The sequence below is a fragment of the Pecten maximus genome, chromosome 2 (genome assembly GCF_902652985.1).
Source record: "Pecten maximus chromosome 2, xPecMax1.1, whole genome shotgun sequence".
Classification (NCBI taxonomy): Eukaryota; Metazoa; Mollusca; class Bivalvia; order Pectinida; family Pectinidae; genus Pecten; species Pecten maximus.
The window spans coordinates 33,895,505-33,962,979 of record NC_047016.1 but is presented as its reverse complement, the minus strand read 5'-3'; the positions used below and the strand labels follow the sequence as shown (position 1 = coordinate 33,962,979).

Genomic DNA, 67,475 nt, shown 5'->3' with positions numbered 1-67,475 from the left:
AGTTGATGCATGCTTTCTCGTCCCTCGGGGTTTATAACCCCCCACCCCCACCCCACCCCCACCCCACCCCCACCCTCGCTTCTCTTTGGAGTAACTAATCCCTTATTACTCGAAAGTCATGCAATAACCTGTACGTATTACCTTTACTTGTGTTATATGTGATGGAAATTCATTTTCCCTATGTCATCCGACATTGATGCAAGAATTTTCCTCACTCAATCCTAGATGTTGGGTTGTGATCCTGGACGTAACAAGAACACATACAGTATTAAGTGGTATTTTATCATAAATAGGGCTTTAAAACATACCAGATCTGGATTTCACGCAAAAAAGTGAATGTTTCCTGATATTTCAGATTACGAAATGTAGGAAAAAACACAAGAAATGAACAACTTATAAGAGCAACAGACAGTAAGATTGCAAGCCCCACTACAGGAAGGTGACCTTGAAAACGTTGTGAAGAAATGTAAGTGAGTTCGTTTTCATTACGTAATTGAGCTCTGGCGTGCCGGTAGAGTATGTGTAATGCTTACCGGGCTGGTGTTCACGACGCTTTCAAGAAGAGTTTTGGCGACAAAAATGGATTAAAACATCAAATCTAACACAACAAGCATTATACATACTTTACAACCACGGCATAATCTGCCGTCGTGAAAACTTACTCGGCCAGCATTATAAATACTTTACAATCACTACATACTCAACCGTCGTGAAAACTTACCCGATCAGCATTATAGCAAGCATTATACATTCTATGACGACACGGCAAACCCCAATTAGTTGGAAATACTCCCATACCAAAGTCACATCTCTAGATATTCGTCTATACTCATGTTACATGTACCGCCAGTAGACCCCATGCTCACTTGTCTTTGTTGTGATGAAGATGACAGTTTTGTCGTCGAGACGTCACACTCTTAGATAGCATATTGGTTGTGTTATTTAACTTTTATTATATATACAGTATACCAAATGTTTCCTTCATTGTATTTTATAGGATTTAGTTATATAAAGAACCAAATAAATGCAGTTTCAAATGTAACTTTTATTACCATCGACAAATCATCAAATAAAACAGTCGTTGAGTAGAACAATCAACGGTACATGTAAAGAGAATGTACACACAGGGAACAAGAAAAGCCAGGAAATATCAGCTGCAGTCTTGGTATACACGCTCTGGCCTTCCTGTTATTTGTTATACGCATGGAATACAACATTGCTTCAACTTGTTTAACCGATACGTTTGAAAAGATCGTCAAATCTTACATCATTACCTCACGAGCTTTGCAATAACATATACAATGTAGCTGTTTGACGTGTTATGTCTTATACCTACACGGTTTTATGAGACTAGCATGTATTTGTCTATTTATATACGTTAAAACTTTGACCAGAGTACCATTGCCCTAGCGATGGATATCACACTATTTATTTAATTGTACCGCGTCCTAAAAGTAGATATAATTTGATTGGTTAATCTTTCATAATTGCACAAAATGTTAAAAAAAAGCCAAGAAAGTAATTTCTAATTTGTTATCAAATTGAATAAACGTCATTTAAAGACGTTTTTTAATACCGTAAAATCATACTATGTTTAGCGTTGGTGAATTCCGGTATCTTTTTCAGACTATAATAGTTCTCTGTTAACGCTAGCTTGGGTAACGGTTTCATTGGGATGTAGGAATTTAATTCTGCTTAAGTCGGTCGGCCTGGTGGAGAGATGAACAGATGAGTTATAGAGACAAATACTGTATTTATAGTTCATTAATTTTGGTTCATGACCAACTTTTACGACACTCCCTTGAATCGACTTATATATCTTAATCTTGAATATCTTAAAAGGTTTGACAGAACGACAATTTCTGTTTGTTTAAGGCCATCTATCGGAAGCTGTATTCATAAATAAACATAAAGACTTCTTTACTGTAGGTATGGCTATATGCCAACTCTGTGTTGCAGGAGTCATGACACGTTGTTCCCACACGGAAGTTGAATGAAAGAAGACTTCATTATGAACACATTATACATCTTGATTTCACAAGCCGATTCTAGTTTGAATACGTTTTCAGGGAATACATTAATTCCGAGAAGTGTCCGATATGTACAATCGATGTCCCAAGGTCAATCTCATATATATATACCAAACCCTACATATGTTTCTCTTTCTCTTCTACTTCTCTGGACTTCAAAACTTCTCTACTTTCTTTTCTAACTCATCTGGAAACAATTTCTATTCCCTGTACCCCCTTGATCTAATGACTTATGTGATACTAACGATGATAAAATTGTACCCGGCATTTTCTATTCGAGCACACCACAGTTTCATGTTTCTGTACAATGTTACTGATGTGACATAATGCCAATATCTCTGTCATTATACCGTACTCGGATAGGATTATTTAACAGAAAACGTCTCCGATTTTTTTCAAAATCCTTTAAACAAAATGTCAGCACTCGTGGCTGTCTGGGACTTGGTGATATGTTTTTTCTCCTATGTGTAATTCAGTTGTTACTTATTACATCGGGGAATGTTGAGATAAACCCAGGACCTTTAAATATGTCTTATTCTGATTTCGATATATCCTCTGAATCCTTATACCTCTCTAGTAATGCAAGCGACTACTACGACAATTCTAAACACTTGAACGTCCAAAGTCTCCGGAATAAGATAGATATATTATTTACAGAACTACACAACGTCTGTGTTTTATCTTTCACTGAAACTTGGCTCTCCATTAATGATAATTTAGTTGATTTTACCTTTCCCGGCTATTGCGACCCTTTTTGCCACGTTAGACCAGATCATGTCGGTGGGGGAGTATCTGTGTACGTTAAAAACAACATACCTGTTAAGCGTCGCCCTGACTTAGAGCTTCCCTCTGTAGAATGTGTTTGGGTTGAACTAAATTTATCAGGAACTTCTATACTCTACGGCACTTTCTACAGGCCTCCTAATTCTCCGGTCTCTCAATGGGACCATATTTCACGATCTATAGAACTAGCTTTTAACACTGAATGTGAAAACATTATTGCAACCGGTGACCTGAATGCTAATTATCTTACTAACAATCAATCAGTCTCGCACTTACACGAACTTCTCCAAACTTTTAACCTGTCCCAAATGATATCGTCTCCTACATTTTATACTGAAAACTCCTCATCTCTACTTGATGTAATATGTGTTAGTAACCCTCAGTTGATTGATAAATGCTCTGTAGGTGAAAGTTTTCTAGACCAACCTCTGAGGTATCATTGCCCCATTTTTGGTAGCTTAAATATATCTGTACCGAAAAAGTCGTCAGTTAAACGTAACATATGGCTGTTTGATCAGGGTAATTACGACATGTATAGAGAGAAACTTACTAATATTGACTGGGATACTATTCTAACAAATGCTAACATTGACGACTCTGTCGATTCCTTTACTAATATACTTATCAATACTGCTAAGGAATGTATTCCTAACAAATTAGTAACAATACGCACCAGAGAACCCCCATGGATGTCCAGTGAAATTCGTAAATTATGTCGGAAAAGAACAAGATTATTCAGATTAGCCAAGAGATCAGGAACTGCGGAGGATTGGAGTAAGTATAAAAGAGTCAGGAACAAATGTGTAAGTTTAATACGTAGTGCGAAAAATATCTACATTCGTAAACTTTGCGGAATACTTGGTAATCAAACACATCGGGAATCTTGGTGGAAAACGGTAGGTAAACTGATGTTAAATTCTAATAAAAAGAGTAATATACCACCCATTCATACTAACACGTCTACTCTTACCAATGACTCTGACATAGCCAATGCATTTAATGAATTCTTTTGTCTTAACTCCACTGTCGATGATACTAACGCAGAACTTCCACCCACTTACAACAATGATCATTTGCTTACTCATATCCATATTGAAACAAATGACATTTATTCCGTCTTATATAATCTGGACTGTTCCAAGGCAGTGGGACCTGATCTTGTAAATCCAAGAATACTTAAGGAAGCGGCAGCAATTTTGTGTTATCCCCTTCAAATAATCTTTAATTATTCTTTAGCCACTTCATCTTTTCCTAGTACATGGAAATTAGCAAATGTTACCCCTGTGTTTAAAAAAGACGATCCTTCTCTTCTCAAAAACTATCGACCAATATCTTTAATTTCAATAGTAGGTAAAGTAATGGAGAGATGTGTTTTTAAGTACCTTTATAAGTTTATTACTGAAAATTCTATATTATCACCGTCTCAGTCTGGATTCAGAGCTGGCGATTCTACAGTAAATCAGTTAATTGCAATTACTAATGACATTTATTCAGCACTAGACAAAGGTAAAGAAATTCGAATGATCTTTTGTGATATTAGTAAGGCATTCGATCGAGTTTGGCATACGGGTTTACTTTCCAAATTACGCAAAATAGGCATCGGTGGAAGATTTTTATCCCTAGCCCCGTTCGATTTGCACTCTTCTAAGAAGAGAAGCCTTCTAAGAAGATCGTATTCCGTTATATGTAAATCGAGTAAACCGGAAGAATAAAACAAAAAATAAGCAAGTTTTTAAGTTTTCTCAAACACGATGACACAAACATGTGCATGTATGTGTTATAAATCCTTCTCTAGTGAAACTCATCACTCGCACACTTAAAACATGGTCGCCGCCATCTTGGAAGATAAATCTTCCAGCTTTGAGACGGAAGAGTAGAAGATCTTCCAGAAGCAGAAGAGCTTCAAATCGAGTGACCGGAAGATATCTTCTAGAATCAGAAGAGTGCAAATCGAACGGGGCTATGGTTTCAAAGTTATTTAAATAATAGGAAGCAAAGAGTTGTTATTAATAGTAAGACTTCCGAATGGATGGAAATTAGTGCTGGGGTTCCCCAGGGGTCAATATTAGGCCCTCTATTGTTTTTGATTTTTATTAATGATATTGTTGAAGGCATCAACACCAAAATAAAATTATTTGCAGACGACACTTCTCTTTATGCTATAGTAGATACTCCCACTCACTGTGCTGATATGTTAAATGACTGTTTAAGGAAAATACATGTACATGAATGGTCTGAACAGTGGTTGGTTAAGTTTAACCCAGAAAAAAACGAATCTCTTTTAGTGAGCAGGAAAATTAATAAACCCCGTCACCCCACATTATTCATGAATAACGTTCCTGTTAGTGAGGTCAAACATCATAAACATATAGGGCTATTCCTCTCCCATGACGGTACTTGGTCTGAACATATAGATTATATGATTAAAAAAGCATCAAATAAACTAGCCATATTGAGACGTTTCAGATTTAAAATAGATAGGAATTCACTTCAAACCTTATACTTCTCCTTTATCAGGCCCATACTAGAATATGGTGATATCGTCTGGGATAATCTTACTATTCAACAGTGTCAATCTCTAGAAAATATTCAACTGGAAGCTGCAAGAATTATAACGGGTGGGACCAAACTTACAAGCCATGCTAAATTATATGAAGAAACTGGGTGGGACACTCTACAATATCGCCGTAAAGTGAAGAAAATTGTTCAGGTACACAAAATGATTTTTGACCTCACTCCCCCATTCCTTTCTAATTTACTCCCTCAGCTCCTCACATCCGTTGTTACACAAACGAGAGATGGACGTTCATCAATATAACACACGCGATGCTGATAACTTAAATAATGTATTCTGTAAAACGAACTTCTATAAAAACTCTTTTCTCCCTTCTTCTATTGACCTGTGGAACTCACTACCCCCAGATATTAAAAATAGCCCCTCCCTTAGTAACCTGAAAAAATACCTACACAGATACTCACCGACAGTCCCTCCTTATTATAGTTATGGGAAACGTTCTGATCAGGTTCATCATGCTAGATTGAGGATGAATTGCAGCTCTCTAAATGCCCATCTATTTAGTCGTAATCTTATCGACAGCCCTGTATGTTCATGTAGACAAGCGTATGAAACCACTGAACACTTTCTATTGTCTTGTCCAAACTATACCATTGTAAGAAACGAATGTTTTGTAGATCTACCAATAGACTACACTTTTGATATGCTTCTATACGGAAATCCAAATCTATCGATTACAGAGAATGAAAATATTTGCCATGGCATCCAACTTTATATTTTAAAAACCAAACGTTTTTTAAATTAATAGTGCCATTTTACGAGTCCCAAGGGGTCACTAGTGCTGTATATTTACATTATATTACTATGTTTTATTATGTCATTATGCTTATGTAGTACCTATAGTATCACTAGGTCCCATTACATCTCTCTCTCTCCCCTCTCTCTCTCTCTCTCTCCTCTATCTCTCTCTCTCTCATCAATAGTTTTGTTTTTAAGTTATACTATTTGACTAATAAATGGCTATACAGTGTTGTCACCCGCCAATCTATTATTTAAGGAGACAGATTTAAATAAGTATTTTCATACTTTTTTCTGAATCCTTTTATTATTATGTATCATATATATGACATGTAAATATGAATAGAATATTGTTTAAACTAATCTCATATTTACCTGTTTTATGGATCAGGGAAACAATTACCAACACGTGCTTATCATTGTTTATCTTATGTAAATGACGATTTCGGATTCATGTTCTCAATGACATTTACAATAATGATAGCTCTATCGACACCTATGAATTCAAACGATTAAGATATCCCGTAATATAAATAAAATTATTGTACACATAATTATATCGTGGGGCAGTAAACAGTGGCCGTAAACAATGTCGCTGCGTCCAAAATCTTATAATAATAGGCTCTGATGATTCATCCGTGTTAGTCAGGTTTTAAATGTACCTTGGATAAAGTCTATTAAATGAACATAACGTTGTGGGTTTAAACGGGCTCTTGATCTGAGAAAAAACGTTGAATGTAATTTACATAATTGCATTTTAAATTAGAGATGTGCATGTGATATCGATAATGCAAAGAATGAAATTGGTCGTATTCTGTATTTGTCGAAATGCCTAAATACAGGGAACGGATAGCATGTTAACTTAAGAATTAGCGTCATCGAACAGAACAACTCACAAAGTCACGTGTTTTTGTAACTTCCGCAATGAAATGTTAAATACCACATACATATTCTAAACGTTACAGAAAAAATGGGGTCAGTTAAGAGACGTACAGCTGCAGCTGCCCTTTGGACATTGTTTCTGTGGTCATTGGTATCGTTATCCTTTGGGACAGGTATGAACAGTTATATCTTTATATATATTCTTACAAAAAGAAAATACCGTTATATTCTTATTTCCATATATTCCAGTTAGTAAATTATGATTTTTTTGGTGTACGCTCGCGAATGAGTACTTAAGACAAATCTAAAAAGAACTAAAAAATAAATAATGAAATGTAAAAGAGTCCATATATTAAAGAAATAAATTATTCCGGAAAAAAAATAAATGTAAATGAATTTTGTCGTCTGCAATACGGATCAAGATGCTACCGATTCCTTCGAAGTATTTTACTACTAAATATTGAAGCTTTCACTGAAGTGAGTTCGAAAGAGTGACAAATATTGTAGGGCACTACTGGAGACTGACGTCGAAGGTACCGTTGAACAAAGCTTCATTACGTTCGCATTTCCATAGCTTTTCACTTAAATTCGTAGCTTACGTCAAAATACAGAGCTTCGGTATGTAGCTGCGAGATGCACATCCAGTACTACCTTAGCATATGCAGTTGATAAAAACTTCGTTGCATGTATTATTCAAGTTAAACAAAAATATTAGAAAAAATGAGAATATAGGATGGCTCATAAGGGCAAAATATCAAATCTCGCATTCTCGCTCTCTCTCGAAGAAGAATGCGAAAACGCGACGGCCAGGGAACGAGAACTCCAGAAGGCGACGAGAATGCAAAAACACGATGGCGAAAACGTCGCACATCGTAAAAAAGGGGTATTTTATCCTTGAATATTTAGGGTTAGGGATTACATATTTCTATTCTGACTACGAATAATTTGCTAGATCAATTTAACTTCTAAATTCAAAAATAATATGCTAGTTTTGTAAATTCCAAGAACATTCATACATATGTGAAAATACACTTTTAAGATATTGCATTGATTTGAAGTGTGTATGGTCAAAACAGCAGACTTCACGTTTAATCACATACATTTCTATTAAATTCTAGTTATTTTGTAATACATATTTTACGTGCCAAGTAAAATATGTTTATTGTAGATTATAGTACGAAAATGCGAGATTTGATATTTGGCACTAGCGAGCCACCATATTTTGCTTATTGTGGCTCGTTAGGGGTAAAATTCCGCCTTCTTAATCTCCCGACCGTCGGTCAAAAACGCGAAAATGCGAAAACGCTAGATAAATCTCGCACTTTCGCCGTCGCGTTCTCTAATTTTCGACATAAAATACTGTATATTCCTAAATACATGTATATGTTCCTCAAGAAAATAAGCGGACTTCCTTACGCATGGAAGTGAGAGTGCAAGAATGGCCGTTACGGCTTTAGGTCGAAAACGCGAGAATGCGAAATGATTGAATGAAGTTCGATCCGCCTGTAAAATTTCATGTTTTTTCGTTGCACGTATCATAAACACATGTAAACATACGCATATGACCTCAAATGTTGCCTGTATGTTAAGCTAACCAGCAACATAAAGCAAAAGATAAACTCTAGCCACAGTTTTTTAAAATGTCTTCCAATGTTACACATTATCATTGATCTAACTTCCACGTATTTCCCGCTTTTTTGTTTAGGTCATGTGTAGAAATATTGTTCTCGTCGTTATCAATTGTAAAATCTAGTAATCTTTTAAAAAGAACCACTGTGAAACTACTTGACGATCATAGCGTGCGATAGCTTGGTTGTAAACAAACTAATTTTGGAATTAATATTTACAATGAAATGTGTGAATGCATCGCCTTGCCCCTTTTGTATTTTGCCAGCCTCAAATTTCTAAATTTTGTGTCACCTCCAGAAGATAATCAGCTTCGTCCTGTTTAAGGTTGCCTCAATGGTGTCAGGTTTCTTTATGGTTTTCCGTTGTCTTTAACCGGTTTCGTTTCTTTTGTGTAAATTAGTCGTTTGACCGACTTTCCTGTATGCATGTTTGTGCGTTTTATAATACTTCCTTATCTTACATTTATTGTTATGTGGGGCATATTTTCGATCGAAAATGTTGGAAGTTGAGTATAATTTGAAGGAGACTTCTTCCATTCTATTTGTCAGCAACTGACATCTGACTTCTTCAATTCAATATGAACGTTAATCGGTGTAAAAATGTCAGTCATTCAAACTAGGTATATCTGTTTTTTTTATGAGATCATATATATACATGTGTATATAGGTCATATTCATATGTGATAATGATACTATTATAATGATATTCATGATGAGATCTGTTTAAGATACAGCGGTACGCCAGCCTATGCCATAACAAATACTCTACAAAAACCTGCTACACGGAGAAAGTGGAATGCAATCACGTATGGGAGGAGGAATAACAAGTCTGCGAGGCGTTTCGTATTCAAACGGTGTAATAAACATTTTTTTGCGCGGCCAATCGATTTGTATTCCTATTGTTTGCAATGATATATTTAATATAGGCATAGATAATCCCAAAATAATTTGTTTTCATTTGTGTCGCCTGACATCAGGATATCACTATTTCGGCGTTGTCATTGTCGTTTGCGTCGATGGGCCGATCAAACTCCAATGTTATGCACAATTTCCTTATTACAAATGAATACTTGCAATTGATTTTTAGGTCCAAAGTGCTAAGGTTAACGTCACTTTTACTAAAAATTGTGTTTCCGTACGATAATTCAAGTTCCTTTGGACCGATCAAGCTAAACCTTCACGCAGATCTTTCTTACCAAAAGTGCTTTCTTGTGATGGTTTCAGGGCCGACGGTCAAAGGTCTAGGTCACTGTAACTAAAAGTAGAAAATTCGCTTCCGTGGAATAACTCTTAAAATCACTGAGTCATAAGTGTTATAACAAATGCACCGTGTAAGTGACGTATGAATTCTTCTGAAAAATGCAACCAATTCAGAATGTACACATTACCGCAATGAATAACATGATGCGGGTATTTGTAGGGCGAAAACTGTGAGTATTATCTGATGTGAATTATCATTGTTCTTCAACTTTATATGGCATTCTGAGTCAGTGTATCGATAGTTCGTTCAATATAAATATAATCTGAAGCGATGAGTAAGCGATACTTTGTGTAATGAAGCTAATGAATTTTGGCGTTTACCATCATGAGTGTTAAATTTTGGCACTTACATGTACCTGGAGTTATGTAATTGATATGTGTGTTCACTAAGCTACGAAAGTCTACATATATAGAAGCCATGCCGCTTCGACACGTACAAAAGGATTAAAAGTTCTGTGACTAAGTGACAGGATTTGATTACCTACCTGAGATTATAGCCTTTGTTTGAATAGGTATTTTCTGAGAACACATCAGTATAAGCCTTTTGTATTTCGTCTCACCTGGTTGCACAGGAAAACAGTCTTCGCTTTGTAAGTTACACAAGTTAATCGATCGATCGAGACACGACTTATCCTTGAACACAGCTAATACAACAATCAATATGAAAACAACGTGAATGAAATTGATGACACATTTAAAACATACCTTTATTGACGCGTTTTTATCAAAAAACAATTAATATTCCAAACCACATCAACACAGACCGCGGAAGCTAGTAATGGGTATGTAGTAAATGAACGGAAAGACGGTTGTTTTAATCAGGATATTGTTCCGACAATTTTTATTTCGTGAAATTATGTTGTGTTTAATTTTGGCTCATTCACCCCAAGCGCAAAATTTAAAAAAAATATAATCACATCCAAAATATCCCAAAGTACGGTATTGTTACATATTACAAATTCACAATTACCTCTATGTTACCTTCCGTTACATTGAAAACCGGTCTGTGGGATTCTAAAAGACCACAGTATAATGATAAAATAATTATAACTACATGAAAATCAATTTGATTAATGCGTAAATATACACTAATTGTAGTACAGGTTGTGACGCAGGGTATAGAAACAAATTGTTGCAGTTCAGCAATTCAAAAAATAATATCCAAAAATGTAAACAAAATGCAATTAATGAACGGGTTATGAAGGTACATGAATGTAGTGAAAATAGCGAGATAGTACGAGTATAAAATCATAAGAACAGGATAAATGTATATGCTTTCCAACATTATTTTCCTCTGAGACAATTTTTAAGTTAAAGGTTTACTGAATTATACATCGATTCTAATGCGTTTTCGATTTAAATGAATTTATACAAACCAGTTACCCACATCATCATCAGCATATACCCGCATCATCACAGTAACCGTCATCATGCCAAAACGATGTTTATATCAGCTTAATTACACCAATTATCGGTAACTCATCGCTTCAGATTACATTTATATTGAACCAACTATCGATACGCTTACTCAGAATGCCATATAACGTTGAAGAACATTGATAATTCACATCAGTTAAAACTCACCGTTTCCATCCTGCTACCCGAATCAGGTTATCCCCTGTGCAATATTACCGGAATGGACGGGCGCCGGTGCTTACACCTAGGCCTCGATGAATTTTACACAGGGACAGCGATAATTCCTATACAAAATGAACACGGATGACGGGGTTGAAAACACGGTTGCGGTATTCTTTCATTTTTTGATCTGTCCTTCAAGGACACTAACCCGGCCACGGAACAATATAATAAATTGCCTATAATTTGCAAGGATAATGGAAGAAAAACACTTCTCAATGTTTGCTAAGTCGATCACAGTTCTCGTGGATATTACCAAAGATGTCCAAATCCACGTATTATGTAATATGTACAACAAAATCCGCAATCGACATGACCATAAATATCACAGTTTATCTATATCAGATATTTTGACATTATCAATTGTTGTTGGATTGATTATTTCAATAGGAGAGACATTTCCGTACTTTACACCTGTGGCACAGAAGACGCTTTTAAGCTTTACATCCGGGCGCCGTATTTTACTAAGGTGGTGGTAATGTGGATATTACCAGAATTTTCTGTGTTTATTAAGGTTTCATGACACTTAAAATAGGCCTGTTCATAAACGACCTATAAGGTGTTGATCGGGTAGCATAAAAACCTTTCCTCCAATGATAAGCCATCGCCTGTTAAGTTAATGACTATTCGAAGTAACTTCAATCCAACGATACCTAATGGTAATCTTAACGGAAATCATAAAAAACGTTAAAAAGCCAATTCTGATAATATCCACATAACCACCAATTTCACCAATTTCAATTTCGGTGGTGATTCCCCAATGGCTTTTGCAGAAATTGGTATTGACTGTCACATTGTCTACAAACCCATGATTAAAAAGTCACGAACTAATGGACTAATTGTTTGCTCTGCACATTAGCTCTCAGAAGAGTAATACTTGTTTATAATGATATATTAAAACAACAAACAAAAGTTGATAGTAATCATCGTGGTAATGATTTAGCCAAGAGGAAATTACTTGCTGTTCAATACAAGAAAGGCTGTCCACACATCAATCATAGGGCGTCAATAACTGTCCACACACCAATCAAACGGCGTCAATAACTGTCCACACATCAATCAAAGGTCGTCATTAACTGTCCACACATCAATCAAACGGCGTCAACAACTGTCCACACATCAATCATAGGGCGTCAATAACTGTCCACACATCAATCATAGGGCGTCAATAACTGTCCACACATCAATCATAGGGCCTCAATAACTGTCCACACATCAATCATAGGGCGTCAATAACTGTCCACACATCAATCAAACGGCGTCAACAACTGTCCACACATCAATCAAAGGGCGTCAATAACTGTCCACACATCAATCATAGGGCCTCAATAACTGTCCACACATCAATCATAGGGCGTCAATAACTGTCCACACATCAATCAAAGGTCGTCAATAACTGTCCACACATCAATCATAGGCCATCAATAACTGTCCACACATCAATCATAGGGCGTCAATAACTGTCCACACATCAATCATAGGGCGTCAATAACTGTCCACACACCAATCAAACGGCGTCAATAACTGTCCACACATCAATCAAAGGTCGTCAATAACTGTCCACACATCAATCAAACGGCGTCAACAACTGTCCACACATCAATCATAGGGCGTCAATAACTGTCCACACATCAATCATAGGGCGTCAATAACTGTCCACACATCAATCATAGGGCCTCAATAACTGTCCACACATCAATCATAGGGCGTCAATAACTGTCCACACATCAATCAAACGGCGTCAACAACTGTCCACACATCAATCAAAGGGCGTCAATAACTGTCCACACATCAATCATAGGGCCTCAATAACTGTCCACACATCAATCATAGGGCGTCAATAACTGTCCACACATCAATCAAAGGTCGTCAATAACTGTCCACACATCAATCATAGGCCATCAATAACTGTCCACACATCAATCATAGGGCGTCAATAACTGTCCACACATCAATCATAGGGCATCAATAACTGTCCACACATCAATCAAAGGTCGTCAATAACTGTCCACACATCAATCATAGGGCGTCAATAACTGTCCACACATCAATCATAGGGCGTCAATAACTGTCCACACATCAATCATAGGGCGTCAATAACTGTCCACACATCAATCAAAGGTCGTCAATAACTGTCCACACATCAATCATACGGCGTCAATAACTGTCCACACATCAATCATAGGGCGTCAATAACTGTCCACACATCAATCATAGGGCGTCAATAACTGTCCACACATCAATCATAGGGCGTCAATAACTGTCCACACATCAATCATAGGGCGTCAATAACTGTCCACACATCAATCAAAGGTCGTCAATAACTGTCCACACATCAATCATAGGCCATCAATAACTGTCCACACATCAATCATAGGGCGTCAATAACTGTCCACACATCAATCAAAGGTCGTCAATAACTGTCCACACATCAATCATAGGGCGTCAATAACTGTCCACACATCAATCATAGGGCGTCAATAACTGTCCACACATCAATCAAAGGGCGTCAATAACTGTCCACACATCAATCATAGGGCATCAATAACTGTCCACAAATCAATCAAAGGTCGTCAATAACTGTCCACACATCAATCATAGGGCGTCAATAACTGTCCACACATCAATCATAGGGCGTCAATAACTGTCCACACATCAATCATAGAGCGTCAATAACTGTCCACACATCAATCAAAGGTTGTCAATAACTGTCCACACATCAATCATAGGGCGTCAATAACTGTCCACACATCAATCATAGGGCGTCAATAACTGTCCACACATCAATCATAGGGCATCAATAACTGTCCACACATCAATCATAGGGCATCAATAACTGTCCACACATCAATCAAAGGTCGTCAATAACTGTCCACACATCAATCATAGGGCGTCAATAACTGTCCATACATCAATCATAGGGCATCAATAACTGTCCACACATCAATCATAGGGCATCAATAACTGTCCACACATCAATCATAGGGCATCAATAACTGTCCACACACCAATAACTGTCCACACATCAATCATAGGGCATCAATAACTGACCACACATCAATCAAATGGCGTCAATAACTGTCCACACATCAATCATAGGGCGTCAATAACTGTCCACACATCAATCATAGGGCGTCAATAACTGTCCACACATCAATCACAGGGCATCAATAACTGTCCACACATCAATCGTAGGGCGTCAATAACTGTCCACACACCAATAACTGTCCACACATCAATCATAGGGCGTCAAAAACTGTCCACACATCAATCATAGGGCGTCAATAACTGTCCATACATCAATCAAAGGGCGTCAATAACTGTCCACACATCAATCATAGGGCGTCAATAACTGTCCACACATCAATTACAGGGCATCAATAAATGTCCACACATCAATAACAGGGCATCAATAACTGTCCACACATCAATAACTGTCCACACACCAATAACTGTCCACACATCAATCAAATGGCGTCAATAGCTGTCCACACATCAATTACAGGGCATCAATAAATGTCCACACATCAATAACAGGGCATCAATAACTGTCCACACATCAATTACAGGGCATCAGTAACTGTCCACACATCAATCATAGGGCATCAATAACTGTCCACACATCAATCATAGGGCGTCAATAACTGTCCATACATCAATCAAAGGGCGTCAATAACTGTCCACACATCAATCATAGGGCGTCAATAACTGTCCACACACCAATCATAGGGCGTCAATAACTGTCCACACACCAATCATAGGGCGTCAATACCTGTCCACACATCAATCATAGGGCGTCAATAACTGTCCACACACCAATCATAGGGCGTCAATACCTGTCCACACATCAATCATAGGGCGTCAATAACTGTCCACACACCAATCATAGGGCATCAATAACTGTCCACACATCAATCATAGGGCGTCAATAACTGTCCATACATGAATCATAGGGCGTCAATAACTGTCCACACATCAATCATAGGGCGTCAATAACTGTCCACACATCAATCATAGGGCGTCAATAACTGTCCATACATCAATCAAAGGTCGTCAATAACTGTCCACACATCAATCATAGGGCATCAATACCTGCCGAAAATATAATTATTGCGCACTTTGCTTGACAATTGAAACAAATAGCGTCCATTTTTAAATACCTTTAGTGATCAAGGAGTATCTGATGATCATCGAGAATTATGTAAATGTCACTTATGTGTGAATAAATTATAATCATAATTCTCCATTGCACTGCTGTCAGCGAAATCCTTCTGTAGTCAATTAGAGTATCATTTACTGCCCGAAAGACATCACAGTAGTCATACTAGTAACAAGACATGTTTAAAAACCAATAGAGATACTAGTATGCAGATCTAGTATCCCTAAATACCCAAAGAAATAAATTCACTCTAAATTAAGGGATTGAGTAGGTTTTATGTTCACCATGACAAACAGGCAATAAGCGAAATGTCACGTCCGGTATTCAGTAGTGGTGACCTGTATTAGTTTTCACTTTTCAGAAAAAAAGTGATACATTTGTTGTACATGGTATTGTACACAGTTTCGCAACAGATATAATCCGGAAATGGATTTGTCTTATACAACTGTATGCGTATATCTAATATGCACATAAGTTTTTTAACGTTTTTAATGGCTAAAATAAACACATTTTTCTTATTACATATCAACAATTTTTACAAGGAGGTAAACTAAACACAAATATGTCCTTGTGGTGTATTATCGGGGAGAACAGTGGTACTTCTCCAATCGACCGTGAAAAGATTTGTGCTATGCCTGATCAATCATGTGTCTTGTTTTAGAACTCATACAGTTAGATGAACTTCTCTGCTAACATCCGGGCCAATATTTTTAAATTTAGGCTTGATGCAAATTTTGTAAACAAAAAAATAAAGTTAGCAAATTTTACGTCATCCGGTCTCTAGAGTTCCTTAATTCGTGGTGGCAATGTAGCCATCATTAACACACATTTACATGTAATATTTATGTTGAAATGTTAGGTCATTAATATTGGTATCTTGATCCTGCGTATCATCAGTCACAGGGTAAGTATATTAATCCCAGAGCTTTGTATAATTTTCTTGGAGATGTTGATTTCTATTATAATCGCTGCAAGCCTTTTCAGAAATGTTGTTTAGCAATATATTTGCTGATGACGTTTCGGTTAAGCATTTATTTCACTTTTTTTATTTTATAGATTCGTATATCCTTGTTTCTGTTGATGAAAATGGTGATCATATCTTTCCTTCTGCCGGGATTTACTTTTACGAGGGCGATGGTAAGAGCTTCACAGAATCATCGCCTTATAATTTCACTTCGTTTGGCTTGAGTGACGTCAAAATCCGGAGTATGGACGTCAATGTAGCTGACGGATCCATATATTTCTTTGATATCATCTCTCAGTGTATAAACCGTTTGGATTCAGGAAATATCGAAAATGTCCACTGTGGGATTTCAAGTTCAGCTTTCACCTCAATAGCGTACGATTGGGTCAGTGAAAACATGTACTGGACGGACGGCTTATTTAACTGGATAGCTGTTCAGCCTGTTAATACGACAGACCGGAGCATGTACAGGGTCATAATCCAGGACGATATAGAAAAGCCAAGTGCATTAGCAGTGGATTCTACAGCAGGGTACGATTTGTAGGATTATACGATTATGACGAATCATGTTCTAATGCATTAGTTTTTACTGCAATGAATTTTTCCTCTTTAAACTACATGTATTTTGACTTGGAGTTATCTTTATATTGCAGATGTTTAAATGGCAAACTTTCCATTATCGAAATCATCATAGCCTATTGTTAAGCGTTGTGTTTCTATATTTATGATGAAATTCATGGAATTTGCATTTGGAATTTTTTAATTATCAAATTCAGTACTATTTCATAAATCACCTTTATTACATACTCAATCATTTTACGAAATTATACTTTTTATCCCAAATAGAACCTTTTTCATCTCTGATTTATTTGTTAAAGACCTCTGTTTCAGATATATGTTTTGGTTTGATGTATCACCATCTGGGTACCGAATAGAACGAGCGTTGTTGGATGGAACCTCCCGAATACCAATCATCACTACCAGTCTATTGATGGTAGAAGATATTGAAATTGACGCTGGCGAAAAAAAGCTTTTTTGGACTGACAGTTTGAGACACTCCATAGAGTCTTCATCGTATGACGGGACTGGCCGGAAGATTGTTTACAAACAAATAAATATAAATTTCCGCTTCATAACAGTAGATACGGTAACTACACTTTTTATTTGTTCTTTATGGTTTGATTTATTTCCTTCATTATAATCAATAAGTACGTTGATCCCTATACATTTTTACATCAGAGGCAGCGTCTCATTTCATGAATCTTGTTCATTATACTAATGTCCTAACATATTGTCGTATTGTAGTAGAAGAAAATTATTGCAGGTTAATTTTTGCATAAAAAAAAAGATAAAAAAAACAACAACATCTGAGTTAAAAAAATACTGCTAAATGTTACATGTATTTCTACCTTTTTTAAGTTTTGTTGTCATCTCCTACTCATCAACAGTTGTATGGCGCAGTTTAATTTATCTTGGTTCTACTGTTTTTAATCCTATATTTGCTTTAAAATAATTAATAAAGTAATATCTTCTGCGTCTTTTTTATAATCCCTTCCAAACTCAGTAATGGATTAATTAAACGTATTCTTAAACAAATATGTAAAAGTCTCAGTGTTTGTTGAAGGAACATGTATGTGCAACTTCATATGACAGTACTGCGTGGGGTTGCATCGTCAAATCTACAGGAACCAATGCTTTTGTTCGTCAAATGTACTACGAATATCCAGTCACAATTGCCATGTTTAAGGACACACTAAAGCCTAGTATACCAGGTATTTGTTTCCGCGGCAAAGGTGCAATTTTCACAATGACATTTAAATGAAACCAAAAACACCAAAGTCACTAACAAAAACTTCCAAATACAGTCTTAAATAAAATGACATACGGTATCAATTGGCGATTAAAATGCATACATATATTATTACTTAGATGGTTGCTCAACATTGGGATGTGAACACTTCTGTGTGAACCTTCAACCCAGTGGTAAATGCATGTGTAAGGAGGGATACACATTGAATACAGACGAAATTCATTGTACAGGTATATAAAATGAACACACTGGTTTGATACTTGTCAATCTCACATTTTATTTATATTTTCTCATATGTTTTTTTTTTTTTTTTTTTTGTAATTCTACAGATAATCTAAGTTCATTCTCTTGATCCATAACTGAGTATAAAACAAATCCACGAACTGCAATGTCTTTAATGCATTACGGCTATGGCCTTGCGAATGATCTAAAGCCAGGCATCAATATAGTTATAGCTATCATTAAAACCACTAGTTGATAAATACATTCATACATGTACACACAGTACAAAAGTTGTACAACTACTATATTTAATATATCATTTACTAATATAAAATATCAGAAAATCTACCTTTATTTCAGAAAACCACCCACTCTACAATAAAGCAATAGTGGTTTCAAACGCCACCAACATATGTTTGCTGAATTTCCGTACAGTAACAGGCCACAGCGATCCCCTTCTTTGTGTTGATAGCGTTGGACAAGATTGTCAGTTTTTGACAGTCGACACCAGTAACAAACTTATCTACTACGTTGATGCGGCATCGAACTTCATCAAAGAATACGATATGGCTGCAAACAAAAACCGTCAGATAGCCGCTGTTGACACGGTGTCAGGTAAATACGGATCTTTACGCTATTAACGTTTTTAACAATAGTCTGATATTTCAGTGAACCATGCATTAATCAAGACTAAGATCTTTTTCATCATGCACATTTTTATTTCTAAAGAGACATTTAGATTTTAAGACACCTCGAGAACATTTAATTATATTTATGTCGAAATCTTCATCACGATAACAAAGTCACGACTTAGCTATGTTTTTTGCTACCTATAATGAGTCACAAGTATATATCAAGAACAACAGAGAAGAACTGTTTCCAGTAAATGTCATTTTATTAAATGACGAATAACATGGCAGGCATGGTAACAACAATGTCGGCCATGCTGCCTAAACATATTTACAACATAAACAGTATCTTCATATTATATACAACATAAACAATATCTTGATCTTATATAGCCAAAAAGGTGGAGCACAAAATACGCCAACAACATACAGTATTTTGATATTATTTACAACCTAAGCATAAAATACGCCTATTATATAGCCAAAAAAGTGGAGGACAAACTACGCCTGAGATGAAGTACAGCTTTTAAAAAGAAGGGTGGGATGGTGGGACAACGAAATTCCGAGCACCAGTCTTTTGAAAGTAAATATCAGAAATGATCACGTGGCATGAATCCGACTGTCTGATTGGATGTCGGATCATGTGTGGGTGTACTTGGTTCCCCTCCATCGTGTCATGATCGTATTACCGTCATCGGTTACGGGTTTATTTTGTTTGTGGGAGAACTCGATTTACTTCAGCCGTGTTATATAAGTAATCACTCCATTAATTTGGCTACTTAAATTACACACATACATAATATTACGATGTACAACATAAATTTATTTATTTGCATAAATTGTATTTATGTCGAAATCTTCATCACGATAACAAAGTCACGACTTAGCTATGTTTTTTGCTACCTATAATGAGTCACAAGTATATATCAAGAACAACAGAGAAGAACTGTTTCCAGTAAATGTCATTTTATTAAATGACGAATAACATGGCAGGCATGGTAACAACAATGTCGGCCATGCTGCCTAAACATATTTACAACATAAACAGTATCTTCATATTATATACAACATAAACAATATCTTGATCTTATATAGCCAAAAAGGTGGAGCACAAAATACGCCACAGGACTGTAATGATTTGGGTCATTTCAGGCCCGCGCCACCCAAGTTTGTATATGGGTACATTCGTCACTAGTATTTGATGTTATTGAATATTTGATCTTATTAGTTATCAATTACGTTTGATGTTTGATTGTATCAGGTCATCAAACTACCGCGATTAGTCTGAAACTATGCAATGACAAAGATGAATACGTAAAAATGTTTATGTGCATCCAATGCTATAACTATAATTAATCTTTGTAGGGATTGTATTCGACTGGAAAGACAGAAATCTGTATTGGTCTTCCAGAGGCAAGGTGAAATACGCTACCATAGCAACACTTGCTGCCAGGGAGCTTGTCGAAGTATCTTCACCTCCTTCTCACTTAACCATAGATTCACACTCCAGGTCTGGTTATTATACTATATTATTATATTGTCAACGAATTTAAACACATTTTCAGAGTATATTTGTTAATTTCAAATTACCTGGTGTTGATTCAATTTCAATATTTGTCAAATTGATGATATGGCGTTGAGTAACTAGGAAATAATATCCAGCATCTATAATGAAATATGTATCAAAATCTTATTATTTTTATAAAATGCTCCTTGTGTTTTTTGACTGACAAGCATTCGTTTTGTTCTCAGAACGCTTTTCTGGGTGGAGGGAACGAGTGGGTATGACATGAGTATTATATCCATGTCACTTGTTTCGAAAGAGAAAACCACTATACTGAAGCAGGTAGCCCCAGCATTCATAAAAGATATCTTCTTCGATACTTCAAGTGACAGGTATTTCCTTATTAGCTTTACTTTATATTGAAATCTCTCTTGTTTCCCAATAAGACAAAAGCAAAATAATAACTCTATATGACCATTCAGGCAGACTAGCATATCACAGACTTAAAATGTACATATATAGAATTTCATTTTGCATATTGTGTATCGTGACAAAGGAACCTGCATTGTTTTTAATCGTTGTTAGATGTACCTCAACCAACAGATGTAGAATATATGTCTTGTTACATTTGACATTGAAATCTAAAGTCATGTGATAAATGCAAATATGTTATTTTCCAACCTGGAAACTTTCATCATTTCGCACTTTCGTTGGTTTAATACATGATGGTGTTGTCAATCCATGACATGGTAATAACCATGGTGTTCTCTTACTGTGACGTAATCATTATTCATCATTTTATCAATTTCTTGTCACAAAATCGATTATGTATTGAGAGAACTTTGTGCCCGTTGATTTTTTTATTTAACTTAAATGAATAACAATTATGTATGAAATCATTCATGATATGAATATTTCAAATTAAAGTTCGCGCTATTCAATTGAAATACTCTTGAAATACAAGAGAACTATGTCGTGGTTGGTTATTGATGGTTCATTGACACCAATTCTGATATGACCATGACTATAACAAGGACATTAAACTTCGAACAATATGTTCTCTTTTGTGATAATCAAAAATGTATTGAACTGTCTTCTCATACCATTCTCGCCTTGCATCGACAAAATTGAATTTGCTTTATCTCATTTTATTCTTCAGACTGTACATTGTACAGTCCGACAAGTTTACTAGTGTAGCACGAAACGGCAGTGATATCCAATTTTTCAACGACCTTCAATACGTGGACAAACTGATAATATACAAGGTACGTATAATTTGGGAGAATGTATAATCTTTAATTTATTCTTTAATTCCATATGATTTAAATTTCGAAATTGACATTAATGAAATTATTATTAAATATCGATCTCCGGCAACTTAAATCAAAACATTTTGTCGTTTTGAAAGCGTGTGGTTAACTACAACAAAGTAATAATATAATAGGGAGATTATTATGATGGGAACATTTTTGTAAATTTGAGTACGATATTGTTATAGAAATAAAACAACACGGCATACATTGAATAGCAATGTACAACCACCCCCATAAGATAATTTATATAATTCACATTTTTTTTCAGAGATATGCCATCTGGTCTACATCTACACATTCTGAGTTGTATTATAAAGGTCTTCAACGTGATTCTTTACAAACCTCCACGTTAACAAGCGACTTAGGGGTGATCACTGGATTGGCAATTTTCGACGAGGCATTACAAAGGCAGTCAAAAGGTAAGTTTGTTTTATTTCATAGCTCGTATTATTGATACGGTTTCCTGTTGTAAATTCAAGCGATGATAATCTATAACAACACAAAACAAATATCTTCAGCAAAGAAACAGCTTCAAAACAGTCGAACACACTTCTAACTGGCTGTTAAATAAAAATCAAATGAGTAAACCATCATTCGTATTCCGTTGGTTATCTTATGTTTTTATATTATATTGGTCTGTATAGGTCCATGCTCTAAACTGAATGGTGGATGTGAACAACTCTGCATGACTGGCATACTCGGAGATGCCGTTTGTGAATGTTCATATGGACTGACTCTTCAATCGGACGGGAAAACGTGTAGCAGCGGTAAATAATGTTTGAACTTTATACTTATGAATGTTTAGAATACATTGGAATTTCAAGGAACAAAATATATCGAAACTGAAAACAAATATTTAATTATTGAATGTTATCGCCCTTCTGATTCTTTCACTTTCAGTACCACAATCATCTAACTTCCTGCTGGTGACAGACTTAAACCATGGCAACGTTTTTCAAGTATCTACATTGGATGCACAAATAACTGCCTTAGACATCAATACCGGTGGTAGGCCGGTTGATGCACTGTTTGACCCCAAAACTTCGTTTGTAATTTGGAGTGAAATTAATGATGGCAGCATCTTTAAATCAACACTCAAAGGACGCAACTTAGAAGTAGTATTCACGGCAACAGGTATGAAAAAAACCCAGCTTTTTTTATATTTATCATGCTTTTCGCTTTGACGGATGTATTTATTTCTTTTCCTATAAGTTATTAGAGGAGTTTTTAAGCAAAATAACTCACATTGTTGTTGTTTTTTTCATAACTTAAAGTTCACTTGCATACTTTCATATAAAGACGGCTCATGCGAGTCTACTTGTTAAATTGCTTTTTATTTAATCTGCTTAAGAAACGATAACGATACTGAATCTGATCTGATCTGATGCCGACATACCTTCAAAACTGGTCTTTAACGGTTTGTATTTTTTTTTATATTTGCTTTCTTGTAAAAAAACCTTACGTTTTGAGATGCTGTCAAATCCTAGAATCAAAACGCAATATTTAAATTGTATGTACAGGAGGCCATTCATTTCCAACTGTCCTGGAAATGGATCATTCAAGCGGTAATCTGTATTATGCAGTACAAGGTGAAGCCGGGACGACATCCCCTGGTAGTGTTGGGGTACTCAAACCTTCTTCGAGATTTTATAAAATTCTGGTGAATGACTTAAGTATTGTATACGGGTTAGCCATATATCCGTCGAAGGGGTGAGTATATATCAGAAAACACTACTTTTTTATTAGCCAAATTGATAAAGTAAAATAATGACATACTTCAACAACAGGGCAGAATTAACAGACAAAAGCGACATAAACGAAATGAGTTTGAAGCAAAAATGAAAATAACACCGTGTCACAGTATTAGTTAAATCGATAAGACGAAGGGGAAATATCAGCAAAAAACTAATTCTATGAGAGCCACTGAAAAATACAAAGTTAATGAGACAACATGTTTCGGAAGGGTATACGCTCTTCACTGAAGTGACAAGACCCGTTATCTAATACAAATTGTATACCGCAGATAATCATATCCATAATATAACCCTAACAAATTCAAATGTGAAACCAGAAACTCTTTACTATTTACTTTATCATACCGGACACCGTGTGGTAAAATGGTTAATGAAGGTTTTTGTCCCTAACATCATTGACAAGTCTGAGAAACAACTGTATGATCCAGTTTGACATTCAGTATATAAAATGAATACGCATTCATGGAATTAAGTTATATTTAAATTTATTTATGAAACAGAGTGACCCATTACAATGTCTTTGTATTCCTTCCGTGATTATTGTCCCGTTTACTAAGTAGGAAAACTAACGGACATTGTAATGATTCCATAAATACTGCACTAGTGGAATATGATATCTAAAATTTATAACTCATAGAAAAAGAACTTTTTAATCAGAAACTAGTACTAATAGTATTTGTATTCAAAACACAGTATCATATATGCATACAATGTAATTTTCAAAGAACGTTGATATCTATTTAATATAATCATGTATCTTATAATATCACTTGTTTATGACTTATAAAGAAGTACCGTCTACATTTCCAATATTCTTCTGTCAATAGCCTGCTGTTTTATACACATCAAAATGAATACGCTCCATTTGCCAACATTATTCGAGCTTCGATGGACGGAACATCATCAAGCGTCATCGTCGCCCTGAGCCCCAGCGAGCTTCTGACTAACCTTGCTATTGACTACACAAGTAAGTAGCGTTTATGGTTTCTGTCATATTGCCGACAACAATTGTCGTGTATATTAAATAAAAATATATATCAAATATACTGAAGTCCATGTCTTTTCATCACGATACGCACTTCTTTGTGGTTACAAAATAATATAATCAATATGGCGGCCGGGTGGCGCAGTGGTATTGCACTCGGCTTTACCTGAGCGACCATTTGCTCGACCAAGAGGGGTTTCTTCGGGATTCGTTCCACATAATACCCTTCGTTGAAAAAAAAAAGTACAATTAAAATTATTATCTTTTCAGCTGACCGGTTGTACTGGTCATCTAAAGGCGGGGGCATAGAGTCGAGCAGTCTGTACGGTTCTGCACGGTCCCGATTGACCACCCAAATTTCACAAATAAGATCCATTGCTATAGCTGGTGGTTTTTTATACGTAACGTCCAATGAAAAACAGTGAGTAATACAAAATATAATTACCTTAAAGATGAGATAATTAATGTAGAAAGGTCTAAAATACGATGGTAAGTGTAATGTATGAATATGTGATACACGCGCCATTCATTGCGTTAACTAATGAAGGGTAGTCTTATTCATTGTGGATTAAAGTTCCCCAGAGCGACAGAAGCGGTGACGTAAGTTTTGTTATAAACAGAATGCACGTACAGCTATCTAGAAAATATAAGTGTCAGCATATGAATTGTAAATATCATTCATAAGAAATCTCAGAATAAAATACTCTGAAATTTAAATCAACTGAAATAGAAGGTGATTATATTACGAATATGTGCTTACACGTTCTAACTAAATACAGCTTTGTGTTCAATTTTCATGAGACCGTCTTACACGTTTACAACAATTTCTTTCAGCAAAATTGTTAAGATGAATCTTACAAGTGAGACTGAAGTTACTTTTATGAAAGACAACGCCGAATTAGGGATCTTAATCAATGTCTTTGTACATCCAGGACAAGTGCAGCCAGGTGGGTTTTGTACATATCGAGTATCTGTTAATTTCATCGGTATCGTATAGGTGATTTAAGGGATATCAATAATCATATATTGCACAATGTATCCATTACGTCATAGTATTTATCAACATCTTAAATATTTCGGGATTGCATCTCAACAATGCATTGGTAGGCGAAAAGATGTGGTCTTCTAAACAAGATATTAAAAACTTGAATATTTATTCATCCGAAGGATGTTAGAAAAATACTGTTTATCTTACAATTTGGAAATAAATATATAACTCTCAGACTAACAGATCTGTACTTATTATATGCATTATTCCCATTGGCTTTCAGAAATACTGATATTACTTTAACACGTCAGATTCCATGGAATGACAACTCCATACATTTAAAGTAACTACTTCATTTTAGGATATCAAAACATTGAAGTCATAAGTATATATCATGCAACTTTTAATAATCAATATTTTTAGTGAGTCCCGTGTGTTCAAGAAACAATGGCGGGTGTAGTACCTTCTGTCTGCCGAAAGCAACACCCTCGTCTTCGTACTGCGCATGTCAGGACGGTACATATCTGAAGTCGGATGATCCCTACACGTGTTTAGGAGGTAATTTACATTTTTTCATCAATAGGAATTGGTACGTCATAAAATTATCAGATTATTATGTTTTAATATTTGATTGCGTACCTTATGTAAAGAAGGACAGACGAATTATGTGTATCAATGCGTTTTCTATAGTTGAATATTAGAAACGTGATGGTAAAAATCAATATCTGTCATGAAAGATAATATGTACATTACAGTTACACGTTGTCCATTTGCCATATCAAATGGGAAGTTTGACGACTCGTGTACACGTTACCACGCGGATGTGTGTACTTTCAAGTGTGATTTGGGTTATACCAGTACAACAGCGTCTAACACAGTGAGATGTGGAGAGGATGGACAGTGGAATGAAAATTTACAACTTCTCTGTCAACGTAAGTAAGGATTTTTAATAAAATAGATGTGCGAATGAATTCCAGTTTTAAAGAAGGTGACCTTTGACACTGACTGAGATTCCCATTTTTAAATATTTTGATTATGCATACGTACATATTATGGGATAGAAGATAAAAGAACATAACTTGTTGTGACATATTGACTCTTTGTAAACCATGGCAAGAGAAACAAAATAAAGCGTATGTCATTTTCAGTGCAATTTCGGATATATCGATTTTTCCTATTAAGTTGATTAATATTTTACATATATCTATGATAGGGTCGAAAATATATTGTCGGATTTTGTAAGGGACACTCAGAGCTTCTAATCTTTTTTTGCTCTCATAACGAAATACAAGTTTTTTTTTCATTATAGCTATTTTTTTCTTCATATTCATATATCAAATGCATGAAATCGTTCAATTTATTATCCTTTCATCAATTCTGACGTAAGGTTTCTCTAACAACATGAATTTGAATTGCATGTATTATTTGCAGTTAAAACAAGCCATTCCGCCATTGTTCCTGTTGATAATAACCAGACAGCGATATCCGCCGGGGCTGGAATTGCTGCCCTTGTTATCGTATCAATTACTGTAATAGTTATAGTATATATTGTATTGAAGAAGGCGTAAGTATATCACCTTATCTATGTTATGCCTGTATCTTCCCTTTTGCATCCATGAGCTATGAATAATATCGTATATTTATATATGCTCTTTTAAGAGATGTTAGTCATTAGTTCGTATCATATATGCCACATTAACAAAATTTATTTTCTTAACAAAGTGTAAAATTTTTAAATCAGCAGGCGAACATTCAGTCCTGTACACGAAACAAGGAGTGAACCGAATGTATATTTTGTCGCCAATCAACCAAGCCGTCAACAAGAAGATTCAGAAGCGTCCGGAGGGGGAACCCAGGGCATGCTGGAGTCTCCGTGCCAGTTATCATTAAACAAGACTTTGCCAAGTCTTCCGTGTCCACACAGGCCAGATTCAATATACGACAAGATCAAACCTAGGGAACCGAGTCTACCTTACGTGGAGCCAGCAACGCAGCCAAATAATGCAGTTCGATCGACGACACCGTGTCCCCCTAGACAGAGTGAAGGCACCGGCTACATGATACCGATGTCCAAGTAAATAACCTTGTACAGCAGCAAATACATGATGTTTGATGACATTTAATATGTTCACGTAGAAAAGTTATTAACATGATAGTTATAGAGACATGAACGTGAACCAGCAATTCACAAAGTTGATGTTATTGTAATGATCCCAGCCATTTTGTCGGCTTTCGTCTTATACATCAAATTATGTTTCATGTGTAAACTGTGAGCCAAAATGTTGTATATTTACATTAATATAAACGTACTACACATATACATTCAGAATTGATGTTGTGTGTGTTTTGAACATTCCTTAGTTTAGCTAATCAGACGGTGATATGGTAGCACACCACAGTAAGACAGCCTGGCCATGGGCAATTTTTTTGTTAAGCAAATAACTCCTGTATTATGATATGCATAAAAAATGTAAAAATAAATGTACACTATAATTGGTATATTCATTATGAAGTAGTACATACAGGCTTCACATTTATTAAAACAAAAATCAATAAATTGGTTCCGGATTTTAAATACCGGATTTTCCGAATGTGTGTTTACAGAGGAAATTTAGTTTCGCCTACAGCGCAAAATGGAAGCCCACAGTAAAGGTAAGATAGCGGAAAAACTTAATTTACAGTATATGTCCAAACAAGATTAATTCTGTCTTTGGGATAGAGATATTTAATTTTAAACAGGTTTCAGAAAAAAAATTGTGTAGAGAATTGTGCCATTTTGGGTCAAATATCATAATATTTTGCAATTTTTGAGAATTTCTTAAGCTGTTCCCATGGTATTCACAGCTCTAAAAAACACAGAAAATATCAGTTTACTTATCCTTCAGAGCTCTATTAAAATTGCCGATGTTGTACAGATTTCAAATATATATATTTTATTAGAGGTTATATGTAAGGTTAACTGGCAATGTTTACATATCTAAAACATGTGCCATATTTTTCAGAATTTGGCATTTTTACTGTACACTGCTACCTATAGGTCGGAAAACTGATCTGTATGCTGAACGTTGTTGTTATTCTGATTTAGAAGTACATGTACCAACTAACTCAATCAACAAAAATAAAGTTTTATCGATCCGCTACGATACACTGGTTGTATAACAGTGTATCAGTATTCACAATTCTAATTTCAAGTTCATTAAGTACCAAGTATGTTTAAGCAGTCGGTAAAGCGACATTGTAATTATATTAATTGAAGGTATATGGGTTATTGGTTTGGGTCGTCATATCACTGATGCTGTAAAAGTTAATGGGTGGAGAAATGGAGAAAAGAGTGAAAATGGTTCTCAGAAATGTTCGTGTTTGCGATCAATATATATTCACACAGTAATATCACATTTAAAATATAATGATTAAAACCTTTTTTATTGATGTACAAATCGAAAATTGCAACAGCTAGCCATGTAGAATAATATTCTTTTTATAATTCTATTGATTCACTATCGTTGTTTCGTTGCAATTTTATTACTTTCGTATGTTAAATTAGTACTGGAGTATACACACAATGGTATTACATTGTAAATCGAATTATTTCAGGCATATGCCTTTTCGTAATCAATAGTTTACAGATTTACATATTAATAATTGATATTATATTTTTCATAAACTATTGATTAGAGAGTATTGGTTATCGTCAGTGTATGAAGAGTATATGAAGACGAATCAAGTGTAAATTTATGAATTTGAATAGATTTGATCTCTGATAGGAAATTTGAAATACTGCACGTGCTGATCTGGCCTTTCGACAATAATAAGAAATCAACGAATGCAACCTACAAAACTGGATGAACATTTAATATTGCATGTTATATATACCTATCAATGTTCTTTCTATGAATATTACAATTACTCTGAAAGACATTATTTATCGCTGCATTTAACACAAGAAAGTGTTCAACATAAGATAACAGCACCCTTCAATGCAAATAAGATACAGCAGTAAAAAGTGATAACATGGGCTTAAAACGGATATACCTAGCAAGCAACGGAGGCATCTCACAAAAGGTTAAAACATATTTCGAAATCAAGATCGATTAGGCTCCATAATTCAATGATATTTTTAATATTAGATTTAAAGAACGTTAAGTAAGAGTGTGTATTCTGAACAGTGCCATTATTCAATGATAATGATGACGAAAAAGTATGTTTTTTATGTATTTGTTATTATATATATATATACATTTATATTCAGTATGCCTGAAAGCATTGGCGAACATTACATTCATTTTTTATAACAATGTTAGCCTTATTACAGTGTATTATAATGGCGGGAACCGCGAAGCCACAAGTAGTATTATCCATCTTCGATTATTTTTCTTCTCTGGTTCTTTCAAATAAACGCGATCAATGTGGTATTTGCATATATCTAATGTTGAACCTTTCTTCTAAATATTAAAAACATAGAAATCACTTCAAAAATCTCAGTTGTAGTTGAAACTAAGTTTTGTTTGTGTTGTTTTGACGGTTGCTAAGACCGTGTCAAGAATTGTCAGACATATTCCCGCGAATTAAAACGGTTGTTCTATGTTTGACGTCACTACCAGGTAAATCATGAAAAAAGGTTTGTTTTAATTATTGAGTGCTTTTACAGAAAAATATCAAAATTGATCATTTTGTGAATATTAAGAATGAAATATATTTTTCATGAGGTCATAACAACATTGGCTTTCTGGACATATTTGCCATGTCCAGAGGGTAATATTGTCATGATCTCATGAATATTGAAAAAAATATCATTCCTTAAAAACCATATTATTATCTTTTGCAAAATATAAACTAGCTTTTACTAAATATTCTGATTACCCAGGACGGAAGTGCGGGCATGTTTATTTTTCAGATATTAACACTATTATGTATTGTTACTGTGTGAAGTTCAATGGAACAGTGTGTTGAAAGACATGTGCAATAATCTGCAGAAGAGTACAATGGGGGATAACTCAGTCAGAACACTTTTTCATTGGTTATCAACATGCATATGACTACCTCGAAAGTTATGATAAACGAGATAATACGTTTGAAGAATGAATGGACAAGGGATAATGTAATTATTTTAACATGCCTTCTTGATAAAAATGTTTATAATTGTATTAAGTATAGCACATGTACATGCATTTTGCTTTTATAATAAATAACAATATAATTGTATACTATTTCTTGTTTTGTTTTTGCTATGATATCATTAACTTCTATCACTGGGCTTACTACAAATACATACAACAGATGCACACGAGACATCAGGCTGAATCACATTCGTACATCTATAGCTATAACATTGCTTATTTCAGACAATTATGTTTAGCTACACAATTGCTCCTCACGCCGAGTGGAAGATTCCTAAATTGTTTATAACCGAAGATTGTCAAGTAAATAAAACCATTGAAAATCATAAACTACATGTATCAATATTAATATATCTATTAGTTAATCTTCCTTCATTCTCATTTCTAGTTGTATTCAGTATCGAATGTATTTTAGTGTTTATTTACTTTTCACAATAATCAAAATCACATATCTGTTGTCAGCAGCAACTAATGAACATTTACCTACATAAATACAGTTAAAACTATCTTATAACAATAATTGTGTCTCAATTTCACCTTATATATGCCGTTTGGTTCGACAAGCATATACTAATACCCCGGCTACAGTTTATTCTGTATTGCTTCCTTTGGTAAACCTAGCTCAACAATATGGCTTCAAATACTTGATAAACATAGTTGAAAAAATATGTATTTACAGTGTTTAAAAACACACAGCAAAATACACATATGCCAACAGTGAATTTACAATACAAGATCCCCGCAACCATGGAGTAAATCCCAAACACAAGCGCTAATACACAAAATACCAGTGTTAATTTTCTCTTGACTTTGTCTACTGGTTCTGATGGTTAAACGTCGCTATACAGTGTTAATATTGCAAAGATATACGCAACAGCAAATGTTGTAAATATTACTCCAATACATCTGCTCAACGACATCAGCAGCTCAAACTCTTGCACCATAATTGGAAATATACCTTCAAACCACAAAAAAAGAAGAATTTTCGAAATTTCCACCATGGGTTTTAAAATCGATTGAAAACAAGAAGGTATCATACAATTTCGTTGAAGGGACTGATTTTAATGAATATGTTTATAAAATATATCAGCGTCATAGTGAAAGCTTTCCGTATATTAGTTGCTCTATCCCTCAACCTAAAACGGCAATCTGTTTATTTTGTATAAGAAAAGAGATCCCAGAGGGATCTTGGCGCCCACCATTGACTGATTTTTATAGGTTCCATGTCGGATTGATCTTCTCTCTAATTTCCCCTTCCTTTTACTAATCTGGGTAAATTAAAAAAACATCCCTTCAGTACCTTTCAAACAAGGAAAACCTATATATTTAATCTGAGAACTATCTGTTGAGTATGCTGTTTTCCGACTGGTCCGACAATGTATTAGCATTATAAGGGACCAAGGGGAACCTTCATATGAAATTTGAGAAGAGTTCCTTCAGCACTTTCTGAGAAATAGGTCTTAAAAAGCTATATGGATAACGAGGCACCAAGGGAAACTTACATATGATATTTTAGAAAGATCCCTTTAGTACTTTCTGGGAAATAGCGATAACAAGAATTTTTATGGACGGACGGAAGGACGGACGTACGGACCACAGACCACTGACGCAGAGCGATTTGAAAAGCCTACCATCTGATAATGTTGGGCTAGAAAGAAAACATGTATTTAATGATATGATTATAAAGTAGTTGTGACATACGTTATTTGGGGACAATTCAATTGTTCAGTTATACAATTGATGGTTATTGACAGTAAGTCAGTTAAACCACTATATACTTAAATATCCGATACAAACTTACACGTATGATAAATGAAATCAAAACTAGACGCGTTTGACATAAAGATATGTCGCTCATGTCCAAATATGTGTTTTATTTTATTGACATTCTTACATGCGTGAATTAGCAAACCGACACGACAGATGTATTCGCCGTAGTTCTGAATTAGCTCTCTACTGAATTTTCCCTTTTACGGTGTCCATATGATATCAACTACCACAAAAACAGCCATCCCGTGTTTGGAGTATAAGGTCAGGAACGAAACAATCTTTAAAGACTTGTATAGCCTGAAAAGCGGATGCTTAGAATGTAATGTAACAGTAAGGTAGCAAACTACAGAAAGACCGCCTGGCAATGGCTGATTGTTTTGTTAAGCAAATAACTCCTGTTATATGATATGCATAAAAATGAAAAAAATAAATGCACACTATCTTTGGTATATTCATTATGAAGTAGTACATTCAGGCTGCACAATTGTTAAAACTAAAATTAATTGGTACCGGATTGAAAATTTAGAATGTGTTTACGACCAGAAATTAAGTTTTGCCTACAGCGAAAAACGGTGCATCATAGTGAAGATGGGACTGCGGGAAAACTTCATGTACAACATATGTCAAAAAAGATTGATTGTCTTTGAGATATTCAATTTCAAATAGGTATCAGAAAAAAAATGTAGAGAATTGTGTCATTTTGTGTCAAATATCATGATATTTTGCAAATTGTTTTAGGTTTTTTGAAGACGTTACCAGGGTGTTCAAAAAAATTAACATCAGAGCTGTATTAAAATTGCCAATGTCTTATAGATTACAAATATATATACTTTATTAGAGGTAATATGTAGGGTTAACTGACTATGTTTACATATCTAAAGCATGTGCCTTATTTTTTCAGAATAGGGCATTTTTACTGTACACTGCTTGCGTCTATTTTGTAGAATTATGGTCTCAATTATAATGTCTTCTACGACAATTGTGTGGCATCGTATACATATTGCCTTAACGTTGTAAAATCTTGATGTACTAATTAATTTGACAAATTTGAATACTGATGTTTTTCCCCCGAAAGTAGTATTTAATATATCTGCATATGGGAACTTGACAATTTGGACAAATTAACAAAAAAACGATATTCATATTTTATGTCACCAGAGTTGCAAACTCTGTACAGATTTAAATTATTAAGTCCACCGTGTTACTGACGAAATTATAACCCTATTAGGTATAGAAGATTGTCTTTGATATAATATAACGGTATGTTCAATTCATTTTAGAAATTTCTAATTAATAACACAGGGTATCTAGTAAACTAACATGTAATTACTTACAAACCTTTTTTTCATGGAAGTTAGCTCTTCTGGTACAATTTATAACATATACCATTTGTGTTCTGTAAGGTTCAACAGACAGCTAATTTTGGTCATTTTTCCGATTTTGAGATACCCATAAAAACCGCAAAAAAAACACGAATACATGTCGTAGCCACAAGGGCAAGTCATAAAACACCATTCCAGCTGTCAAAGTTTTTCATTGTCTTCATTTTGTCTTTTAATGGCAAAATATACAACGAAACAATTTCTATACATGTATCTTAAAAATAGGAAACTAAACTTGCTACCGCTTAAAAATGTTCCTGTTATTATTACCAATACCTTTATAAGAGCGAAGCCCGAGCGAAGCTCTTTACCGTTAACGTGCACGTATGTACAGTATTCTAGTCCAGCTTCGCATAACGTCGTACGGGATGGTACAGCCTGAAAAATTTCTGCCGGAAGTGAGCGTGTGCAACCCGCTCCAGTTGTCTGCAGAAACTGTATAAAAAGTCGAACGTTACGTAAATCCAGTTGGTGTGTTCATAATGCTGACTAATTATTTTTGTAAAAAATATCTGTTATAGTGTGCGAATAAAATGTAGCTCGAGTTATGGTTTCGAGGACGGAACTGGGAACATGCGGCATATTTCCGATGATTGCCGAAAATGTACCGATATGTTGCACCTCCATGTCGTTCCTAGGCAACGTGGTTGCTATATAAATCTAGTCAATCAAATCGCGAGGTCGATTATCCGCCATTACCTCCGTCAACTTGTCGGACCTCAGATGAACACCACGAGAATACATATGTAAACAGAAAATGGTGAAAACGTGCCCGTGGGGAACTTGCAACAGTAACGGCCAATACCCTGATAGATTTGAGGGCGGTGTTGTATATTCTACAATTCATGGAACCTAAAACGTAAGTAAAAGCGACATAAAAATGAGCTGGAGGTGGGTGAAGGCGTACAAAAGCATGTCAAAACGAAAGTAGAAGCAACAAGGTAATGTCACCGTTGTGTACTGTACAGTAAGACTAGTGTAACGAAGTACATGTATGTGAAGTACATGTATTTACTGCGAAAGTTTGTAATATTGTCTTTATGTATTTAGTCATCGACAGTGTACTTTCACTTTCTCATGGCAAGGTTTGCCTAACGTTATACTGCAGTCTGATACGTATCATTGTATGTCTGGTGTAGTGTTACGGACAGAGGAAACTCGGGCTATCTGATACCATTTGAAACACACTCATCATGTATGCATGCTTTTATTACAGTTAACTTATACCACAGGGGCATGCCTAGCCTTATATTAAAAAGAATAGCCAGATATACCTATATGAAGACTTTATATATAAGTATTTCTGGCTATTTTTAAAATATAAGACGAGATATGTCCATGTGGTTATATCAAATTCATTAGCTATTAATTTCAATAGTATGCCAAAATATATGTTTCCATTGATTTCTCAGTCCATCTTGATATTTCAAAACTGAAAGTAGGATTTTTGTTGTTGTGATGTACTATAAATTAAGCTTTTTTCAATAAATATGTATAATTATAATATTGTTTAGATCATGCCTAATACATGTATCAATGGTGCCCGATACCAGTTTTAATTAAAAGATGATAATCTCTCAAATCTTACTGTATTTCTAATAGAACACAGTATATACATAAGGTTTGTAGAGACATTAAGTTTACATTGTAGTTACCAGCTATGTTACTGTTACCAACAGTATTAATGTTGCAAAATTACATCTGATTCACACTTAACTGTTTTTTCCCCTCAAAAATTACTAAATGCACTGCCACATGAAATGTATATATTACTGGAATGCTTACATTTGGCACTAATATTTGGAATATCTAATGATAATGTGATACTTTTTTAATGGAACACTTTCCTGTTGATTATCATATTGGCATTGAGTGAAAATGAAAATATTCTATAACTAAATATTTAAAAAACCACATTTGAATCTATAAACCAGTCAAACATAATGGTGTGACAGCTTGACTAATTGTATGCACTTGATTTTCCTTCCTCTATAATAAACGTCGGTAACTACAATATAATACAAGTGAAATTTTGAAACTGTCTAATCTAATCCCTGAGTGTTATTAATCCGTGACCTTATCCACCATCAGTAAACATATCTTATCCGACCCCACCCCCTGAGTATTCTAACATCCATGACCTTGCCTGATATGAATCCTGAGCTTTTTAATTTACCAATTAAAATACATGTAAAATTAATGTACATATGTTTTCTATTTTCTTGTCTATAAAGTAAACAGCAAGCATGTCAAAAGACTTCATGTATAGGGTGGGAATAGCACATACATAGAATATATACATCCTATTTGTTGAGATAGTGTAAAGCATACTCCGGACATGTAGAAAAATGAAAGCTTTAGCTCAAGAGTGTTGTCATTAAATGAAAAATATGAAAGAAAAAACAAACATTTGTAACTATTTTTTTTTTTCAGATACAGCTTTGGAAGTTTTGTCAGCAGCAGCTTAAATAAAGAGGCTATAACAACTACATAGATATGAGCTGCTGAATTTGCACCATGAACAACAAAATACTACATCTTTCTCAAGTGTTATATTGATAGTGAAATTAAGCATAACTAAAATCGATTGACATCCTGATTTGTAACTGTTGTCTAGATTTTTTATCACTCCTGGAACCACTTCTGGTTATAACTAGAAATAACATTGTTAGACCTGTACTGTACTGTACTGTACTGCACTTTATAGTTTTAATTACTATACAGGTTTGGGTATTACATATTTTAAATTACTCATTTAAGCTTACTGATTATTCTACTTTGTGTCAAGGCTAATAAGGGGAAATTAATCAAAGACAATTAACAGTCCAGTGTCTTGGTTATAGCTCTGTCTACATTGAAACTTAACAATTATTCCTCTAATCAACCACAGGGACATGTCTAGTCTTATATTAAAAAATAGCCAGAAATACCTATATAAATTTACATATAGCTATTTCTGTTTACATGTTCACCATTGGTGTTGAAGTGATGCAATTTTATGTTTATCATTACATGATCATTACATGGTGATTTTTCTCAAAGACTGAGAAAGCACATATGTACAGATATGTATAAAAACATTACAGTTTACATTACATATTGGTTCAAAACACATCAATTTCTAATTCCACATACAGGACACATACGCTATTCAATAATGGTTGGGCTACACTTTCTGAAGTGAAAGCAGCAGCAATTCATTTGGACATTCACATAAAAGTATGGTTGAAAGGAAGCAATGGAAATAATTGGCATGTATTCAATGTCATGCTTTGATCCTTCAACTACATGGGGCCATATACCTACAGTTGAACTGCTGTTTAGAAAACTCTCATTTTAGGTATATACAGAGATATATGTCTGGTATATAAACACATTATATGCAATAAATCATTCATATGTCTCTTGTAATGATCACACATACTGTACTATGCAAAACCAAGGGCGACAACAATTCCAAATGGTCAACCCCAAACAGAAAATAAAAAAAAAAAGTTTGGTTTTGAAAGTCAGCACAAAGCAATGGAGATAACAGTTATGTATGTATCCGTTACTATCAGTGGTCATTATCCTGATGTTAGTACGTTCCTATAACAGAACCGCATGGTTCCGGTTTGTGTACTGCGCATGTTTGTAATGTTGTGAACCGCCATTAAAATGTTCCAAGCAGTGGTGTGTTGTCCTGGTAGTTTATAAGTAAAAGAACCAATACAAACACAACAGTGGCGACGAGGATCAACGTAAACTATCATCGGAACAACACTTAAAACAGAAAAACTGCAAGGTATGGCTGTAAGACACGGAAATATCGAGGAATTCGATATAAATTCTCAGTACATCGAACGTTTAGAACATTATTTTGTGGCTAACACAGTGGATGATGATGCTATAAAGCGTTCCATATTACTGACTGTATGTGGCAGCAAGACATACGGACTTATTCGGAATGTAGTGAGTCCTGAAAAACCCAGTGATAAAACGTACGATGAACTGAAAACGGCTATTGGCACACACCTTAAACCCAAACCGTTGGTCATAGCGGAAAGGTTCAAATTCCACCAACGTAAACAGAGGGAAGGAGAAACGATGAGTCAATTCTTAGCTGAACTTCGTAAATTAAGCGAACATTGTAATTTTGAAGGCTTTCTTAACGATGCAATACGTGATAGATTCGTGTGTGGATAATCCTCCACTGCAACACAGCGTAAATTACTCTCAGAATCTGATCTCACATTGAAAAGAGCCATGGACATTGCAATTAGTATGGAGATGGCTGACAGCGAATCTCGTAAACTTAAGGAAACAGTGTTTGATGATGGTAAGAATGCGGAAAGGACACACAAAGTGTTTACACAATGCTTTCGTTGTGGTAAGAACAATCACAATGCAGACAATTGTTACAACAAAAACAGCAAATGTCACAAATGTCACGAAAACGGACATCTGAGTAAAATGTGTCATGTCAACAAATCGCGACAGAATGTAAACAAACCGCGATCACATCAAAGTACTGAAAGTACTGGTGGTACTCCAGGAAACAAAAAGGGACATAAAATGAAAAAAAAAAGTCCTAAGGTCAACTTTGTGGATTCTGACATGGATTCTTCTGGTGTCCAGGATACTGAACAACAGTACTCATGGCCTCTATTTTCAATCAATTCTGGTGGTCATAAAGAAATAAACATTGATTTGTTAATTGACAACAAACAACAGAAAATGGAATTAGATACTGGCGCTTCAGTTTCGTTGATGTCGGAAAAGGAGTACAAACAGAAGTATGATGGAAAACTTAACAAGTCATCAACAGTATTAAGAACATACACCGGTCAGCTTTTGCCAGTTGTCGGAGAAAAATCTGTTACTGTACAGTATGGAGACCAACATCTATCGCTACCATTACTTGTTGTCAAAGCTGATGGACCAGCATTGCTGGGTAGGAACTGGTCAAGTCAATTAAAACTTAATTGGCAGTCCATCAAGTACACCATCCATGATAACCTGGAGAAGGAAATCTTCCAGAAATACAAGGTTTTCAATGAAGAGCTTGGTACAGTGAAAGGTGTAACTGCGACACTTCGATTGAAAGATAACTGTACACCAAAGTTTTTCAAACCAAGGCCCGTGCCTTTTGCTCTAAAGGACAAGATTGGTGAAGAGCTTGAACGCTTGGAAAAGGCCAGTATTCTCAGAAAAGTGGAGAGTTCTGATTGGGGCACTCCTATTGTACCAGTGTTGAAGCCTGATGGATCTGTGAGGATATGTGGGGACTATAAAGTCACTATCAATCCCTACTTTGATGTTCCAGAATATCCTTTACCCACAAGTGAAGAGTTGTTTGCAAAGTTGAATGGTGGTGAACAGTTCTCAAAACTTGATTTGACTAGTGCGTATCAACAAGTACTCTTAGACGAGGAGTCGCGAAACCTTGTAACCATCAACACACACCAAGGTTTGTACCAGTATACGCGTCTTTCATTTGGAGTTGCGGCTGCACCAGCTATTTTTCAACGCACAATGGATCAAGTCCTGCAAGGAATTGAGGGTGTCGGATGCATATTAGATGATATTCTAATTACAGGGAAATCTGACGTGGAACACCGTCACAATCTTCATACGACACTACAGCGACTTGAAAATTTCGGTATACGACTACGGAAAGACAAATGTTTTTTCCTTCGCGATGAAGTAGAATATTTCGCGTTCAAAGTCAACAAAGAAGGTATCCACCCTTCACCGAGAAAAGTGGAAGCCATTTTGAAATTGGCTGATCCTCAGAATAAGCGTGAACTTCAATCTTGGCTCGGTATTGTGAATTATTACCGGAAATTCATTCCCAACATGGCGACTGTCCTTGAGCCTCTTACTCATCTGCTTGCCAATGATGTCGAATGGCAATTGAGCCCAACATATGCGAATGCGTGTGAGACTATCAAGAAACTTTTGGTGTCATCTGCAGTTATGGTACATTATGACCCAAAAAAAACCATTGACGTTAGCTGTCGATGCTTCATCATATGGACTTGGAGCTGTTATCTCGCACACCATTGAGTCGAACGACAAACCCATAGCGTATGTTTCACGCACCTTGACATCTGCGGAAAGGAATTATTCGCAGATAGAAAAAGAAGCGTTAGCGATTATCTTTGGAATTCAACGGTTTCACCAGTATCTGTACGGGCGACGTTTTACCCTATTGACGGACCATAAACCGCTGACAACTATATTGGGACCAAAGAAGGGCATTCCGGTTTTGGCCGCGTCTCGATTGCAAAGATGGGCGATACAGTTATCCGCGTACCAGTTCGACATAAAGTTTCGTTCAACGGATAAAAACGGAAATGCTGATGTGTTATCACGTTTTCCTATGAAAGAGGAGGAAAGTGGAGTTGACGACAACTATGTGTTCTATGAGGAAGCTCAGTTAGTGAACAACATGCAAGTTAACAGCTTACCTGTTACTGCTACGCGTATCGCTGCGGCAATAAAAGGAGATACAACTTTGGCACGCGTAATGGAATTTACCCGAAGTGGATGGCCAAATGTGGAAATGGGAGATGAACTTAAACCATATCACAGAATTCGTGATGAACTGACCATTGAGGAAGGATGCTTACTCAGAGGAGTACGAGTAATCATTCCGAACCAATATCAAAGTGAAATATTAGATGAACTGCATAGCAACCATCCAGGAATTGTTAGAATGAAATCCCTGGCTCGGTTACATGCATGGTGGCCAAACATGGATGTGGATATTGAACGGAAAGTGTCGGGCTGTGAGGCATGTCAGAAAGTACTACCAAATGCACCGAAATCTCCTGCAAACCCTTGGAGATGGCCGTCGGCACCATGGAACCGTATTCATATCGATTTTGCTGGACCATTCATGAGTGAAATGTTCATGGTAGTGGTCGATGCACATTCAAAGTGGTTAGATGTGATACGCATGTCTTCCACGACCACAGCCAGTACTATCAACGCGTTGAGGTATCTATTCGCGTCGTATGGTTTACCCAAAGAACTAGTTTCAGATAATGGACCGCAATTTACTGCAGCAGAGTTTGCCACATTCTTGAAAGAAAATGGAGTACGTCATATACTTTCTGCACCTTATCACCCCAGCTCAAACGGCGAGGCAGAGAGAGCTGTACGTACATTCAAGCAAGCTATGAAATCCCTGGTTCAGTCAGATAGTAGTCTGAACCAGAAACTTGCTTCGTTTTTGTTGTCGTACCGTACAACACCACATAGTCTCACCAAGGCTCCACCCAGTGAACTATTCTTGGGAAGGAAGTTGAGGACCATGTTGGATATTATGCGTCCGGATCTTTCTGGGAAAATTCAACAAAAGACTACACCAACAGAGTCAAAAACACGATTGTTCGAAATTGGTGACATTGTCATTACTCGCGACTACCGTGGAAGCCCACGGAAACCTTCATGGATCAAAGGTATTGTTATCCGCAAGCTAGGACCAATGACATATACCATTCAGGTGGACAACCTGATATGGAAAAGACATGTGGATCAAATACGTACATGTGATCCAGCTTGTAACTTTGAACCAAGAGAGCAAGCAGTTCCAGACACTCAAAATTCTCTGGGCAGTCTTCCAGGTATCTTACCTAATCCAACCATTGGTACTCAGAGGATTCCTTCTGTAGATTGTCCAATTAGGATTCAAACCAGTGAAGTAGCTACTACTACACCAGAGACTGATCAGACTGATCCATCGACCAATGTGACACACGAACATCGCTATCCGCGTCGTAATATAATCAAACCATCGCGTCTGATTGAAAACTGTTAAATTTATAGCAGTGTGTTTAGTTCAGTGTTTATTGTGTTAAAGATTCACTTTGATTGTTTGGACATTGAACTTATGAACTTTAATTTGTTTAATTTCAACAAACATGTGAGCTAAGAAAGCTGTAATTAATTACAGGTTATTATGGATAAGGGAAACCTTTCTTGAGAGAGGGAAAAGTGTTATGTATGTATCCGTTACTATCAGTGGTCATTATCCTGATGTTAGTACGTTCCTATAACAGAACCGCATGGTTCCGGTTTGTGTACTGCGCATGTTTGTAATGTTGTGAACCGCCATTAAAATGTTCCAAGCAGTGGTGTGTTGTCCTGGTAGTTTATAAGTAAAAGCACCAATACAAACACAACAATAACCAATTCACAAAAAATCCTTTGCATGTTGATATTGACCATATGTGGCACCCTGTTAAATAATGTATTGATGCGTTTTATATTTGTCTGTCGGTTATTTGCGTTTTCCGTAACCGCGTAAGCGCGCGCGTATACTTTCGTTTCGTTTGTATGTATCGTTGTTATAGTAGGCCCCGAATAGGTATACTATTGTTATGTATAGGTGTCGTGTATGTATGGACAATGACTGACCGCTTGACCCGTGACATGCGCTGTCTCATTCTTTCTTCCTTTTCCCGCCTAATCTTTCTTTCTTTTCTTACTTCTTATTTGGGTTTTGAACAAGACAGATGTATGTACTGATTACGCCATTTTTTCCAAGGAGTTTGTCCTTCGTGCCATACACGGGGTGAGTTTACTTTAGATAGTTTAAATAGTTTAAGGAATTATATTTCTAATGCATCCATGCTAATATAAATTATTTATAAAGATTATTACGTATTTATTTATTCCAAATTAGTAGATTATTGTTTCGTATCTATTGTCTATTTTCTTCTGGTCGATCGATGCCAGATCGATATATATATGTAGGTCTTGGTTGCAGTCGTTTTTATTTGATATCAAAGTATTTGGATAATGTATAGCATATTTATAATAAGCTATATAGTATTTTACCTTTTATTTTCTTGTGAGAAAGATACGTAATATATTCAGTGTTATTTTACAAATGTGTAATTGTTTAAGTGCGTTCGATTGTAATGGTTATCGTGTACATGTATCGTATAGTTATATCTGTTATTCGTATATTTTAGGGACTACAATTCCTGATAATAAATAGCATTTGGAATGACTTAACCTGGTTGTTTGGTCTGTTGGTTCGACGGAGAGAACCCCCCTATGACAATTCTACAATGGCGCCCATGTATGCTTCGATTCGAATTAGCCCGCCAACCTAGACCGGAAGTCAACATACCATGTGTGGGGAATTATGTGTAACACGTGTGATCAGTGTGATTATTCCATGTTTACTGCACAGCAGTGTTCCTTGTTCCTGTATGACGACTGGATTCTGGAACTTTGTGTTGTTGATGCACACCCTAAGTGACATTCTATCATTCAGTAGCTACTGTGACTTTTGTTTGCTTGTGTTGCAATCGCGTGCACTCATGATATAGTATACGATATACTGTATTGACTTTGCCTTTTCTACGTGAGTTCATCTTCGAAGAGGAGTCGGTTCATATGGAGATTCATAGACTTTTACATTAATTAAATTTATCTGTGATTTTGAATTGATGATTATCCTGTATTTTCTTGCCATCTGTGATACATATTGTTTACATTTTTCTTGTCATTCCTGAATTAGTTTTACTTTGTGCAATATATATACTGAAGTGTATTTTTTGAATTTTAGTTGATATTTGTGTCTGATTATGTGACCTTGAACTTTGTGTGTATTTTTCACTTCCGGTTTGTGAAACAAGTGTTTTTTGTTTACATTTTTTTTCATATCATTTATTTTGGTTATTTTTTTTTTTTGTCTTTTGCTTTAAATAGAATAAATTGATTTATTTTCTTTTGATTTTTTTTCTCTTTTGATCAATATAAATTGAGAAATAGCATCTTCAGAAAAGTCTTTCTGGTTTCCGGTTATTATTACTTTCTCGTTATTAAACGGCGAAACGTTTATCACTATATTTTTATGTTATACATTGGCATACTAGCTCTTTTCAGGCAATGCCTGTTTCATATTAGTCAATCAATATAGATACGAGGGCTTATACATATGTTGTGAGCCTCGTATTGAAAGAGGGACTCAATGATGTTCTTTTTCCGTCCTACTATTTTCTGACTATACAGGGCCGTGTACCCAAGGTCTGGTCTCATTTGGTTAGTTTATGTCGATGAGGTAGCACTCTAAAGTAAATAAGAGAAGCGGCTTTTATTTTGCAAAAAAGACAAAACCCAGTGAAAGATAAGTGATCAAATATATATGCATAAAAGGTTTAACACCTAAGGATATCCAAAATGATATGGTAGCATCACTAGGGAAAGATGCCCCTTCATATCCTACTTGTGATTGACCCCCCGTCCTGGAAGGCCTGACAATGCTACACCCCAGAAATGATCAATAACGTTTATGCTATTGTTTTGATTGAGAGTCGAGTCACAGAAAGATATAAAGTCAGAAGAGTTGGATTCCACAGGAAAGCGTACATTCCATTCTGACCTAAGATCTTGCAATGAAAACGCTTTCGGTACGGTGGGTAATAGAACTTCAGACAGTTGATTAAAAGCACACCAGGCGCACATTTTCACGTGCGAATCTGAACTTTTTTATGAAGATCCTGCCACTATACATGAAACTTGGGTCAACCATTTTACCCAAGAGGCCAAACAACAAACAAAATAATGGAAGCAACCTGGCTATCCCCGCCAAAGAAGGAAGGTTAAAGCCTCGATTTTCTGGGATGCAGATGGTATTCTGCTGATTCAGTAGATTATCCTCAAAAGGGAAAAAAATCAAATACAATGCTTCACTTTTGAGGCAGTTACGGGAAAATATTAAATTTAAGTGTCGCCGAAAGCTCAATAAAGGTGTGTTTTACATTAGGACAATACTCCTGTTCACAAGTCTGGCATTGTCATAGCTGCCAATCACGATTGTGGCTTTAAATTGATTGAGCATCCGCCTTATTCACCTTGTCTCGCTCTGTCAGACTTTCATCTATTCCAAAACTGAAAACATCTATTTCATACATGCAGTGGATGTCTTTCTGAACAGCCATGATGAAAAAGTGGCATTGAGATCTTTAAACACGGCTGGCAAAAGTGTATAAATGGTGAAGGAGATTATGTAGCAAAATAATACAATATGTGCGGTAAAATTCAAATCCTTCAATTTGAGGCTCACAATATATCAATATCTACATCTTGTTCATATTTTGCTCTTGTTTCATTTGTTTTGATTAATAAAAATGGTTTCGATTTAATTGTGATATCCTTTGTTGGTATCATTTATTCTCAAATTTGAAAATTCAAAGTATTCCACACGCACATTTCTCTTAATAATAAGATTTATTCATCAAATTTAGATTTCTATCACGCACCAGCTATTGATGACGTCAGACACATACGACTGGTATTAGATTAACTGAAGTTTGCTAACATATTAAGTATCTTAAGTACATAGTGAATAAAGTAAATTAACATTAAGTTTAGTGTGAATGATCGTCTCCGTCAAACTTTTGCCCATTAATGTTTTCCCCAATGAAAACCATCTGATCAAAAGCAAATATTAACGTCACCGCCAAACACAAAGTAAATAGCAAATTTAACAATAAGTTAATTTGTTATGCTGATTTTACCAGTAAATGGTATATATCGTGTTAATCAGATTGGGCTTACCATAGGAATTCCATCGAATGTAAACATCACGTTATTTGTAAATGATGTAATGTAATGTAATCGATGGGTTTTATGGCCGGTCTCGTGCTAACATCCGGAAGGTCCTGGCAGATATACTGAAAGGATATTATTACAGCAGCACCGAAACGGCAACGATAGAAACTAGAAACGACCACTTTAGGGAAATAAATGTGGTATGACGTAAGGGGCATAGGCGTCTACGGCTGGTAAGGGGCCAAAATGTGGCATTAGTGGGATAGAACGTCCATGAATCACTAAGGGCTAAATGTGGTATGAAGGGTGTGAAGCCGTCGTTTCCCGCTTTTAAGATATACGTCACATTGAATGAATTTCTTATTCAAACAAGATACACTTTTATGTACAATCCGATATGCAAATCGTCATATTCCAGAGTAAGTGAAAAGTCCCATCTAATTAAATCTTGTAGCATTATTCATTATAAGCATACGTCTGTAATGCTCGAACAATTTTATGTTAGTTCGTCCGCCAACAGTATAAATCCTGTATGTAAGTTTGATATGCGGAGCAAGTGCGTGAATATATCATTCGATGACCCACGGGGAAGCATGAAAAAAGCAATCAAGCAATATGAACTGTTGTCATTTTATTTACACTACACCATATGAAATGGAATATGTGTATAACATTTATTTCACCTTTCTGACAGACGCTTGGTGCATTCTTCTAGGATCAAAGTTGTCACTGCGTTTAGCATTCCGTAGAAAAAAAGTCCAGCACTTCCGACCTAAAATGGTAACAAAAAAGTTTCTTTTTTTTATTGAAGTAAAATTGAAAAACAGAGGTTTAAATTAAAGTTTTAAGTTTAAGTTTTAGATTTATTTTACTCTAAAAGAGTGTCTTTAGCTACATTTGTAAGTATAACTATATACTGAAGACGTTCAACACAAATCATCTTAAACATCTGAATTTGAGTTTCAACTCTAATTCAACTAAAGGGGTTTAAATGAAACGTGTCCAAGAAAGCATCCGTGCATAGCCTGGACCAAATGTTAAGATTTTGGGTCCAAAAGAAAATTGAAATGGCCGCCACAGCAGAAATCTTGAAACTCTATGTGAAAGTTAAACTTCTGTTTTACTGAAAAGGTTTTAATAACATTTCATAGAAATTGTCAGTGTATGTTGAAATTATATTGAAAATATATTCAGAACTAAAAGTGCAATAGCTCCACTAAGACATTTATTAAAAATTACTAAAAACATAGGATGATCAACAAATGATCCTAACCTCATGCAAATATTTTTTCAGCATTTTTGTAGAATCATTTTACAAATCCCCGACACCTATTGAAGGGTTAAAAAGTAACAATGGTTTAGACAATCCAACATCTATATTTACTAGACGTTAAGGTGCTACATATCTGATATTTAGTGGGTTTTTTTATCAATTACAAACATGAATAGAAGCATATGCGTTTTCTTCAGCAATAAAAGTTACACACTTTACACTATTACCACCCTCGGATTTGTAAATTTCTTTATCATCTTTAAAATAAAAAAACATAATAATAATGATAATAAATAATCAATTGCGTCCCGAAGAAATTCCATTTCGCTCCGCTTAAATGAAATACTGATTGCGTATGCATCGAAAACAGAAACACAAACGACTAATTGCGAGAAGCAAAGAAGGTCACACGTGTAAACATCTCCATAAAAGAAGGAATTAAGCGAAAATCAGATTATGAAACGAATAAAGGACTGAATTTCAGTCGGAGACTGCATAGACAGGTGGAATTATATATATATATATATATATATCTACACGACAATTGTCCCGGAACACATGCGGAAGATGGGCAGTTTGTGTCTGTAACGTTCACACATACGTCATGTAACGTCCGATCTGTTGTTATCTTTACTGAAAACTGTAAGAATATGCTGGATTAAATAAATTATGGTTACGATTTCAGTCGTGATATGTTTGATTGCAGATTCACTGTTTATCATTCACCAACTTACACGTATTGATAAATCACACTTGTATCAATCCAGGGGATGTGGGCCGAAGAGGGCAATGCTAAGAATTGTCAAAATAGAAAAAATTTATTACACTCTGTCGGAGGTGAAGCATCTTTAATGCTTCCTGAGTATAGACATCACCCATTTCGACATTGAGTAGATAATTGCACAATTTTCAAAACTGGTATATATGATCTCCTTATTTGCCTATTCAAATATCGACTCATCTGTCATACTAAGCAATCAAACACCCACATGACAGTTTAAATTGTTTTGACTAACGGGCTATATCAAATTAAATGAAATATTATTATTTATCTTCTCTAACGTATACATTAATAATTCATTTATTTCAAAAATATAGCAACACATTGCCAGCATGATAATTGGAGACTTTGTTTCAGTATTCTTTATGAAATATTGCAGAATTGTGTCCACTTGCATCTTCGATATATCTGGGGTAACGTTTATTTGGCCTCTGAAGCATGTCACGGCAAAACCGAAAGGCACACAACCAATTGATTGAATGGTGTTAGGAAAAAACCCTTACCAATCTCAAGGCCGATTCATTCATTTCTTTTGAAGGTCACAAAGGACCGACAAGGAAGTTCAAAATCCTTTAAGTGGTAAAGTAACCTTGGGGTTCGTTCCATATATATCAAGGGATCAAACAAGTCTTTTATGCACAAGGTTCTGGGGACTGCGCCTTACATAATAAGAGCGAAATTGGACGTAATTTATGAGATTTTCCCTTCAGTTATTTGCCTTTTATACACAATATACTGTTTTATAGCTACTGCCGCCCCTCAGACTTTGATGGACAGATTTCTCTCCGAAATTTCAATTACAGTTATTTTCCCCTAATCAGTTTTTTCTAGTCGTCATTCTCTTATCGTTTCTCCAATAAGTATATGTTTCAACAGTTGTGTAACCTACGATGAAACATCACCAACAACCACATGTATTTATCCTCGACGACCTCTGTAGCTGTTGGTGTCTGGAAAACACCTGAAAAATCGCTATGCTGATTCTTTTTTTTCCTTTTTTTGCGGGTATTGCGTAAGGGCGACAACCAAGTCAAAAGTCAATTTAACGGTATGGTGATCTCGAGAAATTTGTTTGATATACATCAAAGTGTCATTATAGTCTACTTGTAGGAACTGTGCATTCAATTTTATGATATATTCCAGGGATACAGAGTGAAATATAAAGTGACTGCAAGTGATCTCACTTGTTATCCCACAGGAAAATAAACAAAATAAAACTGGAAACACTACCATGCGTTCCTGTGATACTACATATTTACCCATATACCCAAAAACTTGACACTGAAAGGAAGACCGAGGAAACCAACGCCAATGTATGATGGAATTAGGAGCATGAATCCTTGAAAATCTCTGGAAATAAAAAGAAACAAGCATATTCATTTTGTATCTACATATTTATCTCATCCTAGATATACAGTAAACTTCACACGTAATGAGACATTTGCTGTAGTGATATGAAAATAATTCCCTGGCAAAATCCCTTCTTAGCCTTTGTATCTTAGCATTGTATCTCGTCATTACAAGTCTAGGTCTAATACGGGTTAAGTCTTATGATGGTGTCAGCAGAACGTTAGATATCGCACAAGAAGTTAGAATGTTTTCAAAGGATATCATGATATCGTCAATAGATTGGAACAAGTACTTGGGCTACGAATCGAATGGCAAATGTAAACGGCGTAGTTCGGGAAGGAGGTATGTTACTATCTAGAAATGGAAAATTAACAATACGAAAACATGGATTTATTTTAAGAAAGGGACTGGGATATCAGAGGATCTTGCAAACGGAAAATTATCGGGGATTCGCACAGATAAACACCACCTCTATCAATCAGGTAAGCTGCACATTTGTTAATGAGCCTATAGGTAAAGGTACACAAGTTTTTTTGTTTTTTTTTCAAACTTGATCGTGTAACCTTGACCGATCACCAAAAAATATAATGCGGTGTAGAACTTGATAGTGCGATGTTATGAATATAAACTAACTCTACTGGGGATCCATGCGATATCTTGTACACACGCTGGCTTTTGGCGAACGCAAGCAATGATGAAGTGACAAAGTGTTACATGCGGTTACGACGTATTTGAGTCTCTATGATTAATCAATGAACTGGTAAAAGACGTTGATATAATTCGACGCCACTTAGGACTAATGCGGTAAAAAATGATAATTCATCATTAAAAATCAGTTTTTAATTATGTATCACTTAAATTCATATTTACATATTTTTTTCATCTACTTGTACAAGGGTACAAGATGAAAAGTTTGCATGGCATGCATGTTATGTTGCCATGCAACGTGCAATAGTCAGCGAACAACATTTCCTGTCTATTCTGTGTACAAATTTGTATTTGATGTTTAGTGATGCCAAGATATTGTGTTTGGAAATGCTCTTAGTACCAAAACATGTTCAGTATCTTACGTTAATGTATCCCCGCCTTTCGTCTCCCTATCCTGACTGCTACTATTTACATCTGATTGGGAGGTTTCGTCCAATGATGAATGATTGAATCCATTATGGTAAGATTTATGTTGATCAGTCTCGTTAAGAGAAGAGCGCTCCACTAACTTTGCCTGCATGATTGTCTCCCTACAACACTAAACAAGTACTTCTATCCGAAGCAATTACCTGTTCTCATCAATTCAATGTTCTCTGGAAACTGACGTAACTGTTTTCATATATTGATTTTCTGACGATATCTTTAAAACAGCTGCATATATTTTACAAAGTGTTTGTGTTATGTTAAGCATGAAAATTAACAAACACACATCATCAATGCATATATAATGCAAGGATTTCTTATATACATGTATATAAGAAAAACTTAATAATTTCGAAGAAAAGACTGTAATATGTTGAATGTATATTATTTTCCATGAATAAAACGGAGGAATTTTACCCAAGTAAGATAAAAATAGCATATTAAATACCAATCGATCAACATAAAGGAAACGCTTTCGTGTTCCACATGTCGTTTCAGACCACAGGTATCAATCAATGTGAATGAAATCGGACCTAATATATATCCCTGTTGTACACATCAGTATCATTCTTTGATTTCTTAAAGACGAAATTGTTGCATTATTGGAAATATATATATAGCCTAGAGTAACATGAAATATAACTTGTGTTGTTAGTATTTATCCGTTTATGATATCTACCTTTTCGAATAATTTTTCTTTTTCGAAATTTACTTTGTATGAAGGAAAACAACAGTATGGCATATTCTTTGTTTGGCACATATTTAAATCAAATATGAACTGTAAAGGTTAGGTGCCTAAAGTATATTTAACTATTGGCCAAGTGATTTTTATCGAGCCACAGTGTGACAAAGTCAACGTTTGCCACAACACAATGCAACCCATTTCTTACCGAGACACGGTGTAATTCATGGTGCGTTCTTCTATCAGTTTAGGACCAGTTGTACCGACGTACCAATCTCCTGAAGTACTCATAATAGTATCATTTCACAAACGTACTACCTGGATCTACGATGGCGGAACTGTGATTCTTCATTTGTAATGTTAAAAACGAAACTGGGACTCTCGTGATAAATTCTTATAAATCATATCAGTTGATGTTTGACTGAAACTATTCAGGTATTGATATTACATTCGTTACGTTGTAAAAACAGAGAATAAACAAACGGTGTGTATGCTTGGAGCACGGCGGACATCTTGGGAACTAGATATTTAATTGCGTTCCATTATATAATACCATACCTATTTCGTACAACTGGTACAAATCCGATGAAGTTACACAGCTAGTCATCACCGTGGCACAGTGTAATCGAGTTACCAGGACACACCTCAACAAGGTCACTTTTTACCACGACACTCTATGACTACTTTAACGCGACAGTTTATTCATTTATCATGACAAACCATAAGCGAGTCACCCTACACAAAAAATACAATGTAACCGAGTCACTTTTCACCGGAACACAGTATAACCGAATTACTCTTCACCGGTACACAGTATAAGTGTAGTAAACAATAGTGTTGTGCTACCTAACTAGTATTGTACGGTAAGAGTCACAGAGTTACTCCCCTTTATATGCGGAGCAATATGGGATAGCTCTCGAGGACATGTTGTGTCAGCCATGATGTTTAGGAAATAAACATGAAATAGATTACCGGTCTTGCAGTTATTACATTGGCGACGAGGAGGACGACTTTATGTTTGGAAACATATTTGGAGACCTAGAGGAACCTACAATGGCGGCCTACGGCAAGATAGAAGAATTCCGGCCGGAAACGGAGGTTTGGAATCAATATATAGAGCGTTTAGAACATTACTTTGCGACAAATGACATAGACAACGCGGGTAAGCAGAAAGCAATCTTTCTGTCTGTGTGTGGGGGGAAAACATATAAACTCATAAGCAATTTATTGGCCCCAGTGAAGCCCGGAGAAAAGTCTCTGTGCAATTAAAAGATTTAATTCAAAACTATCACCACCCAAAACCGTCGAAGATCGTACAGCGGTTCACGTTCAACAGTAGGTTTAGAAACCCAAACGAGACTGTAGCCGTGTACGTGTCAGAGTTAAGACGACTGGCGGAGGATGGTAATTTTGGGGACTCGTTAGAGGTAATGTTGAGGGACAGACTTGTTTGTGGGATTCAAGATGACCGCATGCAACGTAGGTTATTATCGGAATTGGAATTAACCTTCGACATGGCACTGAAAATAGCGGTGGCTTTGGAAATGACGGCGAAGAACGCGGCTGATCTACAGAAACAAGGTCAAGGTCAACCACAGGAAGTAAACAAAGTTCAAGGTCATCAGGGGGCCTATAAAAGAAATAAAAACACAACAAACGCTGAAAGACCAGGTAATCAAGGGAAAGGAGAGTATTTTAGGTGTGGGAAACACCATCCTTATGTGGTTTGTCGATACAAGGACACCGAATGCTACAAATGTGGAAAAATAGGACATTTGAGTATGAAATGTTTCCAAAAGACACAAGGATCAACTGAAAAGGTTCAACAGAAAAAACCAGGAACAGGGTATGGTCGTGTTGGTTATAAGGAACACAGTAATCCACAGAATGGGGGAGGCCGTTCTACACACTACGTGGAAACATGATGAGGAACTCGAGGTCTACACCATGTTTCGTGTAAGCCATTCGAAGGATCCATACACAACTATGGTAAAAGTTGAAGGCAAGTCCATAGAAATGGAAATATACACTAGAGCATCACTGTCAGTTATCAGTGAGGAAACACTGGATCAGCTGAGAGACAGCGGGGCTGAGTTTCAAGTAGAACATTCAAAGTGCAAGTTAAAGACATACACCGGGGAAATCATGCCGGTCATTGGACAAACGTTAGTCAATGTAATGTGTCACAGACAGGAGAAGAAGTTACCGCTGGTAATAGTCAATGGTGGTGGTCCAAGCCTCATGGGTAGAAACTGGTTGAGAGACTTGAGACTGGATTGGGCAGAGATATTTCATACGAAACACCAGCCAGAAACTAGTCAGACGTCCGATCAGCTTGATGTGATATTGGACAAGTATAGTGGAGCATTCAAGGAGGGTCTAGGTACAGTGAAAGGAATCAAAGCCAAGATCTACGTTGACCAAGAAGCCACTCCGAAATATTTCAAACCTCGACCAGTACCCTACGCTATTCGTGAAAAGATTGAGGACGAATTAGGCCGACTAGAAAGGGAAGGCACCATTGAAGCAGTTCAATTTTCTGAATGGGCAGCACCGATTGTACCCATAGTCAAAGAGGACAAATCTATCAGAATTTGTGGTGATTATACATTATACACAGTGAATGCAGTATCAAAGCTGGACAACCAAAGATTGAAGACCTGTATGCAACCCTGAGTGGAGGTCAGGAGTTCACAAAGTTAGACCTCAGTCAGGCATACCAGCAACTGGAACTCGATGAGGAATAGAAGCAATACGTGTGTATCAACACACACAAAGGGTTGTATAGATATAACCGGCTACCATTTGGAGTGTCGTCAGCACCTGGTATCTTCCAACGAACCATGGAAAATCTTCTTCAAAAACTTGACCATGTGGTGGTTCGTATTGATGACATATTGATTACCGGAAAGGATAGAGAAGAACACAGAGGTACTGAAGAGAGTCACATATGCAGCGATTCGTCTAAAACGGTCCAAGTGCATATTCTTGACAAAGGAGGTCGTGTACCTTGGTCACAGAATCAACAAAGATGGAATTAGCCGATCCAGGAAAAAGTGAAGGCTATAAGTGAGATGCCTGCACCGACCAGAGTCAAGGAACTGCAAGCATATCTTGGAATGCTGAATCAACAGTCCTAGCACCGGTACATGCATTACTCATCAAAGGAACCAAATGGACCTGGGACAAGGGGAAACAGACAGCATTTCAAAAGTCTAAGGAATTGCTCTTGTTAGCTGAACTGTTAGTGCATTTCGATCAAAACAAAGAGATTGTCTTGTGCTGTGATGCTTCACCCTATGGACTTGGGGCAGTACTCTCTATGAAGATGGAGGATGGATCGGAGAGGCGAGTCTGTTACGCTTCGCGTACCATATCATCCGCAGAGAAAAACTACTCTCATTTAGAGAAGGAGGGCCTGTCTAGTCTTCGGGGTCAAGAAATTCCATCAATATCTGTGCGGAAATCATTTCTTGCTCAATACAGACCATAAGCCATTACTCGGGCTGCTGAAGGAGGATAGACGAATTCCAGAAATGCCGGCAGCGAGGATACAGCGTTGGGCATTCACATTGTCAGCATACAAGTATACGCTGGTATACAAAGAGGGGAAACAAAATTACGCGGATGGACTCAGCCGACTGCCAATACCGGAGAGAGACAGTGCTTCTATGCCCCCGATTCCAGGCGAAATAAAGGTCGTGATGGAAAAGCTAGATGACTCGCCAATCACAGCAGAACAAGTCAGGACATGGACTAGACAAGATCCAATAATGGCCAGAGTAGTTGGCTATGTACAATCTGGATGGCCTCCAAAGAACACCGATACTGAGTTAAGGCCATACTACAGTATTCGTACAGAGTTCAGTGTAGAGGATGGATGTTTGCTGCGCGGGAGTCATGTGGTCATTCCTCTGAAAGGACGAGCACAGATCTTACAGACCCTACACGAAGGGCATCCAGGGACCAATCGTATGAAGAGTCTCGCCAGAGGTTACGTTGGGTGGCCTCAGATAGATTCGGACATGGAAAATGAGATACGAAGTTGTGAATTGTGTCAACTCAACAGGAACCACCTCCAGAGGCACCATTACACCCATGGGAGTTTCCCAGTCATCCGTGGTCCAGGGTTCATATCGACTACGCCGGGCCATTTCTGGGGGAAATGTTTCTGATGTTGATCGACTCGTACTCGAAATGGTTGGAAGTATTTCCAATGAACACTTCAACGTCGACTGCAACAATAGAAAAACTGCGATGGGCATTCGCGACTCATGGTTTACCAGAGACAGTGGTCAGCGACAATGGTACGTGCTTCACGAGTCAGGAATTTGCGACATTCATGGTCGAAAATGGAATCCGACACGTCAGAAGTGCACCTTTTCACCCTGCGTCAAATAGTTTGGCAGAGAGAGCAGTGCAGTTGTTGAAGGATGGACTACGTAAACAGTCCGAAGCAGAGGGAATACTGGAACAAAAGTTGGCTCGGTTTTTACTAATGTACAGGATTACGCCTCAAACGACGACTGGTATAGCACAGAGTGAATTTTTGATGGGTCGTCGCGTCCGATCTAAATTAGATCTAGTGAAGCCAAGCTTGACACGTAAAGTAGTCGACAAACAACAAGGTCAAAAAGATTATCATGACAGGAAGGCTCGTGAAAGACAATTTCAGTCTTCGGATACCGTGTTCGCAAGAAATTTCGCGAAAGGGCCTAAATGGTTTGGCGGAAGGATTGTGTCGCGATCAGGTCCAGTGTCATACACCATTCAATTAAATGATGGTCGCGTCATCAAGCGTCATGTGGATCATGTTCGGGTTAGATATTGCCCCGACATGCCAGAGTCATCCGAGGAGAACTCTGGGGAAGAGAGATGGAAGATATTCATATACAACTTGAGCTAACATCAGCAGTTCAGGAAGTTCCTGGAAACTCGACAAGAACTTCAATGTTTACACTGTCATCAGTCATCGCATGTAATCATGTAGCGTCTGAGCCGGAAGTCGAGTAAGCAAGTCAGTCACCAAGGCCACGGACGAAGGACAGACAAGTCGTGACTACATCACCAGTTTTACATACTCGTCCAGTGAGAGAATCCAAACAGCCGGCCAAATTCAAAGACTATGTTATGTCATTTAGTAATTAGGTCAAAGGAGATTGTGTGATATAGGGCAGAATAATCCCTACAACTCCTCATTCAGAATCTAGGGAAGTCTACCCTGATTCTAGGTAGTTATTATATTAGTTGAGTTTTATTGTGTTTACAAATATAAATGCATAAGTATCCAGTCATCATTAATATTGCTAGTCAGTAATCACAGTATTATAATAAGTGACTATACCTGAGGACATTGTATTATTTGAATTGAACAGGTTTCAAATAATTAGGGTTATATATATTACATGCTAATTAGAGTGCTCTGTAATCTTAGAAAAGTGATATAGATCTAAAAAGGTTTATCAGTGACAGTTATACAGAAATAAGTTGTATTGTGAAAGTATATGGACATACAAAACAAGAACTGTGCTAAATTAATGTATTAATATTAGATTTAGTTCAAATTGTATGTGCTATCTTGGAGGGAAGGAGTGTAGTAAACAATAGTGTTGTGCTACCTAACTAGTATTGTACGGTAAGAGTCACAGAGTTACTCCCCTTTATATGAGGAGTATTATGGGATAGCTCTCGAGCACATGTTGTGTCAGCCATGATGTTAAGGAAATAAACATGAAACAGATTACCGGTCTTGCAGTTATTACAAACACCGAATTACTCTTCACCTGGACACAGTATAACCGAATAACTCTTCACCGGGACACAGTATAACCGGATAACTCTTCACCGGGGAACAGTATAGCCGAATTACTCTTCACTGAGGAACAGTATAACCGAATTACTCTTCACCGGGACACAGTATAACCGAATAACTCTTCACCGGGACACAGTATAACCGGATAACTCTTCACCGGGGAACAGTATAGCCGAATTACTCTTCACCGGGACACAGTATAACCGAATAACTCTTCACAGGGACACAGTATAACCGAATAACTCTTCATCGGGACACAGTATAACCGAATAACTCTTCATCGGGACACAATATGACCGAATTACTCTTCACCGGGACACAGTATAACCGAAATACTCTTCACCGGGGAACAGTATAACCGAAATACTCTTCACCAGGGAACAGTATAACCGAAATATTCTTCACCGGGACACATTATAACCGAATTACTCTTCACCGAGGAACAGTATTGCCGAATAACTCTTCACCGGGACACAATATAATGGAATAACTCTTCACCGGGACACAGTATAATCGAAATACTCTTCACCGGGACACATTATAACCGAATTACTCTTCACCGGGGAACAGTTTAACCGAATAACTCTTCACCGGGACACAGTATAACCGAAATACTCTTCACCGGGGAACAGTATAGCCGAATAACTCTTCACCAGGGAACAGTATAACCGAATAACTCTTCACCGGGCCACAGTATAACCGAATTACTCTTCACCGGGACACAGTATAACCGAATTACTCTTCACCGGGTAAGAGTATAACCGAATTACCCTTCACCGGGGAACAGTATAACCGAAATACTCTTCACCGGGACACATTATAACCGAATTACTCCTCACCGAGGAACAGTATAACCGAATAACTCTTCACCGGGACACAATATAATGGAATAACTCGTCACCGGGACACAGTATAACCGAATTACTCTTCACCGAGGAACACTATAGCCGAATAACTTTTCACCGGGACACAGTATAACCGAAATACTCTTCACCGGGACACATTATAACCGAATTACTCTTCACCGAGGAACAGTATAGCCGAATAACTCTTCACCGGGACACAGTATAACCGAAATACTCTTCACCGGGACACAATATAATCGAATAACTCTTCACCGGGACACATTATAACCGAATAACTCTTCACCGGGACACAGTATAACCGAAATACTCTTCACCGGGACACATTATAACCGAATTACTCTTCACCGAGGAACAGTATAACCGATTAACTCTTCACCGGGACACAGTATAACCGAAATACTCTTCACCGGGGAACAGTTTAACCGATTAACTCTTCACCGGGACACATTATAACCGAATAGCTCTTCACCGGGACACAGTATAACCGAATAGCTCTTCACCGGGACACAGTATAACCGAATAACTCTTCACCGGGGAACAGTATAGCCGAATTACTCTTCACCGGGTAACAGTATGTACCGAATTACTCTTCACCGGGACACAGTATAACCGAATTACTCTTCACCGGGACACAGTATAACCGAATTACTCTTCACCGGGGAACAGTTTAACCGAATTACTCTTCACCGGGACACAGTATAACCGAATAACTCTTCACCGGGGAACACTAGAACAGATTCACCAGATACTGAGAACAGCATGACAGATTACCCCTTTTCGGGACACAGTATATCCGAGTCACCGTTTAGCGGGGAAAATGGTGCCAGTATTGATACATAATATTATAAACACCATACGAAAATGCTATTTACGACACTTATTAATTGAAGAAACAAGATAGCTCAATTTAAAACTTCCTTTTATTGGGTTCAACGAGTGCAAATAACCCCTCTATTTTCCACTACATATGCATGTTTACAAAAAGAAGTGAATAATACAACATCTTACTATTAAATATTTTGACTTAGTTTGTAAAACTGAATGTTCTGCGACATAGTTCGGGTTTCTCGTTGCACGTTGTCTGAAATATCAGTAGTAAAGTCGAAAAGGCAAGTTGTCAGAAGTATGACATTGAATAAATGTAGAATTGAAAAAAGAAAATCAAATGCAAAAATGCAAATTAGATATACACAGACACTTGTAAAACACCAGGCAATCAAAAATACTCATCGGGATTCAAACATGTTACATTGTCATCATATACTTAGTACACTTGTTCATAAAATGTACTTAACCTACAGTGTTTTACTACGCACAGCAAAATACGCATGCTACTGCTTACAATACAACATGAAAAAGTGTCATATATACTGAAACCCCAATCCCTGCAATCGTGGAGTACATCCCAAACACGAACGCTAATACACAAATTGCGAGTGTCAATTTTCTCTTGAATTTCCCCGCAATTTTTGATGGTTCCAAATCCCCATACAATGTTAATAACGCAACGATATACGGAACAGCAAATGTTGTAAATAAAACTCCAATACATCCGGTCAAAGACATCAGCAGCTCAAACTCGGGCACCAAAATTGTAAATATACCTTCAAAATACAAACATACACATACTCAGATGAAAAATGATTCATTATAATACATGGCTATCATCCAATAAATATGGATACATGAACACCGCTACACAACGATGAAACAACAGTTAATGATTACATACAGAAGCAATGCTTTCATTTCCATCTTTTAATATTGTATACCCGGTTTTTAAGCATGGGCTAAGTGTAGTTGGATAATAAACATACATTCTTACTTTAAGCAACGCGTAATATATATTTCCTCTAAATTCATGAAATAGACAATTGTTTTATTAAAATATATGCATGTGAAATAAAATCTAGATCTATATCTAGGCCTAGTACATTTGAAATATCACGTCGATTTAAAATCGGGAATATGGGCTAAAATCGCGTACTAGCCTTAGTATTTTCAATTAAAAAATGATACATACTAAGTAAAAATCAAGTCTTTTTTTTTAAATCATGTAGTCCGGTCATAATAAAAATGAAACACAAAGTGACATCAAATTCCTACCATGGAAAAGGCTAATTTTATTAGTTCACCGTCGCTTTTGGTTTCTTTTCATGAACATGTACAAGTGAACAAAACACTAGTCATTGGTCATGGCTCGGTGAACTAACAATTGGCCGTGTTTGCTTAAAATAACCCATGAATACCCGATATTACTTGAATCAATGGAGTTAAGAGAATTTCTGAACACAGGTACACGTCCTTTATTTCACACCCCAGCTGGTAAAACAATTTGGGAACTCGATAAGTCCCAAATGTTCCGAGTTCAATTGTATTAAGAATTCCGAAAAGAGTTTTCCGATTTTTTATAAACGAGGAAAAGGACATTTCTTAAAATCAATTTAGGGTGAATATCAAATGGGGCGGACATGTTTTGTGTTGCCCGAGAGCGAAAATAACCTAGGGCGAATATTACCATGCATACAGTATTTCAAATCTGGCAATACTATTTCAAACAGAAGTCAATAGGTTCAGTTATCTTGCAGTTTCTTCTTACATCTACAAAACTAGTTTTAACGAATGTGTTTTTAACAGTAGGTCAAAGTCGTAGTGACATATTTTTTGTATATTCTTTGCTATCTTCATCAACCTAAAACGGCAATATATATAGTTTGTATGACAAACAAGGAAAAGATACCTTACTAATAATCATATAATTATAATTGATATACGCTTTTTGGGAACAAAAAGATTTAGAAGACATAAATGTAATGTAAAAGCATCGTGTATCATTTTAACAAAGCAAATGTATATTGATAGAAAAGACAACTAGACGTGTTTGACACAATGATATGTAGGTAATGTCAAGATTTATACTTTTATTCCGTTGATATACTTACATGCAAGAATTAGCAAAACAACACGACAGACGTATTCGCCGTAGTTCTGAACTAGTTCTTCACTGAATTGCACCTTTAATGGTGTCCATATGATATCCACTACCACAAAAGCAGCTATCCCATGAGCGGAGTACAAGGTGAAGAAAGAAAGAATCTTCAAAGACTTGTATAGCCTGAAAAGCATACATCTAAAATGTAATGTAATGTTAAGGATTCAAGTCAGGTCGGTTTTTAGTCTTTATTGGTAGAATTATGTTTTAATCTATAATGTCTGCAACAATACACCATACATGCATTATATAAAACTGCGAAAGTTTGTAAAACCGAAAGGAAATCACGTTTAATCTTGACAGAAGATTGAGAGTTTAAACAATATTTAAAGAGCGCATATATACAAAATCAAATTGAATTGGTAATGACACAAAAAAAAAGCCAAAAAATAACAACACTTGGTCAAAACCATCTCGGGATAATTTCAGGTAAGTTACAGCTGAATCCTACATGTAGAATTTAAGAAGTTTGAAATAGGTGTTGTTCAGGAAAACCGTGATTTCGCAATCATGTTACAAAATGGTCACGGTGGCTGCCATGTCAAAGTGTTTACGAGGCTGAAAAATAACAACAATTTGTTGGCTGCCCTCACTTAACAGCCTCATCAATTTCAATACGGATAGCTTTCATAGAGTATACCTCAAGTTCATCTTGATGAACACAAACTTGATTCTCCTGTTTCAGAGAATTAATTATACAAATTTGCTCAAAGGCACCAGTGGATCTGGAGAAGATTAAAGTGTGTTTTTTAAGATGGCTTCCATGGCGGCAGTCTTGGATTTCGGACCGATCCGAAAAATTACAACACGTGGTCAGGACCATTTCAGGCAAGTGTCAGCTCAATCCCACTAGTGGAACTTAAGAAGTTTGAAATAGATGATGTTCAGGAAAATGCGGATTGCGCAATCATGCCACAAAATGGCCACCATGGCTGCGATGACAAAAGTTTTACGAGGTTGAAAAATAATAACACTTTGTTGGCCCTCGTTCCTGAACATCTTCACCAAATTCCATCTCAATGGCACCAGTGGAACCGGAGAAGAAGTGTAAAGTGGTTTTTTTTTCAAGATGACTATCATGGCGGCTATCTTGAACTTCGGATCGATCCGAAAATAACAACACTTGGCCAGGACAGGATCATTTCAGGCAAGTATGAGCTCAATCCCACCAATGTTACTTGAGAAAAAGTTTGAAATGTGAAAAGTTTACGCACGGCGCGCGGACGGCGCACGACGACTGACGAAGCACGATGACTTCGGGTCAGCCGACCTAAAAAACATTAACAATTATTAACATTTCAGTATTCTTATTAGTGTTAGCTACTAATAAAACAAGTCCCTTATTCAAAACTTTCAATTCTTACTGAGTTTACTGCGACTATATTATATTTCAATCAAAGAAAATACTTCAATGATCAAATGATAAAATTTAATTCAATAAATTTATTGTCTGAGAGTATTATGGCTCATTAGTAAAAACAGCATGCTATACATTCGCGGTCAGTTCAATGTAGGAGTGTAGTATCAATATTGACCAATCCGATAACAATTTCGATACTTTATATGCATATTGTGTGTTTTAATTAATTATACAGATATTGACTAAACATTGTAAAATCTTTAAATTTGTTGTACTAATGAATGAATAAATTTGAATACCAACGTATTTTTCAAGTATCACTTTTGATAAATCTTGATATGGGAACTTGACAATTCGGACAAATTAACATAAAGTGATATTCATCTTGTATGTCACCAGAGTTGCAAGCTCTGCATAGACGTTCATTTTAAGTCCACGGTGTTACGTGTACTGACGAAATCATTATCCTCTTAAGTATGTAAAAATGCCTATGATATAATATGAAGGTTTGTTAAAGTCATTATAGACATTTCTAATTATAATACCTGCTATCCATTAACCCAACATGTAATTACTTACAAACTTTTTTTTAAATACAAATTATTTCTTCAGGTACAACAGGCGTAATATGTAACTTGCAACACTTACCATTTGTCTCCTGGAAGATTCAACAGATAATTAGCTTTGGTCATTTCTCCGAATTTCAGATAACCATAATAACCACAAAAAGTATGGAAACAGGTCGTAACCACCATGGCAAGTCCTAAAACACCATTCCAGCCGTCAAAGTTCGTCTTGGTCTTCATTTTGTGTCTTATTGGCAAAATCTACAGCGATACAGTTTCAATGTATTCAATTAAATCTTAAATCTGACAAAGCTACCACTTCGACATGGTTCTATTAATCTTCTCAATACCCTTATAGTACATCCATATCAATAATGACAACCTTCCAGAGTATTTATCGACATCTTGTTCATAGTGTTTTCCAGTTTTCTTCGTTTTTATTAAGAAAAATGGTTTCATTTTAATGTTATTAACTTGTGTTGGTATCATTTATACTTCAATATAAAACTTAAAATTGTTCCATACGCAAACTTCTCTTAATAATGAGTTTGATCAATATAGATATTTTTCATCACACGTCGGCTGTTGATGACATCAGACACATACGACTGGTAGTATATCAGATTAACTGAAATACTAACATATTCAGCATCCTAAGTATTGTTGAGACACAGGTTACTAATAATAATTATTCTTCGATATGACATGTGAAACAATACACCTTTAAGGTTATGTTAATATTGTTTTAAATTTAAATATGCTTCTATTCGCAATCATTCTTATGTAGTGAATAAAATGAATTAAAATACATTTTAATGTGAATGATCGTCTCAGTCAAGCTTTTGCTTAATATTACTTTCCCAAATGTTAACAAATCTCATCGAAAGTAAAAATTAACGAGACCGCCAAAACCAAAGTAAAAAACGAATCAAACTCTTAGCGATATTTTTTATGCGGACTTAATCAGTAAATGGTATATATCATGTTAATCATGTGGAACTTACCATACCGATTCCACCGCAAGTAAACATCACGTCATTTGTAAATGATGTAAATGTAATGTAATCGATGATTTTTATGGCCGGTCTCGTATTCATATCCGGAAGGTCCTGGCAGATATACTGAAAGGATATTATAAATAAACCAACGAGAACAATATTGCCAGCTGTCGCCACAAATGAAAGAAGTTTCATCCGTCGAGTCAGGTAGATAGGCAATAGCAGCACCGAAATGGCTACGATAGAAACAGTGTCGTTAATTTCGACGTACTGACGAAGAATCTGTAATGAAAAAGGAACATTAAACAGATTTTATGATTTGGTAGTTATTCCGAAAAATGACGAAAATTGCTACGTAAAGCTATTTCTATGACGCCCTAGAGGAAGAGGAAAGAACCATCCAAAACTCGCTCAGGACAACAAGGATGGATAGTATTGCAACAGCAATACAAAGTACCCTGCCTGGGCTAGAGGTGCACCTATTCATTTCCCTTTTTTTTCTTGATAATGGTTTTTCGAAAAACACAAATGTGGGATGCACAACTACATGTTATACTGATCATATATACAAAGTTTTGGTAAGATCGGAGTTGTACTTTAGAAGGAGTTGTCCGGAGTCCGGACAGCTGTTGCGTGACAGACAGACGGACGGGCGGCGGGTAAATCTAAAGCCCCCCCCCCCCCCCCCCCCCGTTCAAACGGCAGGGGACTAATAAATTGGTATGATGGGGGCATAAGCATTTACGACTGGCTAGGGGCAAAAATGTGGAATGAACTGGATTGAACCGTCTATGACTCGCTAGGGTCGGTTTTCTTATATCTTTACATAATTCGGATAGTGTTATATATTCTTAGTATTATATGACTTTCAGCATGGCATGTAAGAAGTGGTCAATATAATGCGATTGGTGCAAAATGAATTAAAAAGTTGATGAATGTTCATCAGTTAAAATAATGAACATCTTAATGATGTAGAAAATATTAAATATTACACGAACACAATATCTGATTATTGCTTATTTATCTAATTATGAGCTTAGTTTTGTAACTTTGAAAAGAGTTTCATATTTGTCTGTTAAACCCAACAACAACCGATGTAACAAACATGTATGTACTTACATCTTTTCCGAAGAGATTCATTAGGGATATCAAATCAGGTATTGACAGAGTATAGCCAATGAGTATGCTTAATTGAACAAAGAATCTGAAACAAGTAAAAAGCAAGAAAATTAATTGCCGTATCGTAAGAAACAGACAATGATGACCAATTACAACTCCATTGTTTGTGATATTTGAAATATTGAAGAACTTTCATTACAAAACAAGAAAATATAGAGTTGAACCGATAATGAATAAATCATCATCATCAAACCGTTTCGTTTATTCATCAAAGACTTTGACAGTAGTACTGAAGGCTTAAATGCTGATATTAAGGAGACGACCGAAAACAAACCAAAAGAGGTAAAAAGAGGAGTTAGAATTGAATTCAGATGTGGTAGCTTCATTTAAGCTATACAGAACATGAGGTTATTAGTTAACTTGCATCATTATGTATCTGGAGAGGTTAGAAACATCTTTTTTTCAATAATAATCACGTGTTTGATATAAGTATCATATGTTTCTGCTATAATCTGTTCAAAAGATATTTCCTCGGTCGTCCATTCGTTATTTTTTCCTCAAAATGTATGTGTCGTCTCTTACCTGAATTTTCCCGCGTGAGGCTGTAAACAAGGAGGCCCCAGCTTCATACTTATTTCAGCAACTCTCCCCATGTCTCTAAATCTTTCGCCCGTTCTGTTATAAAAATATTTGAAATTTAACTTATTTAAAAGGATATGTACTAACTGAAAAAAAGTTTGATTCCGATAATTGTTATTTTCAATGATTCTTTGATGATGTGTTCATAGCGTGGGCTTCTCGATTATTTCATCATTATTGAATATACATTTTGATGATTTTTTGTTGTACTTTCACAAATGATGTTTGAATGAATACCGTTAAAATAAGGGTACCATATGCCTTTCTCTCATCCAAGTCAGAGGCATGTGTGCCCGTCCCTGGCATCTGCTCTTACTCCTTAATATTAACCCCACTAAGGTGTTTATTGCTTTTTGATGGATAAGATGCAGAAGATACGGTCTCAAGACCTATTTCCTTTATCTTACTGCTGTTAGATCACCACCGATAATCACGAGAAGTGTCTTCACGCCTTTAGATATCCCAGCCAATAAAATAGCAGACCCTCCCCTGAAGCTGTCCTGCGCCAGAGTATCGCTCACTACGACGTCGATAGACACGTTGTCGTCCATCGGACCTGTAAAGCGTTAATAGTGGTTTTGTTATATTTGTTTAATGTCCCTCCCGTGCCGTGCGATATGCATTCGGGTTGTGAGTGCGTATGTGTGTTTTGGGAGGCTGCGGTGTGTTCGTGTTATGTCTCCTCGTGATATCCCGGAATTCTTGTTGATTTAAAGTGCTACCTCACTGAAGCATACTGCCTAAGACATCCAGCAGGACACTTCACCCAATGACATACTGACAACGTGCTAACCAGTCGACCTACTCCCAATATGCTGAGCGCTAAGCAGGAGTAGCGAATTTCATTTTTCAAGGCATGTTTTGGGAAGGGGACAGAACCAAAAACCTTCCTCATTGGGAAGAACGCTCAGCTAAAGATCAAAAGTGAGGCATTGTCAAGGCAGATATGAGGAAGAAGGAAGTTATTAAGAAAAGGAAACATAACATCCCAAATTAAGTCGCCTCTTAAGATCATACAATAAGGGTTGCAGATATAATTATTACGCCCTACCTTCAGCGAGACTTGTCCGTTTACAACATGTGCAAGCAGTCGCTGTATTCCATCTTTGCGTCGCCTCTGCGTACGCGACGTAGTGGCCTTAAATAAACTCGTGAAACCGATTTATCCGTTTTTGGACACACTAGCCGACTATTGGTACTGACAACTCGACGTGTCATCTCTCGCCGACTAAAATCGGTTACGGAGGTGACTCTATCTTGATGTCGCGACGTAATGCGCGTGCTTCCGCTCCTTGGAACTCCAACGCGGCATTCCGCTGGCAATCGCTTCGAAACAAAATGTTCTTTAACTGATCTTTAATGTTTCAATATTCGATTTGCAGATATGATACCAGAGTAAACCGAAAGCACACTTTCTTGAAGAATCTGCTGAAAGCATGCAGCGTCTAGCGGGATCACGGTTGACTGGATTTTAATTGAAAATCACTTTTACATTGCACGGAGTTAAACTTAGTATGAAATTGAATTGCATTTACACCATCTGTCTAAACGTTACTTTAGAAAAACCTAACTTTCTTTTTTTCCCGCTAGTATTGATATAATTAGTTACCAAGCTATTTTGAAAATGTGACACAATACCACCATTTGTTAAAATTTCAACAAGGTACAAGATATTGTCCATTTTAATATGTAAGAATAGAAAATGAAACGTCACGGTTCCAACCAGAATTAAGTTAATTAAAGAGTTAAGTTAAAGGAAATGTGCTCATGAACAGCCTTTTATAATAATAACAACGGGAGGATATGCGTATTCTTTTTCATCATCGTTTCCCGCTTCAAACATAAATGTCACGTTTAATTATTTTTCCTATTCAAACAAGGTACACTGTTTTGTACAATCCGATATATCGATCATTTTATTATAATATTCTAAAGTAAGAGCAGAGTTTCCATCTAATTATATCCTGTAGTAGTATTATTCATGGTATGCATACGTCTTTAACTTTCGTAAACTTTTATGCTATTTCGTCCGCAAGCAGTATACATACTCTTTGGAAGTTTGTTATGCTGAGCAAGGACATGGAAATGTCATTCGCATGGAGAGAAAGCATAAACATAACAATCGAGCAATATAAACTTATTGTCATTTTGTTGACTCTACACAACATTAAATGTAATATGTGTATATTATTAAGATTCATGTCACCTTTCTGACAGACGCT

The 67,475-nt window shown here is 36.3% G+C and overlaps 3 protein-coding genes and 1 long non-coding RNA gene across 4 annotated transcripts in view; 3 read left to right on the top strand and 1 right to left on the bottom strand.

The window, feature by feature from the left end:
• The first annotated feature begins 16,898 nt into the window (after positions 1-16,898).
• Positions 16,899-23,846, top strand: LOC117342635 (low-density lipoprotein receptor-related protein 6-like). The gene is made up of 9 exons (XM_033904835.1): positions 16,899-17,185; positions 19,159-19,301; positions 20,681-20,825; positions 21,068-21,211; positions 21,979-22,084; positions 22,401-22,551; positions 22,777-22,899; positions 23,033-23,266; positions 23,716-23,846. The coding sequence occupies exons 1-9, from the start codon at positions 16,899-16,901 to the stop codon at positions 23,844-23,846; spliced, it is 1,464 nt and encodes a 487-aa protein (XP_033760726.1).
• An 11,092-nt stretch (positions 23,847-34,938) lies between these two features.
• On the top strand, positions 34,939-36,691 carry LOC117341407. Its single transcript, XR_004535626.1, has 2 exons — positions 34,939-35,069; positions 36,562-36,691. It is a non-coding gene; the product is annotated as an uncharacterized LOC117341407 (long non-coding RNA).
• Positions 36,692-38,373: 1,682 nt separating this feature from the next.
• On the top strand, positions 38,374-41,935 carry LOC117342623 (uncharacterized protein K02A2.6-like). Its single transcript, XM_033904825.1, has 2 exons — positions 38,374-40,089; positions 40,244-41,935. Exons 1-2 carry the CDS (start codon positions 38,374-38,376, stop codon positions 41,933-41,935), a joined length of 3,408 nt encoding a protein of 1,135 aa, XP_033760716.1.
• Positions 41,936-60,266: 18,331 nt separating this feature from the next.
• LOC117342613 (proton-coupled amino acid transporter 4-like) overlaps positions 60,267-67,475 on the bottom strand; it is an 11,699-nt gene continuing 4,490 nt past the window's right edge. Inside the window, exons 3-9 of the mRNA XM_033904813.1 lie at positions 67,460-67,475; positions 65,197-65,289; positions 64,615-64,699; positions 63,502-63,777; positions 62,580-62,758; positions 60,522-60,694; positions 60,267-60,271 (exon numbers count right to left, since the gene is read on the bottom strand). The exon at positions 67,460-67,475 is cut by the window's right edge and continues 73 nt beyond it. Of these exons, the coding sequence (XP_033760704.1) occupies positions 60,267-60,271; positions 60,522-60,694; positions 62,580-62,758; positions 63,502-63,777; positions 64,615-64,699; positions 65,197-65,289; positions 67,460-67,475 (827 nt within the window). The remainder of the gene's footprint in view (positions 60,272-60,521; positions 60,695-62,579; positions 62,759-63,501; positions 63,778-64,614; positions 64,700-65,196; positions 65,290-67,459) is intronic.

Bases quoted from the DNA above. Each gene is read 5' to 3' on its own strand.
- LOC117342635 (XM_033904835.1), top strand. From the start codon at position 16,899: ATGGACGTCAATGTAGCTGACGGATCCATATATTTCTTTGATATCATC. The intron at 17,186-19,158 runs GTACGATTTGTA...TTGTGTTGATAG, and splicing joins GCAGTGGATTCTACAGCAGG to CGTTGGACAAGATTGTCAGT. The intron at 22,900-23,032 runs GTAAATAATGTT...TTTCACTTTCAG, and splicing joins CGGGAAAACGTGTAGCAGCG to TACCACAATCATCTAACTTC.
- LOC117342623 (XM_033904825.1), top strand. From the start codon at position 38,374: ATGGACATTGCAATTAGTATGGAGATGGCTGACAGCGAATCTCGTAAA. The intron at 40,090-40,243 runs GTACATTATGAC...AATTATTCGCAG, and splicing joins TGGTGTCATCTGCAGTTATG to ATAGAAAAAGAAGCGTTAGC.